Source organism: Arachis ipaensis, chromosome B6, assembly GCF_059453495.1.
Source record: "Arachis ipaensis isolate K30076 ecotype BB chromosome B6, ASM5945349v1, whole genome shotgun sequence".
Classification (NCBI taxonomy): domain Eukaryota; kingdom Viridiplantae; phylum Streptophyta; class Magnoliopsida; order Fabales; family Fabaceae; genus Arachis; species Arachis ipaensis.
In genome coordinates, this window is record NC_142441.1 from 140,960,113 (window position 1) to 141,021,060 (window position 60,948).

At 35.1% G+C, this 60,948-nt stretch overlaps 6 protein-coding genes and 1 pseudogene across 7 annotated transcripts; 2 read left to right on the forward strand and 5 right to left on the reverse strand.

Annotated features, from left to right (window-relative positions):
• The first annotated feature begins 14,326 nt into the window (after positions 1-14,326).
• Positions 14,327-21,129, forward strand: EMB2766 (structural constituent of nuclear pore). The gene is made up of 9 exons (XM_016307110.3): positions 14,327-15,865; positions 17,489-17,585; positions 18,278-18,362; positions 18,692-18,814; positions 18,938-19,015; positions 19,814-19,917; positions 20,072-20,159; positions 20,239-20,337; positions 20,818-21,129. Exons 1-9 carry the CDS (start codon positions 14,425-14,427, stop codon positions 20,908-20,910), a joined length of 2,208 nt encoding a protein of 735 aa, XP_016162596.1. The 5' UTR covers positions 14,327-14,424; the 3' UTR covers positions 20,911-21,129.
• A 467-nt stretch (positions 21,130-21,596) lies between these two features.
• Positions 21,597-25,096, reverse strand: LOC107605284 (uncharacterized). The gene is made up of 4 exons (XM_016307112.3): positions 24,668-25,096; positions 23,934-24,069; positions 23,223-23,316; positions 21,597-22,170 (listed from the first exon to the last, which is right to left on the reverse strand). The coding sequence occupies exons 1-4, from the start codon at positions 24,964-24,966 to the stop codon at positions 21,917-21,919; spliced, it is 783 nt and encodes a 260-aa protein (XP_016162598.1). The 5' UTR covers positions 24,967-25,096; the 3' UTR covers positions 21,597-21,916.
• Positions 25,097-26,731: 1,635 nt separating this feature from the next.
• On the reverse strand, positions 26,732-27,734 carry LOC110263842 (leucine-rich repeat extensin-like protein 7; annotated as a pseudogene).
• Positions 27,735-29,043: 1,309 nt separating this feature from the next.
• LOC107605283 (plant viral-response family protein (DUF716)) lies at positions 29,044-30,642 on the forward strand. Its single transcript, XM_016307111.3, has one exon. It carries the CDS (start codon positions 29,333-29,335, stop codon positions 30,269-30,271), a length of 939 nt encoding a protein of 312 aa, XP_016162597.1. The 5' UTR covers positions 29,044-29,332; the 3' UTR covers positions 30,272-30,642.
• Positions 30,643-37,959: 7,317 nt separating this feature from the next.
• LOC148562970 (uncharacterized) lies at positions 37,960-38,772 on the reverse strand. Its single transcript, XM_088491098.1, has one exon. It carries the CDS (start codon positions 38,770-38,772, stop codon positions 37,960-37,962), a length of 813 nt encoding a protein of 270 aa, XP_088347224.1.
• Positions 38,773-44,372: 5,600 nt separating this feature from the next.
• Positions 44,373-47,344, reverse strand: LOC107605285 (uncharacterized). The gene is made up of 3 exons (XM_021105022.2): positions 46,909-47,344; positions 44,830-44,914; positions 44,373-44,749 (listed from the first exon to the last, which is right to left on the reverse strand). Exons 1-3 carry the CDS (start codon positions 47,216-47,218, stop codon positions 44,704-44,706), a joined length of 441 nt encoding a protein of 146 aa, XP_020960681.1. The 5' UTR covers positions 47,219-47,344; the 3' UTR covers positions 44,373-44,703.
• Positions 47,345-48,493: 1,149 nt separating this feature from the next.
• LOC107605281 (elongation factor G-2, mitochondrial) lies at positions 48,494-59,856 on the reverse strand. 2 transcript variants are annotated; one of them, XM_088489602.1, is made up of 20 exons: positions 59,229-59,856; positions 58,317-58,538; positions 57,652-57,773; positions 57,414-57,564; positions 56,803-56,874; positions 55,859-55,954; positions 54,750-54,838; positions 53,986-54,052; positions 53,541-53,579; positions 53,152-53,212; positions 52,544-52,653; positions 52,387-52,461; positions 52,235-52,303; positions 52,011-52,132; positions 50,226-50,351; positions 49,819-49,939; positions 49,605-49,705; positions 49,449-49,509; positions 49,114-49,167; positions 48,494-49,017 (listed from the first exon to the last, which is right to left on the reverse strand). In XM_088489602.1, the coding sequence occupies exons 1-20, from the start codon at positions 59,649-59,651 to the stop codon at positions 48,916-48,918; spliced, it is 2,283 nt and encodes a 760-aa protein (XP_088345728.1). In that variant the 5' UTR covers positions 59,652-59,856; the 3' UTR covers positions 48,494-48,915. The 2 variants fall into 2 exon arrangements, with proteins under 2 accessions (XP_088345728.1, XP_088345729.1); XM_088489603.1 differs by lacking the exon at positions 56,803-56,874 and having other exon boundaries at positions 59,229-59,760.
• Positions 59,857-60,948: the final 1,092 nt, after the last annotated feature.

Below are 60,948 nucleotides of genomic sequence, written 5' to 3' on the forward strand. Positions count from 1 at the left end.
TATTTCTTGGTGTGGAATTTATAACCCACAAACTAACCGGCAAGTGCACCGGGTCGTACCAAGTAATACCTCAGGTGAGTGAGGGTCGATCCTACGAGGATTGATGGACTAAACAACAATGGTTAAGTGATTTACTTAGTTAGACAAACAGAAAATTGTGTTTGAAGGTTCAAAGAGCATTCAACAGTAAATTAAGAGTTCAAAGATAGGCAAGTAAATAAGTTGGGAATAAAATATGGAGAAACTGTTAAGGCTTCAGAGATATCTATTTTCCGGATTGACTTTTTTTACTAACTATTTTAATCATGCAAGATTTAATTCATGGCAAACTATATGTGACTAGACCCTAATTCTTTAGATCTTTCTAGTCTCCTCTAACTTTCATCAACCGCCAATTCCTTGGTCAATTAATTTCAATTAGGAGCGAAGTTTAATTCTAGTTATTATGCCACAAAAATCCTAATTATCAAAATATAAGAGTATTATATGTCACGTATCCCGTTAAGTCCAGATAATTAGAATTTATGATAAATTGTTTTCAAGTTGTTGTTCAAGTAAAGAGCTTTTCCAAGTTATACAAGAACTCAATTAGAAAGAGGGTCATACTTCCGTTCCACCCAAATTCATAAGATAAAGAACGAAAACAATTCTTGAAATATAAATCAGTACATAAATTAAAATAGAAAAACAATTGAATCAATCCATACAATAGACAGAGCTCTAACCTTAACAGTGGAGGTTTAATTGCTCATGGAAAAGAGTGAAAACTAGGATTATGGTAAACTGTAATTTGGAATGGAATGAAATCCTCTCCAGAAGAGAAGTTTCTTTTTTCTTTTATATCTAATCTTAATTAATTTAAAATCTAATTTCTAAAATTAAAATATATCTTTTCCTATGAAAAATTAAAATTAAAATTTAAATCAGAATTAATTATAGCAATCAGCAAGTCTTCAATTGATGGATGGGACCACTTGCTTCGTAGGATCTTCCCCTGATTCCTCCATTCCGCAGCCTCTAATATGTGTTTTCTGGGTCAAAAACTGGGTAAAAAACAACCCCAGAAATCACCCCAGCGTTTTTCTGCGTTTTCTGCACGTGGCGCATGTCACGCGTACGCGTCAGTCACGCGTACGCGTTAGGTACGCACACGCGTCGCCGTGCAAATTTCCAAATCACGCGCACGCATCAGGTGCGCGTACGCGTCGCTCCTTGCTGGTTATCTCCTCTTTTGTAGAAACTCCATCAAATTCAGTCGAATGCTACCTAAAATAAACAGAGTTACACAAGACTCAAAGTAGCATCCATAGTGGCTAAAAGATAATTAATTCTTGATAACTCAACAAATTAAATGCAAATTCACTAGGAAAAGATAGGAAAGATGCTCATGCATCTCAACACCAAACTTGAATTGTAGCTTGTCCTCAAGCAACCAAAACTAATACAAGGTTAAGATGTGAATTTGCATGAGAAGTGAGAGTTCAATTATGCTCATGTCTCTTCTTAAAGTGGGATTTATCTATTGCAATTCTGAACAGTTTTGGCATCTCACTTTTCTTTGACTCAGAGGAATGTCAATGTCATTCGGAATTAGAATCCGGATCATATTATGAATTTTCTGATCTTTATATTTCAATTTAATCCTTGAACACAGCAAATTTCTTTTAATTCTCGTCTCTTTGGTGCTTTGCACCTTGAACCTATCCGTGACTTTAAATGTTCTATCTCAAGGGTTAATTGACACAAGAACACCCCAAGCACTTAACTGGGGAACTCTTTTGAAGTTTTGATTTTTCTTTCAGCTACTCTCAGACAGTGGTGCTCAAAGCCTTTGGCATACTCTGCTAATCGCAATTGATCTCGACTCTAAATATTTTGTCTCAAGGATTACTTGACACAAGAACACCACAAGCATATGACTAGGGAAACAACTCTTTGAGCTTTTAATCATGTCTGACCTCCCTAGTCATTGATGCTCAGAGCCTTGGACCTTGCTTTTATGTCCCTTTTTTTTTCTTTGCTGTTTCTTTTGCTTCAAGGATTAACTTTTACAAATTTCAGAAAATTCATAATAGTTCTCTAAATTCCTGTTCCTTATACATCAACATCTTTTGATTCAAATTCAACTATGCATTATTCATATCATGCATTTAGAATTGCAAATAATACCACCAGATTTAAGTAAATAAGACTACTCTTAAAATTAAACTCAATTTCTCATGCACTGCATCTTTTCTTCTTTCTTTTTGATTTCAAGCTCAGTGGGTGATACATGAGACAAAATTAAGTTAACTACTAGGAATTGAAATAACAAATGATCATGCAATAGCTAAAACAAAACAGCAGAAAATTGAAAAATAACATAGTAAGGGCGGGAAGGAATATCGAATGAAAGGAATTTAACCACCTCAGTTATCTTAGTGGCCATTTTATTCTTCAGGCTATACTCCTCAGTCAAGGTGATTCACCTCCCTTTGGTACCATAAAAATAAACAGAAAAACCATCAGCGAAGCGACAACACCAAACTTAAAGGTTTGCTTGTCCCCAAGCAAAGAAGAACAGAAAACAAAAACAAATAGTATGATGAAAGAAGAATAAAAGGATAAAAGAGCAAGAGAGCATTAGGATTTGGGAGGGAGAGAGAATGAAAATCAAAACTGGGCGGCGCACTAATGGAGTTGTGCGGCGCATGCGACCTGTACGCGTACGTGTGGGTCGCCTGATTTTGAAAGTGACGCATAAGCGTCTGGCACGCGTACGCGTGCCCTTTGTTTGTGCGAATCACGCGAAGGCAGCCGCGCGCTCGCACAACTCTCTGTTCGCGTGGCCTAGGAACCAAAATTCTCATATGACGCGTGCGCGTCATGAAACCGCACGCGTGGATAGCCATGTATGCAAAGTACACGCACGCGTCGAGATGCGTACGCGTGATCAAGTTTGTGCCTCTAGTACAGTTCCAGCCCCAAACCAGCACAACTCTCTGCCCAAACACCCGTTGACGCCGATTTTTAGGGTCACGCGTACGCATCAGCTACGCGCACGCGTAGATGGAGAAAAGCGCAAACGATGCGCACGCGTGAACGACGCGTATGCGTGGGCTCGCTTGTATGCAAGGCACGCCACCAGCACCACTCCTGCCCAACTCTCTGTTCAATTTTTATTTTTCTCGCACTCACATATGACGTGTATGCGTCAGCGACGCTTGCGCGTCGTGTGCTCTATTTTTTTTTTTAAGTGTTCGGTTCCTGTTCTAAAATAGCTGCATGATAAGAACACACTTAAAACGAAAGAAAAAACAGTAAAACTCAATAAAAATCAAATAAGTAAGAAAATCACTACTACAAAAAATAACTAAGGATACGAAATTATCGAGTTGCCTCCCGACAAACGCTTCTTTAATGTCACTAGCTTGACACTTGATTATTGAATTTTCTTCCTCTTCTTCCAGTTGGTTAAAAGAAATGATTCCAAGGGGGAGAGGTGAAGATTAGTGCCCCCTAATATAACTTCTTCCTAACAAGCTTTCTTTTATTGCGATTAACTTGATTCACCTTGCTTGTTGGTGTAGAGGTTGGATTGTTTTTTTTTTTTACCTTCTCTTTTTCATGGATATTTTCTTCTGTTTCTTTGTCACAATTTCCTTTTCAGTGTTTTCCTTGGTTGCCTTCACTTCTTTGATTTCAAAATTTGGGTGTTGTGTGATAGTTAGAGTGTACCCTTCATCAAGAACTTCTTGGATTGGTGGTTCAATAAACTCACCCTCTATGCCACTCTCTACTTCATTGGAGTGTAGATTCTCATAATTGTTTTCATCCCTTACAACCTCCTTTGTTTGTGCATCTTCCTTCTTTGTTGGCGCATCTTCCTCCTTTATTTTTGCATCTTCCTCTTCTTCCATGTGTGAGGGTGGAAAGTTCTCTAATTCGTTGGAGTATGAACTCCTTTGATTGATTTTCTCACTTTCTTCTATAGGATCTTGCATTATATCTCTTGGGAAGGAATTTGCTTGTTCCTCTTCTTGGGACTTGATAATCAACTGCACATATTTCTCTACATTTTTGACACTCGTCTTTATATCATGTATGAATTCTTTCATGAGAAACTCAAGATCTGATGGTTCTTGATATGAATAAGAAGGAGATGATGATTCTTTATAAGAGTAAAAAGAGGATGGCTCTTGGTATAAATAGGGAGATAGTGGCTCTTGATATGGGTAAAAAGATGATGGTTCTTGATATGGATAGAGAGGTGGTGGTTCTTGGTATGAATATGGAGATGGTGGTTCTTGATAGTTGGAACATGGAGCACTGAAGTTTCTTTGGTTTTGACTTTGCCAACCAAAATTTGGGTAGTTCCCCCATTCATAATAATATGAATCATTCATTAGGTGTGAGTAGTAACCCATGTGATCTCTCTCCATTATTTTTCTTAGCACAAAACACCAAACAGAATTAAACGCACCATGTGGTAAACAGGCATGCAAAGAAGAAAGAACAAAAAGAAAAATAAAAATAAAAAAATAAAAATAAAATAAAATATAGAAGAAAACAAAAATAAAAAAATAAAATAAAAAATAAACTGAATAATTAAGAAAATAAAATAACTAATAAGCAAAAGGGAGTATAAAATTTAAACTCAATAAGTAAAATAACTAGGAAGAATAAAATAACTAAGGGACACCAAACTTAATTTCAGAAATTAGAAGAAAAAAAATTTTAAATAAAATAAATCAAAATATTTTTTTTTATTTTTAAAGAAATAAGTTAAATGAAATTAAAGCAAAAATGCCTAATCTAAGAAATCAAACAACCAATAGTTGTTAATCACAGTCAATCTCGGGCAACGGCGCCAAAAACTTGGTGCGAAATTTATAACCCACAAACTAACCGGCAAGTGCACCGGGTCGTACCAAGTAATACCTCAGGTAAGTGAGGGTCAATCCCACGAGGATTGATGGACTAAGCAACAATGGTTAAGTGATTTACTTGGTTAGACAAACAGAAAATTGTGTTTGAAGGTTCAAAGAGCATTCAACAGTAAATTAAGAGTTCAAAGATAAGCAAGTAAATAAGTTGGGAATAAAATATGGAGAAACTGTTAAGGCTTCAGAGATATCTATTTTCCGGATTGACTTTTTTTACTAACTATTTTAATCATGCAAGATTTAATTCATGGCAAACTATATGTGACTAGACCCTAATTCTTTAGATCTTTCTAGTCTCCTCTAACTTTCATCAACCGCCAATTCCTTGGTCAATTAATTTCAATTAGGAGCGAAGTTTAATTATAGTTATTATGCCACAAAAATCCTAATTATCAAAATATAAGAGTATTATATGTCACGTATCCCGTTAAGTCCAGATAATTAGAATTTATGATAAATTGTTTTCAAGTTGTTGTTCAAGTAAAGAGCTTTTCCAAGTTATACAAGAACTCAATTAGAAAGAGGGTCATACTTCCGTTCCACCCAAATTCATAAGATAAAGAACGAAAACAATTCTTGAAATATAAATCAGTACATAAATTAAAATAGAAAAACAATTGAATCAATCCATACAATAGACAGAGCTCTAACCTTAACAGTGGAGGTTTAATTGCTCATGGAAAAGAGTGAAAACTAGGATTATGGTAAACTGTAATTTGGAATGGAATGAAATCCTCTCCAGAAGAGAAGTTTCTTTTTTCTTTTATATCTAATCTTAATTAATTTAAAATCTAATTTCTAAAATTAAAATATATCTTTTCCTATGAAAAATTAAAATTAAAATTTAAATCAGAATTAATTATAGCAATCAGCAAGTCTTCAATTGATGGATGGGACCACTTGCTTCGTAGGATCTTCCCCTGATTCCTCCATTCCGCAGCCTCTAATATGTGTTTTCTGGGTCAAAAACTGGGTAAAAAACAACCCCAGAAATCACCCCAGCGTTTTTCTGCGTTTTCTGCACGTGGCGCATGTCACGCGTACGCGTCAGTCACGCGTACGCGTTAGGTACGCACACGCGTCGCCGTGCAAATTTCCAAATCACGCGCACGCATCAGGTGCGCGTACGCGTCGCTCCTTGCTGGTTATCTCCTCTTTTGTAGAAACTCCATCAAATTCAGTCGAATGCTACCTAAAATAAACAGAGTTACACAAGACTCAAAGTAGCATCCATAGTGGCTAAAAGATAATTAATTCTTGATAACTCAACAAATTAAATGCAAATTCACTAGGAAAAGATAGGAAAGATGCTCATGCATCTCAACACCAAACTTGAATTGTAGCTTGTCCTCAAGCAACCAAAACTAATACAAGGTTAAGATGTGAATTTGCATGAGAAGTGAGAGTTCAATTATGCTCATGTCTCTTCTTAAAGTGGGATTTATCTATTGCAATTCTGAACAGTTTTGGCATCTCACTTTTCTTTGACTCAGAGGAATGTCAATGTCATTCGGAATTAGAATCCGGATCATATTATGAATTTTCTGATCTTTATATTTCAATTTAATCCTTGAACACAGCAAATTTCTTTTAATTCTCGTCTCTTTGGTGCTTTGCACCTTGAACCTATCCGTGACTTTAAATGTTCTATCTCAAGGGTTAATTGACACAAGAACACCCCAAGCACTTAACTGGGGAACTCTTTTGAAGTTTTGATTTTTCTTTCAGCTACTCTCAGACAGTGGTGCTCAAAGCCTTTGGCATACTCTGCTAATCGCAATTGATCTCGACTCTAAATATTTTGTCTCAAGGATTACTTGACACAAGAACACCACAAGCATATGACTAGGGAAACAACTCTTTGAGCTTTTAATCATGTCTGACCTCCCTAGTCATTGATGCTCAGAGCCTTGGACCTTGCTTTTATGTCCCTTTTTTTTTCTTTGCTGTTTCTTTTGCTTCAAGGATTAACTTTTACAAATTTCAGAAAATTCATAATAGTTCTCTAAATTCCTGTTCCTTATACATCAACATCTTTTGATTCAAATTCAACTATGCATTATTCATATCATGCATTTAGAATTGCAAATAATACCACCAGATTTAAGTAAATAAGACTACTCTTAAAATTAAACTCAATTTCTCATGCACTGCATCTTTTCTTCTTTCTTTTTGATTTCAAGCTCAGTGGGTGATACATGAGACAAAATTAAGTTAACTACTAGGAATTGAAATAACAAATGATCATGCAATAGCTAAAACAAAACAGCAGAAAATTGAAAAATAACATAGTAAGGGCGGGAAGGAATATCGAATGAAAGGAATTTAACCACCTCAGTTATCTTAGTGGCCATTTTATTCTTCAGGCTATACTCCTCAGTCAAGGTGATTCACCTCCCTTTGGTACCATAAAAATAAACAGAAAAACCATCAGCGAAGCGACAACACCAAACTTAAAGGTTTGCTTGTCCCCAAGCAAAGAAGAACAGAAAACAAAAACAAATAGTATGATGAAAGAAGAATAAAAGGATAAAAGAGCAAGAGAGCATTAGGATTTGGGAGGGAGAGAGAATGAAAATCAAAACTGGGCGGCGCACTAATGGAGTTGTGCGGCGCATGCGACCTGTACGCGTACGTGTGGGTCGCCTGATTTTGAAAGTGACGCATAAGCGTCTGGCACGCGTACGCGTGCCCTTTGTTTGTGCGAATCACGCGAAGGCAGCCGCGCGCTCGCACAACTCTCTGTTCGCGTGGCCTAGGAACCAAAATTCTCATATGACGCGTGCGCGTCATGAAACCGCACGCGTGGATAGCCATGTATGCAAAGTACACGCACGCGTCGAGATGCGTACGCGTGATCAAGTTTGTGCCTCTAGTACAGTTCCAGCCCCAAACCAGCACAACTCTCTGCCCAAACACCCGTTGACGCCGATTTTTAGGGTCACGCGTACGCATCAGCTACGCGCACGCGTAGATGGAGAAAAGCGCAAACGATGCGCACGCGTGAACGACGCGTATGCGTGGGCTCGCTTGTATGCAAGGCACGCCACCAGCACCACTCCTGCCCAACTCTCTGTTCAATTTTTATTTTTCTCGCACTCACATATGACGTGTATGCGTCAGCGACGCTTGCGCGTCGTGTGCTCTATTTTTTTTTTTAAGTGTTCGGTTCCTGTTCTAAAATAGCTGCATGATAAGAACACACTTAAAACGAAAGAAAAAACAGTAAAACTCAATAAAAATCAAATAAGTAAGAAAATCACTACTACAAAAAATAACTAAGGATACGAAATTATCGAGTTGCCTCCCGACAAACGCTTCTTTAATGTCACTAGCTTGACACTTGATTATTGAATTTTCTTCCTCTTCTTCCAGTTGGTTAAAAGAAATGATTCCAAGGGGGAGAGGTGAAGATTAGTGCCCCCTAATATAACTTCTTCCTAACAAGCTTTCTTTTATTGCGATTAACTTGATTCACCTTGCTTGTTGGTGTAGAGGTTGGATTGTTTTTTTTTTTTACCTTCTCTTTTTCATGGATATTTTCTTCTGTTTCTTTGTCACAATTTCCTTTTCAGTGTTTTCCTTGGTTGCCTTCACTTCTTTGATTTCAAAATTTGGGTGTTGTGTGATAGTTAGAGTGTACCCTTCATCAAGAACTTCTTGGATTGGTGGTTCAATAAACTCACCCTCTATGCCACTCTCTACTTCATTGGAGTGTAGATTCTCATAATTGTTTTCATCCCTTACAACCTCCTTTGTTTGTGCATCTTCCTTCTTTGTTGGCGCATCTTCCTCCTTTATTTTTGCATCTTCCTCTTCTTCCATGTGTGAGGGTGGAAAGTTCTCTAATTCGTTGGAGTATGAACTCCTTTGATTGATTTTCTCACTTTCTTCTATAGGATCTTGCATTATATCTCTTGGGAAGGAATTTGCTTGTTCCTCTTCCTGGGACTTGATAATCAACTGCACATATTTCTCTACATTTTTGACACTCGTCTTTATATCATGTATGAATTCTTTCATGAGAAACTCAAGATCTGATGGTTCTTGATATGAATAAGAAGGAGATGATGATTCTTTATAAGAGTAAAAAGAGGATGGCTCTTGGTATAAATAGGGAGATAGTGGCTCTTGATATGGGTAAAAAGATGATGGTTCTTGATATGGATAGAGAGGTGGTGGTTCTTGGTATGAATATGGAGATGGTGGTTCTTGATAGTTGGAACATGGAGCACTGAAGTTTCTTTGGTTTTGACTTTGCCAACCAAAATTTGGGTAGTTCCCCCATTCATAATAATATGAATCATTCATTAGGTGTGAGTAGTAACCCATGTGATCTCTCTCCATTATTTTTCTTAGCACAAAACACCAAACAGAATTAAACGCACCATGTGGTAAACAGGCATGCAAAGAAGAAAGAACAAAAAGAAAAATAAAAATAAAAAAATAAAAATAAAATAAAATATAGAAGAAAACAAAAATAAAAAAATAAAATAAAAAATAAACTGAATAATTAAGAAAATAAAATAACTAATAAGCAAAAGGGAGTATAAAATTTAAACTCAATAAGTAAAATAACTAGGAAGAATAAAATAACTAAGGGACACCAAACTTAATTTCAGAAATTAGAAGAAAAAAAATTTTAAATAAAATAAATCAAAATATTTTTTTTTATTTTTAAAGAAATAAGTTAAATGAAATTAAAGCAAAAATGCCTAATCTAAGAAATCAAACAACCAATAGTTGTTAATCACAGTCAATCTCGGGCAACGGCGCCAAAAACTTGGTGCGAAATTTATAACCCACAAACTAACCGGCAAGTGCACCGGGTCGTACCAAGTAATACCTCAGGTAAGTGAGGGTCAATCCCACGAGGATTGATGGACTAAGCAACAATGGTTAAGTGATTTACTTGGTTAGACAAACAGAAAATGGTGTTTGAAGGTTCAAAGAGCATTAAACAGTAAATTAAGAGTTCAAAGATAGGCAAGTAAATAAGTTGGGAATAAAATATGGAGAAACTGTTAAGGCTTCAGAGATATCTATTTTCTGGATTGACTTTTCTTACTAACTATTTTAATCATGCAAGATTTAATTCATGGCAAACTATATGTGACTAGACCCTAATTCTTTAGACCTTTCTAGTCTCCTCTAACTTTCATCAACCGCCAATTCCTTGGTCAATTATTTCCAATTAGGGGGTGAAGTTTAATTCTAGTTATTATGCCACAAAAATCCTAATTATCCAAATATAAGAGGATTATATGTCACGTATCCCATTAAGTCCAGATAATTAGAATTTAGGAGAAATTATTTTCAAGCTGTTGTTCAAGTAAAGAGCTTTTTCAAGTTATACAAGAACTCAATTAGAAAGAGGGTCATACTTCCGTTCCACCCAAATTCATAAGATAAAGAACGAAAATAATTCTTGAAATATAAATCAATACATAAATTAAAATAGAAAAATAATTGAATCAATCCATACAATAGACAGAGCTCCTAACCTTAACAATGGAGGTTTAATTGCTCATGGAAAAGAGTGAAAACTAGGATTCTGGTAAACTGTAATTTGGAATGGAATGGAATCCTCCTGAAAAGAGAAGTTTCTTTTTTCTTTTATATCTAATCCTAATTAATTTAAAATTTAATTTCTAAAATTAAAATAATATCTTTTTTTATTAAAAATAAAAATTTAAATTTAAATCAGAATTAATTATAGCAATCAGCAAGTCTTCAATTGATAGATGGACTCCACTTGCTTCGTAGGATCTTCCCCTGATTCTTCCATTCTGCAGCCTCTAATCTGTGTTTTCTGGGCCGAAAACTGGGTAAAAAACAGCCCCAGAAATTGCCCTCAGCATTTTTCTGCGTTTTCTGCACGTGGCGCATGTCACGCGTACGCGTCAGGTACGCGCACGCGTCGCCGTGCAAATTTCCAAATTACGCGCACGCGTCAGATGTGCGTACGCGTCGCTTCTCGCTAGTTATCTCCTCTTCTGTAGAAACTCCATTAAATTCAACCGAATGCTACCTAAAATAAATAGAGTTGCACAAGACTTAAAGTAGCATCCATAGTGACTAAAAGATAATTAATTCTTGATTAAACTCAATAAATTAAATGCAAATTCACTAAGAAAAGATAAAAAAGATGCTCATACATCATTTGTAGATTTGATTCTCTATTTATCTTTTACTTAAAATGAAAATTTTGATAGATTCTCCATCTACTCCAATAAAAGTGTAAAAAAGTAAATAGTTAACATTCTTAATAGTAGCGTATCCAAATTTGTAAGTTTCATGAAGAATTCATCTTCTCTTTCTAATAGATATAATTTCTTTCGTTAAGATATAAAAGATAATTAAAAAATAAAGTAAAGTATCGCTTTTGTTCCTAATGTTTGTAGTAAATTTTAAAATTATCTCTAACGTTTCAATTGTTCTATTTAAATTCCCAACGTTTTAAAATTGACTCACTATTATCCTGCTATTAGGGATTCATTAATAGAATTAACAACGGGACAAAATTGAGACGATTTTAAAATGTTAGGGACTTAAATAGGACGAAAACGTTGGAGACAAAAACGATACATAGAAATAAATTTTAATTTGATCCTTTAATAATATCAATTTTTTAATTACATCTAAATAAATTAGACTTAATCATATTACTTTCATTCTAAACAAATTATTTTTTTTATAATTTTACTTTTAAAGATTTTTAGTTATCATGAAATGTTTGTATAATGACTAGTATATAAACTTGCGGAAAATATATATATATATATATACAATAAAATATAAATTATACATTTTATCTCTAATGTATCAAAATTCTTTAAAATTATAAAAAAATAAATTTATTTAAAATGAAAGTAATGTGATTAAGTGTAATTTACTTAGATGTAATTAAAAAATAATTGAATACTATGTACAGTAAAAAATTGATGTTATTGAAAGATAAAATTAAATTAAAATTTATTTTTATGTATCGTTTTTGTCCCTAACGTTTTCGTCCTATTTAAGTCCTTAACGTTTCAAAATCGTCTCAATTTTGTCCCGCCGTCAATTTTGTTAACGGATCCCTAACGGCAGGACAACATTGAGTCAATTTTGAAACGTTAGGAACTTAATAGGACGATTGAAACGTTAGGAACAACTTTAAATTTTATCCCAAACGTTAAAGACAAAAACGATACTTTACTCTTAAAAAATGCCCTTCACACTGATTTACACAGTTAGTCATTTAAGATTTTTTATTTTACGAATAAAATACTCAATCGGTGAAAAGACCTACTCTATAATGGCTTGATGCCAATATAATTGAAATGGCTGAAAATGCAGGAGAAGAACAATTGAATCATATTTTTTTAAATAAATAAATTTTAAAAATATTATCAAGTTTTAAATTTATAAGCAGCGAAATATATTATCAAGTTTTAAATTTATGAAATGTTAAATTTTAGCAAAATAATTTCTAAAAAAATTTTGAAGTTAGAAATAATTCAAGAAATTATTTTTTAAAATAAAATTTGCAATAAAATACAAGATAAAACTTAAAAATAAAATGAAAATAAGGTAGAACATGTATTTAAAATGGTTTTCTTTTCTTTTCTCATTCAATTATTCTCTAAGTACAAGTCATTTTTTCATACAAGTCATTTTATCCTAATTCACCTCAAGCGCCTCTTATTCTAACAAACTTTTCAATCAACGCGCGAATATATAACTGCATTTTTCAAAAGAATTTTGTTTCCGTTTTCGAATTTTCTCAACGTTTTTTATCTACGTTCTCTTTCATCTCTGCGTTTCTCTTCGTTTGTTCTCTACGTTTTTAAAATCAAGCTCTAAAATCAGTTTTGAACAGTTATCTCGTTGTTGAAGATAATGAATAATTCATGTTCAAATTGTCAATTGAACACGAACGAAGTTAGTTATTGTTTTAAATCCAATCAAGTGGCTGAGGTGTGGTTCGATTCTAGTTAATGTTTTTGTTAGTAGTTTATGATTTTGTAGGTGAATAATGTTTTTATTTGTGAAAATTGTTATTCATCGTTGATGGTTTGAATTAAATGTAATGTAAAAGTTCAGCATTAGAGAAAATATTTTTCTGTATTTGCAGCAAATTTGGGTGTAAAACCAAGATATTTGAGTGTAACACGAAGATATTTGAGTGTATTTTTCAAGAACTTTCGATGTATGTGTGCTGATAAGTTCTGCATAATTCAAAATTTTTCTTCTCCCTCCTCTTCATCTTCTGCTGCTGCTTCTCCTTTTTCTTCATCATCATCATCATCATTATCATCGTTTTTTTTCTTATTCATCTTTTTTTCTTGTTTTATCTTCTCAAGTTTCTTCTTGTTTTACTCTCTTAACAAGAATAAAAAAATCAAACAAAAAAGAAGAAGAAACACATAATGGTACAAAATTACTTGGAAGAGAATGGACTTACATTCATTCAACTAAAAGAATGAAAGAAATAAGAAAAAGAAGAAGAAGAAAAAAAATGCAGCATTAGAGGAAATATTTTTCTTTATTTGCAGTAAATTTGGGTGTAACACGAAGATATTTGAGTGTATTGTTTAAGAATTTTCGGTGTATGTGTGTTGATAAGTTCTGCATAATTCGAAACTCTTCCTCTTCCTCCTCCTCATCTTCTGTTGCTTCTTCTTCTTCATCTTCATATTTCATTTTCTCATAATTGTTTATGAATTCAGCTTCGCAACTTCCTTCACTTTTCGCGACGATTTTCAAAAATTTTTGAGAGATTTTGATCCTTGTTTAAATTTTGAGCGTTGCGATTTTGATTGAGGAAAAAGAACCGTTTACATTATTCAAGAGTTAGGAAAATACGCAACCTAAACTGAAAGTCATTTTTGTTGAATTTAGGCCAATTTATATGAACTTATATACCAAAAAGACTTGTATGCATAGCATATCTCATTCTCATTTTCAACCTAATTTCTTGGTTAAGTGTTATATTTCTAATGTAAGGAATCAAAGCTTTCTTGTTTATTTCCATAATATTCATGAAATTCACATCACCCCGTTTAGTATAGTGATTACAAGATTTCTTCTAAAATTTCCAATTTTTCCATTGAAGATTTTATTTGTGATGTTATCACACTACAATTTTGTCATATATAGTAAATAGAGAGTAAAGAGTATAGCTAGTTTGCTATTTTTACTAGTTTGACATGAAGTTATTACAGTTAATTAATTAGTTTATTATTTATTTTAATTAATCTCAAATTAATATTATTTTTTTCAAATTCAACCCAAAAAAAAGGTTTTGACAGATCAGCCCACCAGTTAGAAAAAAATGGGGACGGACTTAAATTGTCAGACAGCCTTTTTGGTGCGCGGACCCTGAAAACCCCCTTACAAGTTACAACTGGAAATCTAAATCTCTTTCTTTTTTTTTTTTTAATTTTTTTTATGGTTTTTGAAAAGAAGTGGTCGCTCCCAGTGTAGAGTGTGGGAGCGCGCAAGAGCAGCAACAATGTCTGGATTCTCCTTCGGTTCTTCTTCTTCCTCTCAGTCTTCGTCTTCTTCTCCCTTCTCCTTGACAAATCCTCCATCCTCTTCCGCTTCCTCTTCCGCATTCTCCTTCGGCTCATCCACTCCCTCCACTGGTTTCTCATTCGGATCCTCCTCCCTCTTCTCTTCCACCACCGCCACCGCAAACCCTAGCTCCGCCGCTTCTTCCTCACCAAGTCCATTCTCTTTCTCATTCGCTTCTTCATCCTCCACCGCAGGAGGAAGCGGCGGTGCCACTACTACCGCACCCTCCTTCGGCTTTGGCTCCACACCTTCCTCCTCCGCAGCCTCTGCGCCGTCATTTTCCTTCGGTTTTGGGTCCGCGCCGACCGCATCTGGCTCGGCTCCTGCTCCAGCTCCGTCTCTGTTCGGCTCTGCTTCTTCGGCTTCCACTGCGGCAGCTTCGAGTTCCGGTTCTTCCATTTTCGGTGCCGCGAGTTCAGGCTCCTCCTTGTTCTCCACTCCGTCTTTTGGTGGAACTTCCTCTGCCACGACGCCGTTTGGGGCAAAACCCTCTGCTGCGACGACACCATTTGCCGGAGCATCTTCTGCTTCTTCGGCGTCACCGTTTGGCGGAGCATCTTCTGCTCCACCCTCGATATTTGGTGGAGCATCTTCTGCTTCAACCACACTCTTTGGGGGAACTTCATCTGCAACGACGTCATTTGGATCAACACCTTCTTCAACAACAGCGGCTGCGAGTAAGCCATTTGGAGGGTTTTCGCTCTCCCCGTCGGCGGCTTCCTCTTCTGCTGCAACTACAACTCCTTCATTCTCAAGCGTGTTCGCCACTGGTGCTTCTTCTTCCTCTTCGAGCTCATCTTCTCTGTTTACGGGGTTTGCAAAACCATCTGCACCAACACCAACAACAACTGCAGCCTCTACTGCCGCTGCGTCTGCACCGACGCCGACTAGCACTACTGGATTCTCCTTCGGAAATGCAACTTCGTCTGCTTCTCAACCATCTTTCGGGTTCCCCAATGCAGCTGTTTCATCACCAGCTTCATCCGCTTCTACAGCTTCCAGCACACCGGCTTCAAAACCTCCTGGTTCTTTCTCGTTCACCACAGCATCAGCGCCATTGTTTTCGACTGTAACTGCCACCACAGCTTCCACACCAGCCGCGGCTGCCAGCGGCAGTACCCCGTCGTCTTCTGTGCCTGCATTTGGTATCCCAGCTTCAACTGCTCCGGCAATTGCTGCATCTTCGTTATCGGGGACTCCAGCAGCTTCTGCTGGTGCTGCCTCCTCTACTAGCGGAGGATCATCTTTTGCTGGATTTGGTGTGGGGAGCTCTGCATCAACCGGTTCCTCCACTGCTTCTTTTGGGACTGGGTTTTCTTTTGCAACCAAGGCATCTGCAGCATCAACACCGGCTGTTTCAAGTTCTGCACTTGCATTTGGTGAGTCAGGCAATTTGAATGCTTTTGGAAATAGATGGATGTCAAAATGATGGATACTGCTGTTCTTTTATTTAATTTTTTGGATTTTGTCTATACCAATTTGCTTTGAGTCAATCTTTGCTACTTGGTTAAACTTACTGGAAAATGTTGGATATTTGTTGTGTTTTAACATGGCAGCATAAGTATGAGTATTTAACTTGCTTTGTCCATTTTGAATGGTGACCCTGATGTTCTAGTGGTGGTTTAAGATTTAGATAGGTGATAAAATGAAGAACTATAAATGTTAACGATGAGTAACTGAGTTGTGGTGGTGAAGGGGAGAGGGAAGTATTGATGTATTGCATAGTTAGTTGATAATTTTAACATCTTGTGTTATTTAGTTTTTGTGTATTCATATTGTCATGCACTCTGTTTGGAGGGTGAAAATATTTCCTGTGCATCTACTTATTGTTGTAACTTCATCGGATATTCCATTGTCATTCTGAGAGTGTAATTTAAATAGTTGATGGAATGGAGAGGAGGAGGAAAAAAAAAAAAGAAGACCGGGGGGGGGGGGGGGATCCCAGTTCTACTATAGTTTAACCAAATATTGAGAGAGGAAAGAAGATTTACATATTGTGGATAGGACTATCTGTTGAGCTAGGATGAGAGATCTGACTAGATTGTTGTCCAGGTTCATTAGTATATCCTTCGGGTTTACTTGCTTCATTTAAGCTGTAAGCATATGAAAAACTACAGGTTCTCTGAAGTGAATACTGTGAAGCTGCATTGAAAGAGTGGATGTTTTGTCTTTGTCACATCACCCCGTATAAGGAATTTGAAACCTTATTGTGCTTGAAGTAGGGATATACAATGCATGCCCAAATCTGATTGCCCAATGACTCAGTTGTTTCTAAATGATGCTTATGCCATTGATTATTGATCATGCTCCAGTTTGTCCAACAGTTCATGGTCACCATGACTGAGAATCACCCCACCTTAAAGTTTAAGCTTATAAGTTGAAGCTGAATAAAGTTTTGTATTGTCAACGCATCAGTGATATGCACTTTTTTTCAGGCGTCAAAGTTGTTGAGAATTTCAAAGGGGAAGCAGTAATATTTACAATTTGCATATTATTCTGTTGTTTATCTTTGTAGACTTTTTAGGATTGGGGTTTGTCTAATCTTTTATCATTTTTTCTTTTTCAACCCCATTGTAAAGATGATAGAGCATAAATGAGATGATAGGTAGTTGATAGCTATAAATAAGGGGAGACCAACAAACATGATAGAAGAAATCATTTAAGAGTAACTTACAATTAATTACTGCTGTATAAGAATTGCTTACTATGAGATATAATGGCATTGTTTGATCTGTCAATGAGCTCATGTAGTAGGGAAAGGCTTTGTGCTGGTTGTTTTCATCTTCCCTATAGAGGATGATGCATATCTTGATGCGGTTATTTTTCTTGTTCAGGATTGTTTACAGTTATAACATTTCACGCAGAGATTTTCATTAGATGTTCATATTTTTTCTTGTTTCTTTTCATGTTATCTAATTCTTTCAATTCCTTTTAATTAAAAAAATGTACATAAACTTTCACATGCCTGATGTGTGATTGTTAACTGAAAACTGCTTCTGTAGGAGTTAGCAGTACCACAACAACTGCTCCGACAATTTCCAGCTCCAGTGCAAGTGCAACTCAGACATCATCTGCTCTTGTTGTGGCTTCCACTAGTGGGTATATATGTTTTATAATTTTTACCGTTCTAGTTATCTAGTTATTTCCTTTCCCCTCTTGACAAATGTTGTTATGTGATCTCTATTTGTGTTCATTTTTTCTCTCTCTATCTTGGTTAATTTCTTAACTTTATCCATCTTGCAATGTGATATGGTGGTAAAGGCTTGATATACATTTCATTCCAAATATACATGGATTATATTAAATTTCAAAATATACAAGAAAAAACTTATTTGCATTCCAAGTGTTTCTTTTTTATTTTTTAAGGCTTTAATTCATAACTTTTACTAATAGGAGTAACTCATGCATTATGTTGTGTACTTGATGATTTATCAAAAAGAATAAAAGGGAAGCTCGGTGCATAAGCATCCTGTGTTAATATAGGATCCGGAGAAGGGTCGCATCCAAAGGGTAGGTAGAACTTTTAACGTGGTGCTTCCAAGTTTCAACATGCACCTTATAAGTGATTGTTTGCTGCATTTACAGAGACATTTACTTCGCATTGCTTCTTGTTTCCAGATTCTTTTTTTGCTGAATGTATCAATTTCCTCACCTAATGATACAAGGCTTAGCTGTTGTATTGATTTTGTGGTGCTGATGTTAAAAAGCTTTAGTATATTATATATGCATAAGGAGTCACTAATTTTGATACAAAGTTGCATCTGATATCTTACGTTCTTCTTGTCACTTAGAACTACTTCAACTGTCAGCACTTCAGTTGCTGCTGCTGCGGCTCCCAAATTGCCATCTGAAATTACAGGGAAGACTGTGGAAGAGGTACCTGGTGCATTCTTATTCTTTTCCATGTTCCCTATTTTGTGTGCATTTGGCTTAGAAATTGAATTAATTGATAAGTTAAGAAATGAACTGCACTTATATTGAGTGGTGAACACGACTTACTGGAATATATTGAAAAGAATTGGAATATTGCATAAATGACATAAATTATATGTTCAAATTCATTGTGTAAAAAGCCCTTATTTAACAGATATCGTTTCCAGTGATGATAGAGGTCGGGTATTTCCAACAGAGTTGTTTATAGAATTTTGAACTAGATATTTCTTTCTTTTGCCCTGACCATTTTGGGATCCTGTAATCTTCTGTAGATTATCAAAGAGTGGAATACTGAGTTGCAAGAGCGTACTGGAAAATTTAGGAAACAGGCTAATGCTATAGCTGAATGGGATCGCAGAATTTTGCAGAATCGTGATGTTCTATTGAGGCTTGAGGTTTCTCTCTCTGCTGATAATTTTTTTCTTTTCCTACTTTTTTTTTTCTATAACACGCCACATGAAACAGTTTACATTTACCAATTATTTCTCTATAGCTTATATAAAATGTTTTTAATTTAGATCGAAGTAGCAAAAGTAGTTGAGACACAGTCAAACATGGAGCGGCAATTGGAGTTAATTGAGACTCATCAACAGGAGGTATTTTGAGAAGTTCTTTTCCCCATTTCTAAACAGTTTTTGGCGAGCTGCATTTAATGTGTGTTTGGCCTACTATTTATTTTAGTTGTTGTGATGTGCTGTTCTCATACAAGATTTTGCGTGTGATTTTTTCTAGTTCTTGTCTTTAGTAACTAGGATCTTTGTTTTCTTTTTTGGTAAATTTCTCCAACATTGGGGCTCGAAACTAGCTTCTCTTCAGTTTCAAGTTAATTTTACTTAAGCATCTTTGCATTTTTATCGTATGAAGGAATTAGTTGTTTGCTTGTCTCTTTGTCATCAAGCTCATGGAGGATGGATCAACACAATCTACAAAGCTGATACTAATTATATAAAAATATATTACTTCCTGTTTGTATATTCGCATATTGGGAATTAACATACTAGTAAGAAGCTATAAATTTCGTGGTTTTTACAAACTCAACAAGCAGGCAACATTTATTGATTTCAATCAAATCGTTGACATAAAGTGAATTAAACCTAGGTAGCTTGATTATGGAAGCAATTAGAATTTAGAAATTGAAAAGATTGAAATTGAGAGACTCAAAATCGGAACATTTAATTTTCATTATGCTAGAAAAGTTTAGTCACTTCATCTAAGTGTTTTTGGGTTATCAAAATTGTTTTCTCTACATCTGAGGAGTAAGTTACTATGCTTATATAAAAATATGTTATATTGATTTAATCATTTAACAGTTTCATCACCCAAAAAGATAAAAAAGGAATTGAAATGAGTTGTGTGTTCTGAATGAATTCTTTTGTTGTCATTCCTGTATTTAGGTTGACAAGGCTTTACAAAGCATGGAAGAAGAAGCTGAACGTATTTACAAGGATGAGCGTGGATTGCTTCTTGATGATGAAGCTGCTTCTACAAGAGATGCAATGTTAGTTAATCCTTGTTTGTTTGGTGATTAAGTAGTATCTGAGTCCAGTGAAGGCTATTAGTAATTTTTTTTGTAATATGAATTGTAATTTTGACACCAGTACCTCTCATTCTGTCATTTCTTTGATTTATTTTTCCAATACATTGATTTGCAGGTATGAGCAGTCTGAACTGATAGAAAGGGAACTAGAGCAGATGACAGAACAGATCAAATCCATCATCCAATCTCTCAACTCAAACCAGGTAAAGGTTGTCAGTTTCAGTTGATTTGTTATTATACTAAAAGAACTTAAAGCGATGCTTACATTATTGTGACATTCAGGGTGGAGAGCTTGATGCACTTGATGGAATGACTCCATTAGATGCAGTAGTTCGAATTCTAAACAATCAACTAACCTCTCTGATGTGGATAGATGAAAAGGTCAGTATTTTCCACCATGCCATTGTTTGGTGGAACTTTTTGTTGTTTCTACTTGTTAGGTATGCTTAGTATTATTACTGGGTGTGTTCGTTTGGGAGTGAAGTTAAGCTACACCCTTCATAATAGGTTGGATACTATACGCACCTGAACTTAGTTAAAAGCTTAGGTTCTAGTTAAGATCATTCATGCTCTTTAATCTGACAGGATTGAAGTTCGATGTGCATATAAGGATTGTCTTCCCAGTATTTGAAATTCATAATAAATTTTCTCCAAAAAATAAAACAAACAAAGATCTCTTAGCATGATTCCTCGACTCAAATATTCTCTATAATTGTGGCCATGGTGTGTTCTTTTTTGTTTTTTTTTTGGGGTGGGTGGGCAGTTATTCCCTGAAAACCTAATTTGCGCCTGTTTCTTCTGTCCTGTGTTTTTGCCTTATCACTGAATACAAGCGCTACGATTTTGATCAATCCTTGTCAGGCTGAAGAATTTTCATCCCGCATTCAGAAGCTTGCTAACCAAGGTTCTGCTTCGGATCGTGAACTGATGGGTCCAAGAATGTGGATGTCCTGATATGTCGATCTTGTAAGGACCTGTTCAAAATTTAGATGAAATGCCAGCAGATAAACACAGGGATTTGTGAGAAGAGGTTATTGTGCCTTTTGTGTGAGATTTGAGATGAATTGTTTGAGTGATTGTTACTATTAAATTTTCTGTTAGCCTAAATGTTATTTTTTACATATACTGTTTTTAAAAGAATAGAAAAAAATATAAATACATTTAATATCTAAATAGGTAATGAACAAAATAATTAAAAGAATGAGAGACAAGCTTTTTCTTTTGAAAAGCTTATGTTCTTTCCTCAACATTTGTTATCATAGTATTCTTGACTATACATGAGGAAAACTAAAAAAAAAATCATACATGAGCTGGTCAAAAGAGATTTATATATAAGCAATTTAATTTGATCCATGTAACTAACTCTACCTAATGAGATAAAGTTGTTTTGTTGTGAACTTGTGATATTGCATTCGGCCATCCAAATAAAGGCTTTTAGTTCATTCAAATAAACTAATATCATTTAAACTTAGAATCAGTAGTGGTTTAATCTCCAGTTTATTTTAAAGCTTTTAATTCAAGAAGTATCTACACTGAATATATTTTTGTTAGTTGTTTCAATTATCCTTCAAAATCTAGCGATATGCAAATACGAGTCTGTATCTTGCAGAATGCATTTTCAGGTTAATTGACACAGCAACTTACTAAATATTTGTATTATAAAATTGAATACAATGCGAAAGCTAATACATACACACTCAAATGTCTCAGTGCGACAGACTAGTGTCTTATGTACAAGAAAAAGGTGTGACACGAATGAGGCAAAAGATTGTACGAGATGTCGAGATTGTCCAAACAAATCGAAATCAACAGCCACGAATGAAACTACTCTTGCATATTCACACACCAATCAGAAGGTGTGTGTAGTTCATGAAATGTTTTACTCTATGTTTGGCTTAGAAATAAGGTTCCCCGGCGACAATATTCCCAAGAATGTGAGACATCTGATGAACCACATTCCCTAAGATCTTTCCAATCGAGCCATGATCACGATCAAGAGGATTACAATGCAGAGAAGCAGAGATGACCTGAGTTTCTCGTGCAGCACTGCCGGATCTACGTGTTGCATCTTCGGAGAATGAAAGAAATCATTTACCAGTGACTGGAAGTTTTCTATCAGTTCCCAGACCTTTCCTTTTATGAGTTGTAGTATCCAGCTTAACAGATACATGGCAAGCTCATTTTCTTCAGAATTCTGAGGCGTCTTGTTCTCATCTAGATGAAAGAATACAACGTGGAATGAGTCAGTTAGTTAGAGGTTGAAGCAATCTAGGATTTCAATATTTCATGAAACAGACATTGGCATTTGGCAATATTGGTGTCGTTCGTTCAACATAGCTTTTGTGACAGTTTTCACTTAGCCACCACTAGTAATTATTATTGTTATTATTATTCAAAATACTCAAATGCCATGCCAATGACTCACTAGTCAAGTGGCAAAGTCAACTAGAAAAGAAGGTGTTTATGGACTAAACATCCAGGGGGAAAACAAACTGTTTTGATGCGTGGCTCCCTAAGTTATGCCTAAACACTCTTTCTAGGTTATATCAAGAGGCTAGAAGGATTGGTTTCCGCTATGTTGGTAAACCCACCAAAGGTAGTATAAAGAACAAGGTCAAAAGTAAAAAAGAAATACTCAACTGCACTTGCTAGCCGCTGCATCTTAGTGATTTGATTTTGTTTAGCTGCTTCATTTTATAAAAGGTTAAATATATTTTTTGTCCTTTTAAATTTGACAAAAGTTTTAAATATATCCATAAGTTTTATTTTGTTTCAATTTTGTTCCAGAAATTTTCGATTTGCATCAAAATATAACTCTGGTGGCTAATTTTTCAAAAAAATTAGAATCAATTCAACAATAATTACATAATAACATTCAACACAAGCAAATCAAACATAATTGTCAGGCATTATTATTGGATTGGTCTTAAATTTTTTTTTTTAATTTAATTGTCAGGGGTATATTTGATGCAAATCGAAAACATTTGAGACAATAAAATTTAGGAAAATATTTTAAAACTTTTGCCAAACTTTAGGAACAAAAAATATATTTTACTGTTTTATAAAATAAGAGGGGGTCTTGGAGCACCGATGAGTTCTCTCCGTGTGATTTTGAGGTCAAATCAAACTGTGAAATGAGTCCCTAATCCGTTTATCAGTTAAAATACATTATACGCTTTCCTGGAATTTGCATAAAGCGGAATATTTGTGCACAGGGTTGAGCTTCATTTTATAAAATAAATATGCATATAACTAGAAATAAAGACCTGAATCAGGCATCTCTAGGAGCTTTTGATGCCGCACATGGCTCATGACAGCATCCCAAATAGCTTTATCAGATGACAGCGACACCACTAATCTCTACAAGGAAATTGTAATTCAATACAAAGTTAACGAACAAATCTAACAGAGGTCATAAAAATTTCAATAATAAATGCAAAAATAATAACAAATTTTGAAGAGAATAGTCGCCAAATAGCGTTAATTATAATGAGATGATCTGTATATAAATGAAAAAAAATTCCAAGATGTTGGGAGAGCAAAATAATATAGTGGAAAAGTAAGAACCCATAAAAGTATGTCTTTAAAATAACATTTATCATCCATAAAACAAGATAATTATCACAGAAACTAATTTCATAAATTGACAATTTAAAATAATCATTTTACAGAACGCAAAGGAATCAAGCCATGTTCATTTTATTTATTTATTTTCAATATTTATTACTTATTGAAGTATATTGATCATTCTGTTTTTTTTTTTTTTTTTTTTTTTTTTGTGTCGTACATGATGATTGAGTAAAACTGAATTATACCGGGTAGAAAATTACCCAATTGCCTAAAATTAATCTCATTTTCATAATCATATCCATGTTGGATTATGGTTATATACGTAGTTACCACTATGTAAATTTGTACTGTTTCACTTTGAGAAGCATAAAAAAACTTCCAAATGTTGTAAAACTTCAAAATGGAACCTTAATTGCTGGATCAGTTTGCAGCAACTGGATTGTATCATATAATCGTTTATATCCCTCAGACAGAAATATGCTCGAATCAGAAGAGCTTGTGATTTGTCGATTTGAGCTCGAGGATGATACCGCTTCTATAAAACTGGCAAATCAATTTGAAAAGGAATACTTGAGTTTTTAATTGTTATGGTAGTTTGCGCAAGTCATTAATACACTAATTCTAGAAAAATTGAAACCACATGAAGAAGTGCAGTCCAATTCTTTTGACCGGGAAATACACAAAATAGTCCAGGTAGGAAATAGACTAAATAAATTGGAATTTTTGTTTATTTCCAAACAAATTCATCCCTCCTTAGCTAGATCTTATCATAAGACATACTAGTTACTCCTTCAAGACTACAAAAGAACACGGAATTAATTTTCAAGAATTTTTAAAGAATAAAAATTTGTTATGTACCAAAGTGTACCATATGATATTCTGACCGATTTGGTATTTTATTTGTTGTTTAAGATTAAAACGGGAATCAATTTAATGACTAAAATCTTTAAATTACCCATCAACATGTCCGAAGAAACTCGAAACCTAAGTCATGGTAATTTCCCCACAAATATTTCCAAAAATAAGCAAAATCCAGAACTAACAAGTTCAAATTATGTAAAAGCAGCTCAAGTAACAAAAGAAACTCCCAGAATGCTAACATTAGGTAAGAATAAGAAATTGAGAACTATATAGAACTCACTTTAGAAGAGCTGATATGGCATCCTCAACTTCCCGTTGAGATGGAACCGTTTCAAAGACGTGGTCGTAGAGACTACTGTTGGCTTTTTTGGCTACTTCTTTCGGATCCACCGGCATAAGCTCTCTACTAGGTTTATTGCTGTGAGAGATAGAAGTAGATAAGGTAGTGTTTGCGTTCGGAGGCTTGAGATTATTAGAAGAAGAAAATGAAGATGAAGATGGCGGCGGAGGAGAAAGCTTTTCCAGATTTGAGCTTAACTGAGGCACAGAAGGACGCTGAGGCATGGTTCCACCACCCATGACCGACTGAATTTCCAGATTCAAGGTTGTTGAGGTGAGCAATGATTGTCGCTGCTTACTCTCTTTTCTTATCTATGGATGCTACGTTGTGATCGGGTTGGTGTCATTTGACAGGCTTTTGGTACACTGGTTAATTATGGTGCACTATATTAATTCAGTCACTTTTTAATTTGAATATGGAAGAAAAGGTGGTGTTGGACTCAGATGTGGAGAATATAGGTGCTTTACAGTCATGTGGTATCAGTGAATAGAATTCGGACCATGCGAGTTCTTCCTTTCATAAAAAAATTCATAACAACAAACAACTCGTAGGGTCCGTTTTCTAGCTTCCGAAATTCATGTTTGCCTAACAACAAGTCGGACCATGCGATTTATTAAGTAAAATTTTAAAATCAAACAACTCGCATGGTCCGATTTGTGTACTTTGAATTTTTTTAATTTTTTTTAACACAAATCGGACCTTCCGATTTGTGTACTCTGAATTTTTTTTACTTTTAAACATAAATCGGAGGGTTCGATTTGTGTACTCCCATAATTTTAAAAAACACTAAAAATTACCATGTTAAAATATATCATTCATTTTATTTTCATATCAAAATTTTTTAACCTAATTCAGTTTTAGTAAGACTGAATAAGAAAAATAATAAAAACATAAAAATTTATTATTCTCTTCGTACAAATTCTCTGTCATAGAATTATCCTTTCAGTAAACCAATCCATTTTCTACTACAGCAGAAGTTGTTTATCAATTCGATTAAAGTATTGGATCACTATGATTCAAGGTAATTTCAATTAAATATATGTTAAGATTATCATTAATAAAAAAATTTAATTTTTTTATTTTAAAAAATAAATTATAAATATATTAAAAGTTTAAGTTTTATATTATTTTTCATACAAACTTTTTAATTAATCATATTAAAATTTGTTCTTAGCACATATATTAACTAAACTTTAAATTTTTTTTATTATTTTAGAATAAAGTGGCAAATAAATTTTGAATATTTATATTTTAGACAGATTAATTTAAAAAAAAATATTAATAAAGTTCTTTAAAATAACAAACGTGAATAAATTAGTTGAAATTAAGATTTTTATCTTAATTATAAAGACTAATTTAAAGATAATGTATTCTATTATTCTAAAAATTTTTATTGATATTTTTTTTAGAAATTAATTTATTCAAAGTGTAAATTTTTAAATTTATTTATCATTTTACTCTATTATTTATTTCATATAATTCTATAAATTCTAATATAATATTTTATAGTACTCAAAATAAATTAAACTAAAATCACGTATTAAAAATACTCTTTTAATAATCATCAAAAGATGCTTTTTATAGAGTAAATACCCATAGTCGTCCCTATTGTAGTCCTCCAGATAGAGCTTCAAGTACTCAAAGTGGTCCCTACGTATATTTCTAGTGATGAGTCATCACTGGAGTGCTGACGTGGACTCGGTTTGCCACGCTGGAGGGCTCCCAACGGTTGAGTTGGCGAGTTTCCAATTTTTACCTAGATTAGTCCCTCCTATTATATTTAACCCTAAATTCCCAAATTCTCATACACTTCATCTCTTATTCTTGTTCATCTCTTCTTCTTCTTTTTTCAAGCATGTCACGTGAAATATAAATTGTCTGGCTTGTATATACCATCAAGCATCAGGTGTTGTCTTTCTATAATAATCATGAAACATATTAGAAGTCTCGGAGGTCAGCAAGTATTTTTTTGATAATAACATTAAACATGTATGCTGAATGAATCTAATTTGCAAGGCTCTTCAGAGAGCATATTACATATGATAACTCCCTACAAAGCTTGTTATGTGCCAAGTTAAGGACTTGAATGTCTTGTAGACAAGACAATGTGTCTGGCACATGACCCATGAGAGTATTGTAGCTAATATCTAGAACTTGAATCTCAGTGAATATCCCCACTCCTTCAGGGATGCAACCAGTTAACTGGTTATTTAGGAATAGAATCTCCTTCAATTTAGAACCCATGAATCCAAAACTTGCTGGGATGTTCCCACTCAACTTCTTGTTGGCTAAATTTATCACTGATGGAGGGGAATTTCCAAGATTCCGAAAAATTTCACCTTCAAATTAATTGTTGTTGAGAAACAGTGCATCAAGATTCTTGTAGAAGAGTTCTTGAGGGATTGTCCTGGAGAAGTAACTGTTACTGTTAAGGTGGAAAAGGGACATGTCAGTGAGTAAAGATAGCTCTTTGACAAGGGTTCATTGAAAATTTGCATGGTTAAAATCTATGCTTGCAACTACAGGGAATGCTGATGCAGATGCACCTATTTCATCTTCAGTAAAATCACAAAAAACCCCTTTATAAGAACACACATTTGGACCAACCCATGTTCCTAGAATTTTCTTTGGGTCATTAGTGATTGCAGATTTCCATGCCTGTAGCGCTGTCTAAGCTCTATCCAGATTTGATTCTGAAGAAGATCCAGAGGGTTGTGAGTTGTTAACCCCTCCCCCAACCCAAACCACTCCTCCTCCACCACCATTGCTAACACCAACACCAACACCAACACCAACACCTATAGTATCTGATATATGCTTGAAAGAAGAAGAAGAAGAGATGAACAAGAGGAAGAGATGAAGTGTATGAGAATTTGGGAATTTAAGGTTAAATATAATAGGAGGGACTAATCTGGGTACAAATTGGAAACTCGCCAGCTCAGCTAGCCGTTGGGAGCCCTCCAGCGTGGCAAACCGAGTCCACGTCAGCACTCCAGTGATGACTCATTACCAAAAATATACTCAGGGACCACTTTGAGTACTCGAAGCTCTATCTGAAGGACTACAATGGAAAAATCGGGATCTTAGGGATTACTATGAGTATTTGCGTGAATCTCAGGGACGATTATGGGTATTTACTCGCTTTTTATATGATAAAATACTCTAAATATCATAATCAAACATTTTTTTGCACTAATTATCCTTTTTAGACAAACTATTTGTATATTTTTAACACATCAATTTATACATTAATCAATCAACATATAATTAAAGTTTGAATAAAAATAAGTACACAGATATTTTTTAATTTTATCTCACAAATGGATATAAATGATGCCATAAATTAATTATCACAGATAATACTGCATATTCATATAAAAAATAAAAATTGTAAATAACATGAATAATAGACTACATCCCAAGTCCACTAAACATTGAAAATAATATCTAATTTTTAATTTTACTTTCTTATTTACCTTCTTTCCTAACCTAAACCTTATTTTCACCTACCCCTAAAGTCAACCCTATCTTTTCACCGCCATCTTTCCTATCGCCAGAAACAAAACTTTCCAGCACCGCCCTCACCTGTCGTCGCTAATCTGCCCAGGAGAATCGCAGTTCTCCCGTTGCTCGAACGCTGCACTACTGCCGCTGTGTCATTGCGGCGCAATCGCGTTTTCTCCCCATCCTTCGCACACTGCTATTCTGCCCATTTCGAAGCCCACGAAGTGACGTCTCACCGTGGCCGAGCCAGAGGCATATTCCGCCGTTGCTCCAACGCTGTATTTTTTTCCTTACTTTCACGCTATTGCGTCGTGTTTTCGCCACTTCCATCACGTGCTGTTTTGTTTCGTTTAGCCGAATAGTATGACCCAAATAAACATCTACATATTAATGAAAAGAACTATCCAGCATCAGCGATAGTGTCACAAGATTGCCAGAGAGCGGTTGTGACAATAGCCTAGGATTGTAAGAGAGGCACCTCGCGACGGCTCTCCTTCCGGAGACGACGAAGATCTATGTAGGCGGATGACGACGCACTGTAGATGCCTAATGACAAAATCTGAACGGCAGTCGGTTGAAAAAAAAACGAAAAAAGATGTAAAGAGACGAAAGGTGACGTTTGAAAAAAAATAATTCAAAAATTAAAAAATTTAAAATTATGATTAAACGTAATTAATTTAAAATTTAAATTTTAAAATTAAAATTAACTTTTTTTTAAACTATTATTTAGATCGTTCAAACAGAAAACCGTTATTCCCCCTAATTTCTCATTCACATGTTACTATGAGATAAGAAATGAGAAATGCAATTACCCTTTAATTTTGGTTTGGAAGGTACACAAGTAATTGTAAAATAAATAAATAAAATAAATAAATCGTGAAAAGTCAAAAAAAGAAAAAACGGAAGGGACAGAGAGTCGGAAAGGATCCATTGTGGCAGGTGAGGCTTGGCAGTTGGCATTCATTCCACCGTGTTGCAGGAAGCTTCCACCGAAACGAGCAAACAAGCATACATTTTGCTTTTGACTTTGACCCAAATCTGAAAACAAAAACCCCCTTCAGTGGATCGTCGAGATCCCCACTTTGTTCTTCATTCTTCTCAATGGGACTCCTTCCCTTTGCCTTCGCCGGCACGGCTTTCATCCTAATCGGTGCCCACGAAGCCCTCCAAGCCACCTTCTCCAACCGCAAACAAGATTCCCAATCTCGATCTCAATCCTCTCTCTTCTCCATCTCCGTCTCCATCTTCTCTGCCTTCTTCATCATCAACTCCCTCGTCTCCCTCTTCGACGCACACAACTCAAACGACGCCGTTGGCTCCGTCCTCCAACTCCAGCTCATACCAATCGCCCTCCTCTTCCTCTCTTACTCCCTCCTCTCTCTCTTCACCTTCCCCCTCCCTCTCCCCTCATCATTATTAGAACTCCTTGCCGCCTTCGCCTTCGTCGAAGAGTTCCTCTTGTTCTACCTTCAGAGGAAGGATCCAACCGGGGTCGAAAACCGTTACTACAGTCTCTTACTGGTTCCCATCGCTGTATGTGTTTTCTCCACTTTTCTTGAATTGAAGTCTCCGGGCTCCGCTTTCCCCAAATTGGGACGTGGAATGGGCCTCATCCTTCAGGGCACGTGGATCATTCAGATTGGCCTGGCTTTGTTCTCCGGCTGGGTGGCGCAGGGGTGCTCCCTGCACCAGCTGAGCAGGGGAAACTATACTCTGAGGTGCAAGGGCCACATGGACTACCACAGAGCCAGCGCCCTTGCCACGCTTCAGTTCAACTGCCAACTTGCTCTCATGGTTGTTCTTTCTGTTGGTGCTTATTCGGTAATCTCTGCGAGGAATGGAGGATCTCTAGAATCTTCTTCTGCTGCTGCCAGTTACAGGCCGATTGGTTTTGCTGAGATGCAGCAGTTGGAGAATTCCACGAATTTCTCTTTGGATTCTGATGATGATGATGGTGATGGTAATGGTGACGTTGAAGAGAGGCAGAAGGAGACTGTTGTTGAACATGGTAATATGAATGGTCATGGTAGAAGTCATTAACATGGTGGTGATAATCATGGTTTTGTATAGGATCATTATCTTGTTTCATATTGTTAGGAAACAGAGTAAATCAGGGTTCAATAGTTGGTTCTTGTTGATTTCTTGCTATTCTGTATTTTTCTAGTCTTGGCTTGGGGTCCATTTGATTTCTTTTATTGGAATGTGAATTTTTTTTTCTCTTGTAGTATATGTGACTCCCCATACTTTTAAGTGGTAATGTTTGTAGTTCTTGTGCTTCATTGGTTCGTTAAATGAGTGCTGATGAATGCGACAGCATGGGGACTTGCCTAAAGTATTACTTTGTAGCTGTAAAACTCAATCATGGGAATACAGACAATTAGAATTAGAAGCATTTTGAACATTATGAACAATTGGAAGCATTTTGCTTTGCTATTCATATCAGTTAATTTGGATGCTACAAGGGAAATTTTGTGGGGGCTAAAATCCTTTGTCTTGATAGTGGTTCCTTTTATTATCGCAAGAAAGCTTGAGATGTCATGGGATGGAAATAGTCTTGTTATCGCAATGGAAATGGTCTCGTTATATAGCAATATTTCTATATTTTTACACGTGCTTAACATATTTTTTTTTAAATCGAAGATAGGGAGGCTTGAATTCGCAATTTCTTAAATAAGTACGGAGAGAATTGATTAGCATATTTTTGACGTGCTTAACATAATTTTTAATAAAGTAAAGTATCGTTTTTGTTCCCAACGTTTGAGATAAATCCTATTTGTGTCCGTAACGTTTAAATCGTCCTATTTGTATCCCTAACGTTTGTAAAAATGATTCACTGTTATCCTGCCGTCAATTACACATCATGAGCACTTTAGTTTGAGTTTTAAAAATCTCTTCTTGAAGTTAGAATAGAAATGTCTGAGATAGAATCGATGATCTACTCCGAAAAATAGCTTATCAAATGTTAAAACTAATTCCTACAATATTTACATAATTCACTTTTCTAGGGACATAATTGAATCTAAACGCAAATAGTGGGTCTAATATTAAAATCGAATACATCTAAGTGAGACCTAATTGAGAATGAATACATCCAAGTGAGAATAATTGAAAAATATAATCTGATTTGTTAGTATAATTGATAGTAGGATAACATTGAATCATTTTTATAAGCGTTAAGGATACAAATAGGACGATTTAAACGTTAAGAACACAAATAGAACTTACTCCAAATATTAAAGACAAAAACGATATTTTACTCTTTTTAATAAAATGATTAACTGCTAACATAATCAGTCATATTTTTTATATAAATATCAAACATATTAGGTATACTAAAATTTATCACTAAAATTAATTATTAGTATAAATTATATATTTAAATATAAAATAAATATTAAAAATAAATTAAATTATAAATATATAATAGTTAATTTTGTAACTGATTTTTTTTACACATAATATTTTTTATAAATATAAGTACAATAAATAATAGATATTAGACATTTGTATAAAGAGAAATGTTATTTAAACAAAAAATAATTTTATGACTAAGAACCGACAGAAAATTATCCAATCACACATTCTGTAAAGCAAATTACTTTTCTACTCGCACTCTATGCAAAGCAAAAATTTCAACTTTTTCTCCCTCTTCTCATCCACAAACTTACAAATCCAAGTTCTAACGTGTCTTCCAATGCAAAATCAAGACACACAATCTCGTCTCTGTTTTTACTCTTTAGTGGTTCGCTTTTGTGCTAGTAGCAACACAAGTGTCTACACTGAAGATTAACGATGAGGTTGAATTTGGTTTTTTTTTTGGGCCAATACTATGGTGCTGAAAAGAAATTTTTTCAGTTGGTACTGAAATTATGTGTCATAAGAAAAAGAACAATACGTGTTTATGTTGTTAGTAAAGTCTTAGACAATTTTGCAGTGTGCTAGAGAGTACTATATGAGATAATTAATTATATAATCTTAACTCATGCGTTAATGAAGATGATTATGATTTTGGATTTTTTTTTTATGGTCCAGCAACAATAAATTGGGCTTACACTAAGGTTTGGCTTTTTTGGTTGTATTATTGAATAAAGATGAAGTGATTAAAATATATGATGGGTTATAAAAAAATTTTTTTTTTAACATATCTTTTAAAGTTTTTTATTGGGCTAAATATTTTTTGGTCAGTTTAACATGGTATACAGTTATTTTTTTATTGAGAGAAAAGGTAATTGTTAATTTAGTTATTGAAATTATTATGACAAAAGAAAACTAAAATTGTAAAAAATAATTTATTACTACTAAATGTGTGTTTAGATTGAAGTTTATAAATGACTAAATGAGAAGTTGCATAAAATTAATTTTGATTAAAAATGAGCTGAGATTAGCATAATTTATATTTCTCAAGTTTTTATATTAAAATAGATTATAATAAACTAAGAAGTCATTTAGATTATATTATTCAAAATTATTTTTAAATAAAAAATTATTAAAAATATAAATTTAAATAGTTATTTGAATTAATCAAGTTTATAATAAAAATTAATATTTATTTAGTGAATTCAAATTAGCATAAGAAATTGACAAAATGTATTTTATATCAAAAACATAAATAATTAGTATATGAATAATATATAAAAATATACTTTATTAAATTAGATTACTCATAATTTATTTAATCAGTTGATTTAATATTGTTGAGTTATAAATGTTACTTTAATATGATTCTATTATTAGTTAAAGTTAGTTTTCTATTTAAAAATAAAAAATTTAAAATTTGTAATTTTTTAAATTTAAAAGTATTGATAATTAACGTCGTAGAATAAATTTTAAAATAAATAATTTTAATTAAAAAAATATACTCCTAAAATTTAAAGGTTATTTATTGAGTATTATTAGTAGAAATTATAAAATTTAAATAAACAAACATAGCAGAATAATTTTAGAATTTGAAATCATTAAAGATTTGAAAATAGATAATTTTAAATTTTAATTTTTTAATTTTAAATTTTAGAATTTAAAATTATTAAATGTTTGAGAATAAATAATTTTGAATTTCATATTTTATTTATTTTTAAAAGTATTGAAAATCAAAGTTGCAAAATAAATATTATAAGTAATTTTAATTAATTAAGTTAAACAAACGTACTATTTTAAGAAATGAGAAGTTTAAATTTAAAAAATTGAAATATATGTGATAGTATGTGTCTAATTTAATAAAAATAAATTTTTTTTCGAATACGTTTCTGACACACCTAAATATCATCACGTGTTAGTGTATCTAACTTTATTCTCAACGTATATTCTCGAAATAAATTTAAGAATAGTATATATTATTATTTACTAAAATAAAAATATTTTAAATACTCTCTATAATTAAAATAAGACACTAAGATCAATTAAAAAATAAATTTATGTTTTACTATCAATAAAATATTTTATATTTTATATATATGTGTGTCTTTATATCTTATAAAATTGTAAAATTCATGTATCAAAATGTTTCGTGTCACGTCGTATTTCATGTTCATGTCAGTCCATCATAAATTCTCTTTAACATTATCATTCATATAAGGAGCCGATCATGTTAATTCTGGCACGAATTTAAGAATCTGAATCCTTGTCTACAAGTGAGGCTTAGTTTAACTCTATTATGGGTAAAGTTTACTTTTTGTCCATGAAGTTTGACAAAAGTTTTAAAAATACCCCTAAGTTTTATTTTGTTTCAATTTTGTCCCAAAAGTTTTCGATTTGTATCAAATATACCCTCAACGACTAAATTTCAAAAAATTTAAAACCAATCTAACAATAATATATGAAAATTATGCTTGATTTACTTGTATTAAGGGTTATTCTTATGAAATTATTATTGAATTAGTCTTAAATTTTTTGAAAAATTAGCCGTTAGGGGTATATTTGATGCAAATAAAAAATATCTAGGATAAAATTGAAACAAAATAAAAATTAGGGATATTTTTTAAATTTTTGTCAAATTTTAAGAACAAAAAATATATTTTACCCTATTATTATTATTATTATTATTATTATTATTATTATTATTATTATTATTATTATTATTATTATTATTATTTAGGTCTATATCATTTTTTTTCTACTCCATATATAGTCCAAACCAAAAAAACAAGTCCAAACTCATATACAAAAAATTTCTCCGAGACAGCAGAAAAAAGCCCAATAGATTAACCATGGGATTATCAATTACTAATTATAACCAACACTTACTGATAAGGCGACAACTCTTCTGATAGTTTCTGCAACTTCTGCGAATGCAGTAGGAATTTTCGCAGCGACACAACACGCGTCTACCTCTAATGTAGCCACTTCATTTCAGCAGATGAGGAAAAAGTTTTCATTCGGCACAGTAGCACAACCCTTTTTTTTTTTTACTGAAAATGGGGAAGTTCATTCAACGGAACCAAAAGGTCCAGCCACGCCAAATTGAGTACATGAGCAGGGCCATCCTCCATCCACACAAAATTTGGATTGGTAGGTACTAATTGTACTAATTCATGAGTAATTTTGTTTTCACCTCTCTTTACATGATTGAAATTAACTGATCTAAAATTACTTACTAGGTCTAGGCATCAGTAATGAAAGTTCCAAAACAAGAATCCAAATTACCTCCTTTTTTGAGAGCATTCACTATTTTTATATTGTCACTTTTTAATATAATATTAGTAAAACAACACTCCATTGCTAATTTTATACCAACAAAGGCTGCATAAGCCTCTGCCTCTCGTGGTTCAAGTGGGTATGGTATGATCCATGAAGCTGCTGCCATTATTTGGCCCCAATTGTCTCTAACTACCACTCCCACACCACCATTAAAATTTTTGAAGATTGCAGCGTCAACATTAACTTTCAAGACAGAGTCTGGTGGGCACTCCCAATTTTTCATTGATGGATGTTGCTGTTCATTTCCTCTTGTCCTCGTTTCCTCTCTGATCTGAGTTTGCCAAAATTCCACAAAGAGGGATCTAGCTTTTTCCAATTCTTCTTCGATCTGCAGCGTCCTTTCCTCAAACACCATGGAGTTTCTCGCCTTCCACAATTGATTCAGCATGGTACAGAACATTCCATTTTCTTCTTTTTGGAGAATCTCTATTGTACTCATTATCCATTTTTTCAGGTTTGTGTCCCTTCTAACTTCAGTTCTAAGGGTAAACGGGGAGGCAAACCAGAATCTTTTCGCAAATTCGCAATCCTTGAAGATGTGCTCCTCAGTCTCTTCCTCATTCCAGCATCTGGTGCAGATCGGTGAGCAATTAATTTCTCTTCTGTTCAGGCTCTTCTTCGTTGGCAAGGAGTAGTGTAAGAGTCTCCACATGAAGTTCAGTATTCTTGGGTGAGCTTTAATTTTCCATAGTTGCTTCCAGGTATTCTCTTCCTCTTGGTCTATGCTTGAATTGTATGGTTGGTTCTTGTTTTGGATTTTTATTTCATGATAGGCCAGTTTGACTCTGAAATTTCCATCTCTAGCTTTCTTCCAAATAAACCTGTCTGGTTGATCCGACCTGGGAATAGGAATTTCGACAATCTGCTTTGCTTCAAAATTTAGGAATATCTGGTTTATTAGCCTTCTATTCCATTCTTTGTCATCTGTTGTCATCAACTCTGCTATTGTTGCGTCTGCTTCAAGAATCTTTGGAGGGGACCAGACTTTTGATCCATTTTGTTTTGGCAACCAGGGGTCCTTCTAGATCTTGATATTGTTTCCATTTCCAACTTTCCAACAACCTCCCCTTTCCAACACTCCTTTTGCTTGCCAAATGCTCCCCCAAGTATAGCTTGGTGTGAAACCAATCTTCGAGCTTAGAAAATTTTTTTTGTTAAAGTACTTGCATCCTATGGTTTTGGCTGCTAATGAATATGGGTTCCTGATCAATCTCCAACCTTGTTTTGCAAGAAGCGCCATATTGAAAGCTTTGATATCTCTGAATCCCAGTCCTCCGCTCTGTTTTGGTAGGCACATCTTGTCCCATTTTATCCAATGAATCTTTCTTTCTCCGTTCTTTGAGCCCAATAGAATCTGTTGGTCATGGACGCAATATGCTGGCACAGGCCGCTTGGAAGTTTGAAGCATCCCATTATGTATGTTGGGATTGATTGCACGACGGACTTGATGAGCACCTCTTTTCCCACCCTCAATAGACACTTCTCCTTCCACCCCTTCAACTTCTTCCAGACTCTGTCTTGGACATGCTCAAAAACTTGTTTATTAGATCTCCCAACAAAAGTAGGAAGTCCTAGGTACTTGGAATGTCTTCGTACAGCCTTTATCTCCAAACATTCTTGGATAAGCTTCTGTCTGTTAGTTGGTACGTTTCGGCTAAAAGACAACTCCGATTTTTCCAAGTTTATTCGCTGTCCCGAGGCCCTCTGGTATGCAATTAGGGCTTCTTTGGTGGCTTGAATGTCTCGGTCAGTGGCTCTAGTGAAGAGTATACTATCGTCGGCGAAGAATAGATAGTTTATTTCCGGTCCATTCCTTGAGATTCTAATTCCGTGGATCAGCCTACTGTTTTGTGCCTTAATGAGGGTTCCTGATAGAGCTTCGACACAGAGGATAAAGAGGTATGGGATAGGGGGTCCCCTTGCCTCAATCCTCTTGATGGCTTGAAGCTTTTGGAAGGGGTACCATTTAGTAGTATTGAAAAGGATGTAGTGCTAATGCAATTCCAAACTGTTTGCACCCACTTGTTTGGAAACCCCATTGAGATAAGGACCTCTCTTAGGAAGCTCCATTTCACTCGATCATATGCTTTCTCCATATCGAGTTTCATTCCCACAAAACCTCTTCTTCCTTTTGACCTTTCCTTCATGTAATGGAAAGCTTCAAACGCAATCAGACCATTATCTGTTATAAGCCTACCCGGGACAAATGCACTTTGATTTTCTCCAACTATTTGTGGAAGGATTGACTTCAGCCTGTTTGCCAAAGTTTTAGTTGCTAATTTGAAGATGACGTTACATAGGGATATTGGCCTATATTCCCTTGTATGCTTCGGCTTCTCCACTTTTGGTATCAAACAGATGTGGGTTTGGTTAATAGATGTCGGATCTGCTCCTTCATTCAAAATCTTAAGCACTGCATTTGCTACTTGATCTCCCAAAGTTTTCAACATTCTTTGATAGAAAATTTCCGGTAATCTATCCGAGCCCGGTGCTTTTGTAGGATGCATCTGTTGAAGGTCTTGGAAAATCTCCTCTTTTGTGAATGCTGCATTGAGAATCTCAAATCTGTCCTTGTTTATCCTCCCCTTAACCACATCAGCCACTTCCTTCTCATTCAGTGTTTCTTCTGATTTGAACAGATTTTCGAAAAAGCCCCTCATGACCTCTTCTATCTTATCTTCATCTTCATACCGTATGCCCACATCGTCTGTGATCGCTTCAATTATGTTCCTTTTTCTTCTTTGTGATGCTTTTTGGTGGAAAAATTTTGAATTTTTGTCTCCGTGCTTTAACCAGGTTGCTCTTGATCTTTGGCTCCACCATACTTTTTCCATCTTCAATAGCTCATCTAATTCTGCTTCTTTCTCCTTTGTTTCTTTGATCAAATCTTCTGTTTGGGAGATAGAATTTAGTTGATTTATCCTCTCTTGGGCTCTTCTCACTCTTCTCGGAAGGTCACCAAAATTTTGTTGTCCCCAAAGGTACAGTTTCTTGCTACAACTTCCAATCCTTTCTTGAATGCTTCCTTGGCAAGACTACCAGGCTTCCTTCACTACTGTCTCACATTCTTCATTTGACAACCATATCTCCTCGAACCTGAATCTTCTAGGACTCTTCTTCTTCTTCCCTACTTCACCAGCTAGGTTCATCAAGATCGGACAGTGGTCTGATTTATATCTGAACAGGTGCTGGACTATCGTCTTTGGAAATGTTGCAAACCACTCTCTATTAGCAAATGCTCTGTCTATTCTCTCTTGTATGTTCTTCTCACCAGCGTTTCCATTGGACCATGTAAAAGGGTAGCCCGCATATCCCAAATCAAGCAGTCCACACATTTGTACCGCTTCTTGGAAGTCTCTAATTTGGGAATAATTCACTTGGTTTCTCCCTTGCTTCTCTTGTGGTCTCATCACTTGGTTGAAGTCACCGAATATTGTCCATGGCATATCAGATGCTTGCCCAAGTGTTCTCAAGAGTTCCCAGCTTTCCTGTTTATTTTGGCTCTCCGGGAAGCCATAGAAGCCCGTTGCCCTCCAACAAGTACCGCTGCCCGCTGCTATCACTTCCATGTCAACATGGTTGTTTGACATAGAAATCATCTCAACCTCCAGAGAACTGTCCCATAAAACAGCCAATCCACCCCGCCTTTGTCTTCCATCCCCTCTGCAGTCCACACCGATAATGTTGTTCATTCCACCCTTATATCTTAATCCACTCATCTCATTCACCTTTTTCCTAGTCTCCATTAAGAAGACTAGGTTGGGAGCTTGTTTTTTAATGAGCTTGTTTAAAGCTCTAATTGTCCATGGGTTCCCAAGCCCACGATAATTCCAGCTTAAGATCTTCATTGGTCTCGGCGGGGCTGCTCTACAGCCTCCACCGTTTCTATTTTGTTTCCAGAAAATTGTTTTTTGGACTTTGTTTCCCTATCCTTAATCTCCATCTCATCTCTGTCAATTGTCTTCCTTTTTTGTGCCTTGTTTTCTTTTTCTATTTTCCTCTCTGTATCATTTGGTATTTCTCTGGCTTGTTTCTTCCATCTCCTTGCCATGCTTGCATTCTCTCCTTTGCTTGAGTTTGTAATTTCCTGTAGCGGAATTCCTTCTTCTTTCTTCTTTTCCCTTTCTTTCCAGTTTGGTTCCTTTTCAGTCTCCTTATTCTCCTTCACACTTATTTCCAAGTCTGGCCTTGTTTCTTCTTTGGTTTGTCCTTTCTCTTGTTTGTTGATTTCTATGGTTTTTTTTTTCTGTAAACTCATGGAGTTCCTTCCCCTTTTTGATCCCATCCTCAAGATCCCTCTTCAGTGAGGAGGTTCCTGGGAGTGTTATCGCAGGGGCCTGGCTGTTACCTTTTCCAATGTCGGCCTCAAAGGAGTCCACCATTGACAGACATGCCAGTTTTTCCATTAGTTTCTCTGTGATTCTTGCTTTACGCTTTCCTTCTTCCTTATTTTCTTCTTGTTGTTTTTCATTTGTTCTACTATTTATTATATCAACTCTAATACCAGTAATATCTGCTTTTATCCAGGGACCAAGAGATTTGGATTTATACATACCTCTTTCCTCATCTTGTTTTCCTTTTTCACAGTTGTTTTCTTCATGTCCTGCTTTTCCACAGTAGTAGCAAACTGTTGGTAATCTTTCGTATTTGAAGTTTACCCATGTAAAGCCATCCTTCTTGCTCCTTACGTTTGTTCCTTTCATGAAGGGTGTATTAATGTTCATTTTGACAGTTGCTTTAATAAATCTCACTTGATCTTTTCCTGCTTCAAACAGCTCACAGCTCACTATATCTCTCATACAGGCAGCTATCTTTTCTCCAAGTTTTGGTATTTTGCAGTGTTCCGGTAGGTTCCAGATCTGCATTTTTGTCTCCACCTTATCTAGGCCTTTGTCTATTTGGTTTTCAGCTCTCTCCCATTTTTTCACTAGCATCCAGGCATTCCTGAAGAACCATGGATTTCCTTTTAGCACCCTGTTTAGATCTGCCTCCTTGTTGAAGAAGAACTGATAGATCTTGGGTTGAACTTTTATAACTCGAAAGCCTGCTGGTTTCCTCCATATATTGGATAGTGCTGTCTAGATCCATGTAACATTGATGTTTTTGTTTGTTACTAGCTTTCCAATGATGCTATTTTCGCATGCTTGGACACTTTCTAAGATATCGTCTTCATCATATATGACAAGTGTTTCTTCCTCGTCAGGTTCCTGTTCTATTGGTTCCACATATTCTCCTTCATCAGTCATTGTTTATACTCCACTTCGTTGGGACACTAATATTTATCACTCTGCTAGTTATCACTAGTAAGGACTCTTTGCACGATGTACTACGGATAGTAACACTACACTCTTCAAACCCTAGGAGAAGAGACTCCCAAGGACATGAGGAGAGAGGAATAATAAGTGAGGTTGAATTTGGTTTAAGAAAACCAATTTGGTTGAATTTGATTTGTTTAGCACTCCGATAGTTTCATTTGCAACAATGCTAGGGAACCAAGATATTTTGGACCAAAAACCTGCCAACTCTTATTGGGCTGAGAACATGAAGTATAGTCCACTTCAGTAACATCTCAAATTAACTTAGGTAAACATAATTAACCTAAGTGAACTCTCTCATCTCCTTTCACCGTTTCACCCAATTAGACCTACATTACCATACACGGCTGTGCCACACCACCACCACTCATCGCATGGCGTTCTCTTTCGCCGTCGACGGCCGTTGTGCCTCGGACCACATCGTGTGGGCAACTTCAGTCCTCCAAAGCTAGCTACAGAACGCCGCAAAGCTTCTCTCCCGTTGGCTTGGTCACTGGCGCGTCAGTCGGAATCACGCCCATCTCCGCCGCAGCGACGTCGTGCCACCCAGTTGCGAGGAAGAAGGCAGTTTTGCTTGTCGACAAGAGTGCGCCGCTGCTGCTGCATGTCGGTGTAGGCGGCGCTATTGAAGCATCTCTGCCCTACTACCATAAACGCGACAGAAGGTCCCCTGCCCCAGCCTCAAAACATCCCTTGCGAGAACTAATTGGTGAGTGTTTAGTAGTTGGAGTTGATTGATTTTTGTTTTTGAATACCACGTTTACAGGTTGTAGGATGTTGCCTTTGATTTGGTTATAAATATGGCTTTGGTAGATGTTGCTCTTGATTGCGTCAGACGGTTTTGTTAGTGGTTTTGGTTTTGCTGTTTCATTTTGCTAGATGATTCTTTTCTACTATATTTGGGAATTAGCAATGCGATCATGGCTTTTGAATGAGATTCAAATTGTGGTATTTCATATCCTAAAATATGAACTTGAGCTACGTTTGGGTACCACTAAAATCAGCCCCTGTTGGCTATTAATAGCAATATGAACTTGAGCTGTTTATGTGTGTAGCCATTGTGTCATCCTAGCTTACTTGTTCAATTAATTTCTTTTCATGTTCTAAATATGATAAATAACAAAGAGTTTTATATTACTCTGTTCTCTTTTCGTTCTCACGTATTTTATTATACAACTTATGTGGAGTTCACGTAGAGCACAAACACACGAATTAATATGTTCTCCGACACACAACTTAATATTATAATAGTGTTTATCATTGTTTTGTGACCTAAAAAAAAAAGAAGAAAAAAAAAAGAAAAGGGAACGGAGGGGCACTTTGTGGAGGCTTGTTGTATTTGATATGCTCAGAAAAAATGACTTTCTTTTATCAATACCATTTGACTTTTCTTTTTTATTGTTGCAGTGATATAAATAATACAAACCAGATATAATATACTTTTATCATAGTTATCTTCAAAGTAATAATCATAGTTATCTTCTTACTTATGGATTGTCATTGGCTGTTGAAATGATACTGTTACATGCACATAAATTAGGAAAACATACACAGGTTATGGGAAAAATTTTGCTTTGTAAGTTGGTGTTGAAAAGTTTTAACTGTACATACATTTTTTTTAATTATTAAACATTGGATGATTTTTTCATTCATGCAATATGTCTCTGAAATTCAAAGAGGTTTATACTTTTGGTCTTTTATTTGAATAACTGGTTTCTGTTTGCACTTTTTTTTATTGCGATTTTGGGAGTTAGGTAACAAAAAGGATTAGAGTTGGTTAATTTTGTTTGCTTATCTATAAGGAAGTGTGGTTGTAGTTGATGTGACTTACCCTTGCTAAGTTGTTGCATGTTGTTAAATTGCTGTAATTAGAGATTGGATGTTACTGAAATAAGGGACCGAAAGGTGATGTTATTAGGAGTTGGATTTTGCTGAATTGCATGTGATTTGGGATTTTTGAAAATAAGGAAGTTAGTTATAAGTTAGTTTATTTCTTTTTTTTTTCAACTTTAAATTTGGTCTGAATGGGATTATTTAAAATTGCAGTACCAAAACGTGATTTTTTTGGACAGATTTTGATGGAGGTTTAAATACATGTGTTGGTATCTATGATTTAGGTTTAGGTACTTTTGTTGTAGTCGATGTGATTTACCCTTGCTAAATTGTTGGATGTTGTTGCATTGCTGTAACTAGAGATTGGAGGTTTCTAAAATTCGAGAGCGAATGATGCTGTTATTAGGAGTCAAATTTTGAATCTTGCTGGTCTCTTAATAGTGTTTTGGAATTTGGATGATGATATTGTTTTAATTTTAGTCCAATTTTGGTCGTACTTTATGTTGGTCCTTACTCATGGTCCAGGAGTCAATTTATTTGATACTCTGTAATCGTTTCTACTACCCTTCTTGTAGCTTAGTACTTGTTAAATCATGTTTTCTATATGCCAATTTACCTGTTTTCTTTCCAACTCTTTATACCCCGGAACCCACACTTGATGCAATCTGTGTAACTTAATAGCCTCTTCAGCCGGTTTTCTCTTCATGTTGAACATCTACTCTAATTTTGCTTGTGTTTAAAAATGAACCTCGTGCAATTTGATCTATACTGCTTCTAATGTTGGTTTAATATGGTATTTATTGATATGGGCTTCGTATAGTATCATCATCAATGTTCAATTGAGAACTCTTTGGATGTTGCCTCTGATCTTTGTATGCAGTTTCCATTAAAGGATTCGGGGCTGTTTCTTGTGAAACCGCAGTAGGATTGTATTGCAGAGAAGCCAACCAACATGGGAAAAAAGGTAAAATGATGTCTATCATTCTCCTTTTAACATTCCACATGTTCTAATGTGTGACTTAGAGCTAGTGTTACAATTAACAGAAATTGTTGGAGTCGTGATGCTCGCCCAGCTACATACATGACATGATGAGCACGCTATCTAAAAACAACTCCGTTGAGAAGCTTGCAGAGATTGATGAGATTAGATTCAGATTCTTGAGGATTGTTCCAAATTGGTCGGTAAAGCAAGCCATCATGGTTCACCTGGCCGAGTCGTATCAAGTTAAGCAAAGAACTTTTTTACTCAACATTGGCAACATCCGCCTCAATGCCGAGTTAATCGGGAGGGTTTTCGGCATTCCGTCTCGAGGTAAGTTTTGCTATCTTAATTACCTGGTGTGGCGTAGGCGTGTTGGCGCAAATATCTTTGGGTATAGATATATTACCATGCAATAACACATGAACATGTTGTAGGGGATCCATTTCCAGCCCTGGATGACGGTATTCCGTACCACGTGTCCATCAAAAAGAGGTTCTATAGACAGACAACAACTGAACTTCGGGATTTAGTTTACAGTTATCCAATGGCAACAGAATCAGATAGGATGGAGTTCAGGAGATATTTCCTACTGGTGATAATGAAGATGTTCCTGTGCCCCACCACTCAACAGGTAATTTCGCCATGGCACATCTTCCCCGTCTTAGATGTTACTGATCTACGAAGATTCAACTGGCCTTTGGACACTCTAAAGTGGTTCGACAAGGCAGTTGAGAAGTATAAGTTGAAAGGGAACAAAACTTGTGAAGGCTGCATGTTCGTCATGCTGGTAGGACGCAATGACTATTAATAAATTCAATATGCCATTTTTTTATGAAGAACACAACTTGTAGAAAATTAATTTCCTGTGCCTGAACTCTCCAAACTAATGTATAGGAAATTAATTTTCTACAGGTTATGTTCTTCATAAAAAACGGCATACTGAATTTACTAATAGTCATTGCGTCCTACCAGCATGACGAACATGCAGCCTTCACAAGTTTTGTTCCCTTTCAGCTTATACTTCTCGACTGCCTTGTCGAACCACTTTAGAGTTTCCAAAGGCCAGTTGAATCTTTGTGGATCAATAACATCTAAGACGGAGAAGATGTGTCATGGCGAAATTACCTGTTGAGTGGTGGGGGCACAGGAACATCTTCATTACCACCAGTAGGAAATATCTCCTGAACTCCATCCTATCTGATTCTGTTGCCATTGGATAACTGTAAACTAAATCCCAAAGTTCAGTTGTTGTCCATCTATGGAATCTCTTTTTGATGGCCACGTGGCATGGATTACTGTCATCCAGGGCTGGGAATGGATCCCCTACAACATGTTCATGTTTTATTGCATAGTAATATATCTATACCCAAAGATATTTGTGCCAACACGCCTACGCCACACCAGATAATTAAGATAGAAGAACTTACCTCAAGATGGAATGTCGAAAACCCTCCCGATTAATTCGGCATTGAGGCAGATGTTGTCAATGTCGAGTATAAAAGTTCTTTGCTTAACTTGATACGACTTGGCCAGGTGAACCATGATGACTTGCTTTACTGACCAATTTGGAACAATCCTCAAGAATCTGAATCCGATCTCATCAATCTCTGCAAGCTTCTCAACGGAGTTGTTTTTAGATAGCGTGCTCATCATGTCATGTATGTAGCTGGGCGAGCATCGCGACTCCAACAATTTCTGTTAATTGTAACAATAGATGTAAGTCACACATTAGAACATGTGGAATGTTAAAAGGAGAATGGTAGACATCATTTTACCTTTTTTTTCCATGTTGGTTGGCTTCTCTGCAATACAATCCTGCTGCGGTTTCACAAGAAACAGCCCCGAATCCTTTAATGAAAACTGCATACAAAGATCAGAGGCAACATCCAAAGAGTTCTCAATTGAACATTGATGATGATATTATACAAAGCCCATATCAATAAATACCATATTAAACCAATATTAGAAGCAGTATGGATCAAATTGCACGAGGTTCATTTTTAAACACATACAAAATTAGAGTAGATTTTCAACATGAAGAGAAAACCGGCTGAAGAGGCTATTAAGTTACACAGATTGCATCAAGTGTGAGTTCCGGTGTATAAAGAGTTGGAAAACAAACAGGTAAATTGGCATCTAGGAAACATGATTTAACAAGTACTAAGCTACAAGAAGGCTAGTAGAAACGATTACAGAGTATCAAATAAATTGACTCCTGGACCATGAGTAAGGACCAACATAAAGTACGACCAAAACTGGACTAAAATAAAAACAATATCATCATCCAAATTCCAAAACACTATTAAGAGACCAGCAACATTCAAAATCCGACTCCTAATAACAGCATCATTCGCTCTCCAATTTTAGAAACCTCCAATCTCTAGTTACAGCAATGCAACAACATCCAACAATTTAGCAAGGATAAATCACATCGACTACAACAAAAGTACCTAAACCTAAATCATAGATACCAACACATGTATTTAAACCTCCATCAAAATCTGTCAAAAAAAATCACGTTTTGATACTGCAATTTTAAATAATCCCATTCAGACCAAATTTAAAGTTGAAAAAAAAAAAGAAATAAACTAAGTTATAACTAACTTCCTCATTTTCGAAAATCTCAAACTACATGCAATTCAGCAAAATTCAACTCCTAATAACATCACTTTTCGGTCCCTTATTTCAGTAACATCCAATTTCTAATTACAACAATTTAACAACATCCAACAACTTAACAAGGGTAAGTCACATCGACTACAACCACACTTCCTTAACTTTAGCGTAGATAAGCAAACAAAATTAAACCAACTATAATCCTTTTTGTTACCTAACTCCCAAAATCGCAATTAAAAAAAGTGCAAACAGAACTCAGTTATTCAAATAAGAGACCAAAAGTATAAATTTTTTTGAATGCCAGAGACATGTTGCATGAATGAAAAAATCATCCAATGTTTAATAATTTAAAAAAATGTATGTACAATTAAGATCTTTCAACACCAACTTACAAAGCAAAATTTTTTCCATAACCTGTGTATGTTTTCCTAATTTATGTGCATGTAACAGTATCATTTCAACAGCCAATGACAATCCATAAGTTAGAAGATAACTATGATAACTATGATTATTACTTTGAAGATAACTATGATAAAAGTATATTATATCTGGTTTGTTTTATTTATATCATTGCAACAATAAAAAGAAGACATTTTTTCTGAGCATATCAAATACAACCAGCCTCCACAAAGTGCCCCTCCGTTTCCCTTTCTTTTTTTTTTCTTCTTTCTTTTAGGTCACAAAACAATGATAAATACTATTATAATATTAAGTTGTGTGTTGTAGAACATATTAATTCATGTGTTTGTACTCTACGGGAACTCCACATAAGTTGTATAATAAAATACGTGAGAACGAAAAGAGAATAGAATAATATATAAACTCTGTTATTTATCATATTTAGAACATGAAAAAGAAAATTAATTAAACAAGTTAGGATCACACAATGGCTACACACACAAACAGCTCAAGTTCATATTGCTATTAATAGCCAACAGAGGCTGATTTTAGTGGTATCCAAACATAGCTCGAGTTCATGTTTTGGGATATGAAATACCACAATTTGAATCTCATTCAAAAGCCATGATCTCATTTCTAATCCCCAAATATAGTAGAAAAGAATCATCTAGCAAAATGAAACACCAAAACCAAAACCACTTACAAAACCGTCTGACGCAATCAAGAGCAACATCTATCAAAGCCATATTTATAACCAAATCAAAGGCAACATCCCACAACCTGTGTAAACGTGGTATTCAAAAACGGAAATCAATCAACTCCCACTATTAAACACTCACCAATTAGTTCTCGCAAGGGATGTTTTGAGGCTGGGGTAGGGGACGTTCTGTCGCGTTTATAGTAGCAGGGAATAGATGCTTCAATGGCGCCTACACCTACATGCAGCAGCAGCGGCGCACTCTTGTCGACAAGCAGAACCGCCTTCTTCCTCGCAACTGGGTGGCATGACGTCGCTGCGGCGGAGATGGGCGTGATTCCGACTGACGCGCCAATGACCAAGCCAACAGGAGAGAAGCTTTGCAACGTTCCGTAGCTAGCTATGGAAAATTGAAGTTGCTCGCACGATGTGGTCCGAGGCACAGCGGCCATCGACGGCGGAAGAGAACGCCATGCGATGAAAGTGGTGGTGTGGCACAGCCGTGTATGGTAATGTAGGTCTGATGTGGTGAAACGGTGAAAGGAGATGAGAGGGTTCACTTAAGTTAATTGTGTTTGCCTAGGTTAATTTGAGATGTTGCTGAAGTGGACTGGGTTTCATGTTCTCAGCCCAATAAGAGTTAGCAGGTTTTTGGCCGAAAGCATCTTAGTTCCCTAGCATTGTTGAAATTAAAATTTAATAAAAAAATCTGACATCGTATACCATAGAAAAAAAAAATCATAAATAAACCAATACTAACATTTTAACCTGGTTCAACAGTTGGTTTCTTCCAATTTGCATTTCTCAATGCATACATATAATTGCCTCCAATTATAAATATTTCAAATTATAGTTATAAGTTCTGTTGCCAAATTAATTTATATTTTCCAATAATACTTGTATTTGCTGCTGATTATAAGTATCTCAAATGACAATTACAAACTTTGCTATCAAACTACAAGATATATAACCTTTTAACATAGGTCATTTTTTTAACTTTCTTCTTCCGTTAGACTAATAAAATTAATTAGCATAAACAACCAAATAATAAAAGTTTGTGAGTTGAATAGATCATTATTTTCTTTTATTGTCCTCTTGTTGACTTTTGAAAGGAAAGACAGGATGGAAAAAAAATAGAACAGAAAGAACTTGGATTGAAGAAAAAAAAAAAGAAATCATACTAAACGACCAATTAGTTCTAACATCAATAAAATTATAGAAATAAATAGAGATGCATTGTCATTTTACACTAAATCAATCTTTGTCGAGACTTACATTGCTACATTCTAGAAGGTGAGAGAACACTTTTTTTCAGTAAAATGTTATATATACTATTTTTGTATGCACATTTTTTATATACATTTTGTTGTACACAATATACAAATATCATTTCTCTTTTACAATTCGCTCTACAGCTATTCATTTCTTTCTGAGAACTTATTTTCTCATGACCAGTCAAGAAAAAAAAATCATTCTTTTTCCACATCAGTGTCTCCAAGAGAAAAAAATGTTTCCAAAAGAACTAAATACGTTCATCATATCCAAAAATATGTTTGACAAATTCCGTCGAACCCTAGTACAATCATAAGAAAAGAAAAATCGAAAGGACATTTGAAAATTTTGTAAAACAGTTTCTCTGCGTTGATCTTTTGAAATCTAATTTGGTTGTCTGCTCTGAAAGGAAGCAAGCTGACGCTGCCAAATACAAACTTTCAATCGCCTTATGAACAATAAATAGGAATTTATTGCTACATTCCGTACACCGTAAATATTTTTGGCGATGTTGTATCTTACCGGTATACCAAAACAAATAGAGCAAATACAAAATATAGAAAAAGCTCAGGTTCTATCTGAGCTAGTTGACAATGTTACTAGTTACTAACTACCTAAAACAAGTAATTACCTATGGCGATTAACATGTGCTGAACCGTTAACTTATCCGTACAAAATGTTCTCACAGCTACAAGAACTTTTATTAGCTTTTCATTTTTCTGAAACTGTCAACCCCCCCTCTCTTTTCTCAAAAAAAAAAAAAAAAAAAGAAGGAATCAAACCTATATACCTTATATAATTGATACAATTTAATTTCTTCCTTCCATGAAAAATGATTGTCCCAGGTTTTAGGACCATGTTCTTCGACGAAACCTGATCATTCGGCCGCCTTGCCCTTGTAGGAGTTTATTAATTGCGTCTGTACCTCATGAGATACAGGTGAATGCTCCTTGTATTCCATTGTGAACTCACCTTTCCCCTGCAGTTATTGAAGGATCAAAAGAAAATTAAAAACCAACATTTGAGTAATATTTTATAAGCCATGTTCTTGATTCATGTAAACCGTGATATTCACCTGGGTCATTGAACGAAGAGCTGTAGAATACCCAAACATATTGTTAAGAGGGACCTGAAATAATTCATGCAGCAAATAATTTAGCAAGTACAAAAGGCATAAGAATTGAAATTGACAAACTGCATTAGATATTCCCAGTTAAGCCATTAAGGTTAAACCCTAGAGCATGCTCTCAAGTTTACAGAACAAGCATCAAAAGCATTCTAGTTTTGTTAAGTATGCACAGATTTTAGATGCCCAAAAGACATAAGCATGCTAACCTTCCCATTAACACTAACATAAATACTTGAACACCTTCCAATAAAAATATTAGCACGGATTTGTTAATCACTTACATGGGCAGTGATGATAGAGTCATCTCCTTCCTGATCATTGCCAACAATAACACCTTTTCTCCTGTTAACGAGGTAAAAAAATATCAGTAATTGTTAAAATTTATCGAAATATCCATTTGAAAGAGAAACAAGGATAGAATAAAATAAGAACCCCACTTGTTAATGTCACCAGCAACGGCTCCTTGGAATTCTGTTGGTACTTTCAGCTCAACAAGCATAACAGGTTCTAATATAACTGGCCTGGAAGCTGTATAGCACTGATACAAATATCAAAGAATATGGTCATTACTATGAAAACAAAACCATGGACAATATTATCAGGATGATATGTGCAATGTTATAAAATATGGATGTCAGAATTGTAAAGAACCTGTCTGAAAGCATAGATAGAAGCCAACTTAAATGCAAGTTCACTAGAATCAACAGCATGAGCAGCACCATCTGTCAAGACAACTCTAAGATTTTCGACAGGATGTCCAATTAAAGCCCCCCTGTATGAAAGCAACATTACGTTACCATAAAATGAGTATTGTAATACTACCATGGCTGAATCGCATAATAAAATTGATATTTCGTAAATATGCCAATGAATGAACTTTGGCTTCCTCAATATTACATTCTTAGTCCCCATAAATTACTTTTGAGTGCTCACTTATTCCATCATTACATTTATCGGTGGTCTTTAGTACATTCATGGGGAATAAGATAATATATGTTGAACGACAATTAGACTTAAAGTAGAAATCACAAATAAGCAATGATGAAAATTTCACTCACGAGTTGGCGGCTTCCTTAAAACCTTTTTCAATTGCAGGGATAAAACCTGATGGAATAGCTTGCCCAACAAGGAGGTTTTCAAATTCGAATTTAGTTGGTGATCCTGCCGGAAGTGGTTCAATATACCTGCAAACACAGTGAATTCACTAAGCATCAAGAAACAAAAGGTGATTAGGGATAAGTTGGATCATCACAAATTCACAATCAGCTGCTATCATAAAGTAAGATACTTCATATGGAAGCCATTAGCCCAGAACCACAGCAAAGAGAAGAAGGCTTTAAACAATTTGTTTTAAATCTCAGGATTATTACACTTTTATTGTAAAAAGGAAAAGGATATTTATACACAAGGAGAAGTCTGGAAGTAAATGAAAATCCCTATCTAAAATTTGATTGCCCTTGAATACCAGCAATTTTCTGTTCCTAAGAGACATGCATTTAGTTTGGATGACATTGTTTGAAAATCACGATGTATACTTTCTTCATTTATTAATTCACAACACCTTTTATTTAACAAAACTTTCTTGACTAACTTTAAAATTTTTTAATAATGCATCAACTTAATTTTATTTCTAACTACACAGAAAAGAATATAAAATGAGATACATTTGTTTAAAAACTAACATGGACAAAAATGCCTCTTTTGTCAAGCGCTTATATTAAAAGGAACTTCTCAAAAAGTAATTTATGAATAAACAATTTGCTGTAAGATTAATATAAGTTACTTTTTTTTTATCTTTTAGAAAGTACTTATTAAGCCTAATACAAAAAATAGCCTAATACAAAAAATATATAATTACACACTACAACGGCATATTTATCTTGTAATATTCAGTAAGTTAAAACTTGGGGAAAAATAATTAAAGAATCTCGTAATGATCAAACAGTGCCTACTCCCTAATCTTGCCTTGCATGCAAGGTCTATGCATATTTAAACATGCTGTTGTTTGAGAGAAAGTTAATCAAGAGTGAGTCACAGTCATTATATTTCTTGCAAGGTTGGTTCACATGATTTCTATGCTCCAACCATAGGGTATTGAAAATTGTAATTGCAATTAAACAATTTTTGGAGTTATATCTTTGATGTTAACAGTTTGTCATTAAGTATCTCTCCTAAAGTTGTAATTATTGTAATTGGATAAAGGTAAAACACAAAAGAATGGTTTAATATCAAACAGCCTCCTTCACACGAATGTCGATCCTATCTTGGGATGCAGCTTTTATTAAGAATAATTGAGAGACAAGAAGGATTGAACCCTCTGTCTAGTCATAGAAGCTCTTATACCATTATTGAAACTCAGTCACTCTTTAAACTTTAAAAAATAGCTCAAGGGAGAGGGTCGCCCTAGACTTGTAAAGGCTTCTACTACACCTTATCCTTAGGACATGTGGAACTATAATATACCTTCTCATGCTCAAGACTGGACAAAGACTTACTATTTGGTTGACTAGACATTTTGGGGTGACCCAAAAACAACCATAGAATAGGTTCTGGTACAGTAATATACCATGATATGAACCATCTTTCCCATGAACTTAAATTGTTGGTCAGCAACATGATTTTATATCTAACACTTTCATGAGAAACAAATCCAAATCTTGATTATTGATATTGTAAATGTGAGATGTAAATTAGTGGGATACAAATAATAATAATAATAATAATTAGTGCATATGACAATCATAGTGCAAAGTGCCACTCTCAGGCAATCCACATGTCTAATCTGATTTTAATAAAAAAAATTCTTATGTATGGTAACTAATATAAAAATTACCGATACATACCCGATTACCCGTCCATATTGACCTTGCCCTCCAGATTGCTTCTTGTGTAAATAATCAAAATCAGCACGTTGTGTAACAGTTTCTCTGAAGTTTACACGGGGCTTTCCAACAGTTGCATCAACCTTAACAAGTAGGAACATAATAATGAAACTCCAGAAGCAGGAAATATAAAACCAGTATCAGCAAGGATTAACAACATTAATGCATGGGAAAGGAATAGGTACCTTATACTCTCTCCGAATACGTTCAACATAAATATCTAAATGTAGTTCTCCCATGCCAGAAATGATAGTCTAACAACAAAGGTAAACTATGTCATTGCAAGTACAACAAATTTGCCACTTTTGTGATCTAGATAAATAGAATAGAACATTACCTGCCCACTCTCTGGGTCTAAACCAACACGGAATGTAGGATCCTCTTTCTGGAAGCGATTCAAAGCTTTTGAAAACTACAAGTGATATACCAAGAAAATCAAATACTTGATAAGCTGGGACAGGGTGGTCAGTGTGTTACATAAAGAAACTACTTACTTGCCCTCCAGAATCTTTTGAAACTGGCTGTACAGCTAATGACATTACAGGTTCAGGAACATTCATGGAAGTCATTGTGTATTTAACTGATCCATCAGTAAACGTATCTCCTAATAACCAATGGATGGAAAAAAGTTAGACAAGTAACATGTATTAAGGCCAATATAAAACTAACTTAGGCAACATATTACTACAAGATTAAGTTCAAAATAGAGTGCAATTCATTCTCTACATCAATAGGCAGAGACTGCTAACAACAAAAGACTCAATTATCAGAAATTCAGAATGTTTAACAGCTGTTGAGAAGGACTGACGTAATTAAGCCTTAAAAATTTGATCAAACTATACAATTAGAGCCTTACAAATTAATTTAAAAGATTTAACTTAAGAGTTTCCTATGGGCATTGGTTAAGAGAGAAAATAGAAAAGTTTTGGTTTGCATTAAGTGCACAGAAAAATTTAAAAAATTAACATTTACTTGTTCTTATAGTATTCCTAGCAAGTGCCTTAACACTTGTTAACAAGACCCTTAATTAAATCTTGAATAAATAAAGGTACAATATAGGATTCCAGACATCAATAGGTTAGGGCAAGGACAAAAGACGAACCTGATGCACAATCAACACCAAATACAGCAACTATTTGCCCTGCATGAGCCTCTTGAATGTCCTGCAATTTGGATAAAATCCTAATTGAATATTAAATATATTTAAGTATTGAAATATATTAAACAGTCTTCGTAACAAATCAAGCAGGGAAAGGTACCCCTACCAAGTTACTCTATAGCAAAAATAATAGCCTATAACCTACCCAACTAAAGTTTCTTTTTCTTTTCTTTTCTTTTTTGTTTTTTCTTGATTTTTTAATATGGAGAGAAAACTAAACAAACTGGGTAGGACAAGGGGATATGAGTTCCTCTTTACCATAAAAAAATAATGAGAAAAAAATACCAATAACATGAAAATCTGCCAGTAATACTGTAAATTTAAAACCTAACCTCCATCTCATCAGAATGCATCCTAACTAAGCGAGGAACCTGCATCCATTAAGAAAAACATTTAGCCAAAAATTCATTATAATTTTGAAATGCAATACATGAAAGCACAGACCTAATGATCTAACTAGTGAAAATATTACATCACTGGTAGCACAGCAACAAAATTTTGGTGCATAGTTTTAAAGAAATTCATGAACCCAGGGTAGATTACAATTGAATAATTGCTATAATCTTATGCCATGCAATTTATTACTCTTCCCAAGATGAAATCTAAAGGAAATAATAAAAAGCTGAAGATTTCAACAAAACATTACTGCAAAGTTGTGTTTGGAAAAATCTTGAGTTAAAGCTATGATTTATAGCATAGCATTAGCCAAAAAAAATTCCAGGATTCAGTTGCACATATGCACATGAATAACGCAATCACAAAAACCTTAGAGTTTACCTTGATCTTCTTGCCGGTGTTTACATTAATAATAAACTCGCCCTTGCGGATCACACCCTCGTAAATTCTTCAACACCCAAAGCCGGGGGGTAGGAAAAATGAGAAAACAATCCAATAATTGTGTTATTTACAAAGTTAACACATTCAAAACAAAATATATGCAGACAACACACACACATAGGGAAAGTGATAAAATGGTTAATGGTGAGAGTGAAATGAGTAAATCTCGGTTGTGGGAGAACAAAATGCTCAGGAGGGGGAGGAGGGGAGCGCAATATGGGCCCAAGGGACTGGTAAATCTGGGTGGCAAGACTGGTGGGGAGGGGTAGTGAAATGATTTTGTTAGAAAAGAGAGTTGGGGAGTATATTGGGAGGTGACAAAATGCTGAGGAGGGCATTCAGATTGTTGGGATTAGAATCAGACTAGGAGAGGGCCAGGTCTCTCAAAAGCCTGCCATTTGTCACACATTGTTTTTTCCTTTCTCAGTAAAGAACACATGACCTGGGGAAGGGTAAAGCCACATTGGATTTTACCATTTCCTTCAGTTTCTGTACTGTTTGATCTCTTTTCTACCTACAATTGGTAGCAGCTGTTACATAGTCATATGAGATGTGACTTCTTTCTGTAATCATGTGAGCTCTAAAGTACTTCGACCATTCATGTACGATTATGCAGCCAAGAATTGCTCTCATCTCATAACAGCCAAATTCTCTTACTTGATACTGCCATATATATGTTGAAAAAGAGTTTGAAGTTATATTACCTTAAATATGTCAACTGGCCAAACCGCCCTTCCTCCAACTTAAATGCCAACGCTACAAGTGGCCCATCAGGACTTCCAGTCAACTCAACCTGAAAGTGCATAGATAAATTATTCAATAAAAAAGAAACAAGAGCACAAATGCAAAATCGGCTTGCAAAATCATTTGCAGGCCTCTCATTGCCACAGCAAGAACTCTTGAGGCCTTTTGGTATCATTTAAAATCCTTGGGCTTTTCCCGATGGATTTGCATCAATTTCTAATTACCACATTCTGGATCATACCAAGAAGCAAATACAACTGGTAACTTTCCAGTGTTTTGGTCCATTCGGTTGAAACTTGTAAAGGAAGTCCATGCCTTTTAACAGCTCCTTTTCGACTACTGATTTAATTGAGATATGATTACCTTTTCGGCCTCACTTTGGTGCTTAGTACATGGTCTGTCTAAGGGTGTTCCTCACTTCCTCTAGCTAACATTCAAAGGGATTGGCATGCTTTAGTACATGGTCCTGTTTGTTGGGTGATACCATTTTGTATCCATGTGAGGATATTCCATCCTCTTGTGTACATTCTTCTCTCTCCTAATAAAATTTCTTTTTCTATCAAAAAAATTTAACCTTCCTTTGACTAAGTTGTGATTTATATTTTGAAAACTTATGCAATAGTTATCATCCCGATTAAATCTAAGTTGTGTTATTTTTCATTTTGTATTTACTTTTTCTGCCTGGAGTCTTACAAATGCTACTATAGATGCAAGAAAATGTCCACATGAGAATTTTTAACTTTTTTAAAGATTATGTTTAACTAGTAATTACATTTTAAAAAATCCATGAAAATTTAATTATTCGAGTAATTAACCAAGTTCTTAATTGATGTTTTTTCCCTTTTTTTATGTTTTACTCTATTTTCCATATATCTTCTTGTATGATGCTTCAAACCAAATATTCTTCTTTCACTCCCACCCAAATATATATCTAATCTATATATATAAAGAAACTTATAAATCATCATTAAAAAAATAGCCTGCAAATTCAGAGGCCAATTGACAATTTATGACAAATTGATCATAATATCAAAGCAAAACAAAGATAAACATCTTATAAATCAGGTACCTTTTCCTCATTCTTTGTTTGGTCAAGGGCATAACTACTAACTTCAATTGGACATGGCAAATAATTAAGTACACCATCCAGAAGTGGCTGTACTCCCTGTATCAGTAACAGAAGACAATGAAAAGCATAAGAGGCAGAAGGTAAAAATAGGGATGCCTGCAAGCATATGCATGTACAAGAGAACCTCTTGGGGGTTTGGGAGTTTGAACTTGAGAGCAAGGATACCAACCCTAGACGAATTGATGATAAAAAGATTCATCAATTACACAAATCCAATCAAAAGGTAACTTAATAAATCATACAAATTACAAAACATTACACGACACATTAACAGAGCAATCCAGCATATCACAAGCAAGATAGGAGATAGAACACAAATAAGAGATGAGTAGTCAATAATAGATAGTTATAAACACAGCAGCATTCTAATAAAAATTTATCAGGACAAAATATTTTATTCCTTTATATTTATTGTGTATGGTCATAAATTGACCTGTATTTGATTTCATTTGGGCATATGATGGGATAAAAGATCCCAGACATCTATGATCCAATCAAAACAAACGTAAAGGATCTAGTAGGTTGGGCAACTTAAGCTACCTCTTGGAATATTTGAATATTTTACACTCCTAATATTTTGAGCCATCCTGACAAATATTAAATACCTGCTAACATGATGCATGCCATTTATGATCCCATATGATATGCATACACAACCATTATAGCAGTTGTGTATTACAGAATGTCGGGGCAACTAAGCCAAGAGGATTTAAGTTCTCAAAAAAAGAAAAGGAAAAAAAAAAACAAATATCCAAATTAGGTGCATTGTATACATATGGGAAATAAGGATACAACATATTAATAATGTAAAGAGGAGGAATACAGAAAGCAATGACTATATAGCATAGAATACACATAAGAACTAAAGGTAATTCAATGGTTACCTTATTTTTAAAAGCACTACCCATGAACACAGGTACAAACTTCCGTGCTATGGTGGCCCTACGAATTGCTTCCTGCTCAAAGAAAAATGACATCACAATAATACATCTCAATATTTAATAAAATAATTAAATATTCTAAACTACATATAAAGCTAAAGGAGAATGTAGTACATCGACTTCATGATAATCTATCAGTGAAAAACCATAGGCCAAAGTGAGTAAAAAATGCAAGAACTAAGCATCAACGAAGAACCATGCTTACAACTTTTATTAGCAGAAACCACACATATTACTATATAAGCGATTATTTTCACTGATAATCATAAAATAACTAGACCACTTCCCATTGACACACCTATGCCTTTCCTATTTCTGATACACATCTAGAATGCTCAAGACTTCTATGTAATCAACAATAAAACATCTCAACAAAATAATTGTCAGAGGTAGACCAAACTTAAGAAACTGACTCTACCAGCTAGATTAGGATAAATACAACAGATTCAGAAAATATCTTCTCTCTCTACTCAGTTTCAGTTAATACCAAACTTCAATAGGGATGAGGGAAAGGGGGAAAAAAACCAAAAAATGAAAAAAGAAAACCCACAGACCTGAAGGTCAGCAGGTGATATGGGCTCATCACCAAGAAAAGCTTCAGCAAGTTGATCATCAACTTCTGACACAGCTTCTATGAGCTCACGCCTTTTTTCTGCTACCAAGGCTTCCATATCTGCAGGCACCTCTTCAGTGACAACTTTTTCACTGAAATAAGCAACAATAGAGCATGCTAAAAATAAGCCATAAGGAGAATTAATTTTAGTAATAAACAGCAATAATTTTGAAACAAACCCATTAGAACCCCGAAAATAGTATGCTTTTAATTGCACAAGATCAACAAGTCCCTCAAAATCATCCTCCAAGCCTATCGGAACTTGCATTGCAGCACTATGATGCCGAAGCTTAGATCGTGCCTGTAAAAGTAATAGTCCTCAAATGAGAAAAAAGTTATGCAACTATAATGATGATGTAAGCACTTTTGGCTATCTTTTGCTATTGTATATATATAATCTCTTATCATCTTCCTTCTATCCGTCTTAATGATATTCTTCTATCAATATAAATACAATAAAAAAGAAAGTATGGTGATGATGATATAATGAATCAAAAGGAAACTAAAAGGATTTCCAGAATGCACAAAGGTAATAACAAATAATACTTACTAAACTACAAAACTAAAATTTGATAGCTTATGTATTGCTGCAAAATCTTAATTAATGTGATGCTATTAAGGTGAAGTCATAGAAGATTTTTAATAAACAGGTTACAGAAGATTTTATCATGAAAAATCAGCTTTAGAAGAGGTTCAACTTTTTCAAATTCCTTAATTTCTCAAAGATCAGCAACCAAGGGATTGAGGAACCGAATCTGTGAAATTCTCTTCCATAAAACCGTATGAATGGCAATAAAACTATAAAACATATCATCTATACTGTCTTCATTAATCTCCAACGAACCTGATTTAAAACTTTCCATGGATCTGCTCCCATCCGATCAAGCTTGTTAATAAATGCAAGTCTTGGAACCTCGTATCTTCTCATTTGTCGATCTACTGTGATGGACTGACTTTGCACACCACCAACACTACAAAGTACAAGAATAGCACCATCAAGGACACGCAAAGCCCTCTCAACTTCAATGGTGAAATCAACGTGACCAGGTGTGTCAATTATGTTAATCTGCAATGACAAATTTCCCAAAAGAAATACAAATACAATTATACTTTTACCCAAAAATTAGAAAGTATAAATAATTAGCAAGTCAAAGAGATGGAAGAAGGAAGTCATCAGTACTGCAAGTATAATATAGAATTCTTATTCCAATATTCCAATGTTCCAACATTTCTGACTGTCATCGAGACAATTTGCTTTTGCTTAGCAGACTAACTTTTTTATTTTCTCAATTCCACTTAAGAATGATTACACATAGAAACCTTTTCAACCTTTTCTCCATTCTCCATCATAACTAATAACTAATCCATAACAATAATTAGTATGTTAGGGATTGCAGTAATCACTATACATTAAAAGCTCATTAGCTCTTCAAAATTGATTTAATACTTAAATTCAGTCTGAGCTCAGTCAACTCATAACCACATAAAATTCATCAAACTGAATCTCAACTCGAATCATAAATTCAACACTGAAATGGAACTGACTGATTCATCATAGTCACTAGTAGATTGACAGGTACTTCAATACACATTTTCTTTACAGAAAACGTAAAAAAATAATTACTTTTTGAAAAATTAGACTAAAATTGAAGTAAATAACTACTTTTATATTGTTTTATCATTTGAGGAATAGCAAAACAACAAAACCATTTGGAGAAGGGGAACAGTTTATCAATAGCAGAGAAAGGGATATTACCTTATAGTCTTTCCAAGAGCAGTAAGTAGCAGCAGACTGGATAGTGATACCTTTCTCCCTCTCCAAGTCCATGGAATCCATCTTGGCGCCGACGCCGTCTCTGCCCCGAACCTCGTGGATCTCGTGGATACGACCAGTGTAGAAAAGCACTCGCTCCGTCAAAGTTGTCTTGCCGGAGTCGATGTGAGCAGAGATCCCGATGTTGCGTAACCGCTCCATGGACTCCTTCCACCATGGCTCCTTGTCCGCCGCCGCCGCCCTCGCTCGAGCAGCGTTGCCCGACGAGAAGTGCCGCAGGTGGAATGCACCGGCAAGGAGGGACGACGCCGGAGACGGAGATGGCGATGGGGATGCCGGGGGCACGGAGGAGGAGAAGAAGGTGTAGAGTAGGCGCGGCGCAGAGGACCTGGCAATCCGTGCCATGATGATGGTGGAAGAGGTGGCGCAGGGTTTTTCGTTTGGTTTGTGGTTTTGTGGGGGGCTTACAGCCAGTGGTGCCTAAACCCTGTGATCGAAATAGGAAAATTATTAGGCATATAGGCAAATGTTCTTAGGAAATTTTTAAAAAATAAAATAGAATATATCCTCAGATAAGCCCTCATGAAATTTTGTATTTAGCTTTTTGGCCTCTGAAAAAATTTTATTACAATTAAGGTCTTCGAATTTTATATAAGTGAAATGTTTAGGTTTTTCTGTTAGTCAAAATTGTTGACCACTAATAACAAAAATTTATGTGACCGTCAAGATATTGGCATGACTATAACGTTGTTACGTGTTGTCAATCAGACTAATAGATCTTCTAAATTGAATTTCCTAGACAAAATGCTGTCTTTCTACTTAAATTAAAACAACATTCATATTCAAATCTTATTTTGCTGTTACACTAATAGCATTGATATTTATATCAGAATTTGTTGGAGATAAGCCTCAATGTAGTCCCTGAAGTTGCACTCGAGCCTCATAGTAGTCCCTGAACTTAAAAGTTCTTCAGAGTCATCCCCGAACTTGCACTCTGAGACTCAAAGTGGTCTTTCCGGCGATTTCAGCACACGTGGCGCAACCAGAAAGCTTAGCTAGCAGCGTTTGTGACACGTGGGACTCACAACGGCTAGCTGATGTGGCAAAGTAAACTCTTCCGACTCAATTTGGTCCCTCAGGTGAAGTTAAAACCCTGATCCCCTTTTTTGAAAGCCACATTGTTCACTCTGCTGTCTCCTCATCGGTGCTGTGTTCTTCTGTTCTCCCTCTCTGAAGCCCGAAGGTTATGGCTAGCACGAGCAATGCAGCTGGGAGCTCGAACAACCCACGATCATTTGGAAGCATCATGAGGAGAATGAACAGAAATAGAGAAGCTCGTTTGCCAAAAATGAAAAAAAAATCATGGGAAGCCTGGTTTCTCTAAAAGAGGTAAGCCAAAAATGAAAAAAAAATGTGGTTCCTCTGTTTTTTGATATTGTTGTTAATCTAATATTCACAAAAGTTCATGCCATTTTTTTTATTGTAATTGGTGGGTATGAACGCCTCTGTTCTGTTCTCTGTGCTAGGGTTTGATCACTACTGGCTTTCGTAGTGGTTTGGCAAAGAAAATTGTAGAGTAGGAGTGTTTCTTGTGCTTTGATAATATGAAAACGTGTTCCTTATGTGTTAGAGTTTACTGCTCTTAGTGGAGGAGTTTCCAAACTGTTAATGTGTTTCAGGACAATGACTCTGATCAATGAAT

What these genes read in the sequence shown, in the direction of transcription:
- EMB2766 (XM_016307110.3), top strand. Translation starts at nt 14,425, where the DNA reads ATGTCTGGATTCTCCTTCGGTTCTTCTTCTTCCTCTCAGTCTTCGTCT. An exon ending in AAGTTCTGCACTTGCATTTG is followed by an intron (nt 15,866 to 17,488) that starts GTGAGTCAGGCA and finishes CTGCTTCTGTAG; the next exon opens with GAGTTAGCAGTACCACAACA. An exon ending in ATGTTCTATTGAGGCTTGAG is followed by an intron (nt 18,815 to 18,937) that starts GTTTCTCTCTCT and finishes TTTTTAATTTAG; the next exon opens with ATCGAAGTAGCAAAAGTAGT.
- LOC107605284 (XM_016307112.3), bottom strand. Translation starts at nt 24,966, where the DNA reads ATGGGTGGTGGAACCATGCCTCAGCGTCCTTCTGTGCCTCAGTTAAGC. An exon ending in GCCATATCAGCTCTTCTAAA is followed by an intron (nt 24,070 to 24,667) that starts GTGAGTTCTATA and finishes TTGATTTGCCAG; the next exon opens with TTTTATAGAAGCGGTATCAT. An exon ending in AAACTGATCCAGCAATTAAG is followed by an intron (nt 23,317 to 23,933) that starts GTTCCATTTTGA and finishes ATTTCCTTGTAG; the next exon opens with AGATTAGTGGTGTCGCTGTC.
- LOC107605283 (XM_016307111.3), top strand. Translation starts at nt 29,333, where the DNA reads ATGGGACTCCTTCCCTTTGCCTTCGCCGGCACGGCTTTCATCCTAATC.
- LOC148562970 (XM_088491098.1), bottom strand. Translation starts at nt 38,772, where the DNA reads ATGAAGATCTTAAGCTGGAATTATCGTGGGCTTGGGAACCCATGGACA.
- LOC107605285 (XM_021105022.2), bottom strand. Translation starts at nt 47,218, where the DNA reads ATGGCCGCTGTGCCTCGGACCACATCGTGCGAGCAACTTCAATTTTCC. An exon ending in TCCCTTGCGAGAACTAATTG is followed by an intron (nt 44,915 to 46,908) that starts GTGAGTGTTTAA and finishes CTTTGTATGCAG; the next exon opens with TTTTCATTAAAGGATTCGGG. An exon ending in AACCAACATGGAAAAAAAAG is followed by an intron (nt 44,750 to 44,829) that starts GTAAAATGATGT and finishes TACAATTAACAG; the next exon opens with AAATTGTTGGAGTCGCGATG.
- LOC107605281 (XM_088489602.1), bottom strand. Translation starts at nt 59,651, where the DNA reads ATGGCACGGATTGCCAGGTCCTCTGCGCCGCGCCTACTCTACACCTTC. An exon ending in TAGACCCAGAGAGTGGGCAG is followed by an intron (nt 52,304 to 52,386) that starts GTAATGTTCTAT and finishes CTTTGTTGTTAG; the next exon opens with ACTATCATTTCTGGCATGGG. An exon ending in CTCTTCGTTCAATGACCCAG is followed by an intron (nt 49,018 to 49,113) that starts GTGAATATCACG and finishes CAATAACTGCAG; the next exon opens with GGGAAAGGTGAGTTCACAAT.